The sequence below is a fragment of the Cryptomeria japonica genome, chromosome 2 (genome assembly GCF_030272615.1).
Source record: "Cryptomeria japonica chromosome 2, Sugi_1.0, whole genome shotgun sequence".
Classification (NCBI taxonomy): domain Eukaryota; kingdom Viridiplantae; phylum Streptophyta; class Pinopsida; order Cupressales; family Cupressaceae; genus Cryptomeria; species Cryptomeria japonica.
The window spans coordinates 626,878,697-626,950,785 of NC_081406.1; the positions used below are offsets into that span (position 1 = coordinate 626,878,697).

General features: G+C 35.7%; 1 protein-coding gene across 3 annotated transcripts; it reads left to right on the plus strand.

Annotated features, from left to right (window-relative positions):
• Positions 1–4,099: 4,099 nt before the first annotated feature.
• LOC131078662 (metal tolerance protein 4) lies at positions 4,100–47,952 on the plus strand. Of its 3 annotated transcripts, none has more exons than XM_058016411.2 (7): positions 4,104–4,537; positions 22,316–22,488; positions 25,139–25,337; positions 45,808–45,986; positions 46,072–46,222; positions 46,826–46,959; positions 47,277–47,952. In XM_058016411.2, the coding sequence occupies exons 1-7, from the start codon at positions 4,357–4,359 to the stop codon at positions 47,454–47,456; spliced, it is 1,197 nt and encodes a 398-aa protein (XP_057872394.1). In that variant the 5' UTR covers positions 4,104–4,356; the 3' UTR covers positions 47,457–47,952. The 3 variants fall into 3 exon arrangements, with proteins under 3 accessions (XP_057872395.1, XP_057872394.1, XP_057872393.2); XM_058016410.2 differs by lacking the exon at positions 4,104–4,537 and adding an exon at positions 17,584–18,281; XM_058016412.2 differs by lacking the exon at positions 22,316–22,488 and having other exon boundaries at positions 4,100–4,537.
• Positions 47,953–72,089: the final 24,137 nt, after the last annotated feature.

A 72,089-nucleotide genomic window follows, 5' to 3' on the forward strand; every position in this document is an offset into this window, starting at 1 on the left:
CCATGTCCAGCCTCAGTAAAATTCCAAAAATGTTGTACACCGCTTGTCATATGCATCCTTGTCAACCAATAAAACATCCTTGCATTCTTGAATTGTGTAGCGCAATTATCTGACCATATTAAGTGTTAGTTGTATTGTATGTTTCTTTCCTTTAAATTATCATAGAAAACTTTAAAACATCCTTGTACAAACTTCGATGAATGAGTACGATCATCACTTATGTAGAAGTGATACTCTCTTACAACCTTTCTATCCTCCTCTGTGCTATCATCTACATGCATAAATTTTATGTGTACAAAAATAGAAACTTGTGTAGAATGATAATACATAGATTGCACTCCATTTTGAGGTTGTAGTGTATAATTTTCAGCAAAATCAACGATAGAGACAATGGTGCCAAGAGGAAATGTATCCTTACATAACTTGAATTGCTCATCTAACCATCAAGCTCTATGTGTATGCATTATGTACTCATAAACTAGTTTCTCTTGAAACATTTTCATAAATTCAACTACACATATCATTTTTCACTAGTTCACATCTCTTCAAATCTTTTCCATCTTTAACTCCATATGCGACTTGCTTGTATTTTCCAAAAGAAACTAGTTTCCTACCAATTTCATGTGTGCTCTCCAAAAGTACACATCCTGGTAAATGTTGCAAACCACCACATATAATACAAGAACCTTCCAAACAAGGCATCTTATAATAAATGCAACCATCATGTCTATTACATAACACACTTGAAATAAATTCTCTTACTGACTTAGGAGGTGCTTGTATATTGTATTCCTGCAAAACATCGTTAGTGTGCAAAGTAGAACAAATATGATGAAAAATATCATAGTGCATGGAAAATTCAATATGCATCCTACAACAACACGTGGTGCGTACATGATTAATCTTAATATAAAAAGGTTTTGCCATTTCAAAAAATCTTTGAGAAATTTTTATTTGAGGAAACTTTTGAAGGAATCTTTCATAAAATTTTGTTTGAGTCATATCCAAATAGTGTTTGGCATGTGGCTCACGATTTGTAGACCCGATTCACCTTCTAATAACATCTCTTTGGTTGGGAAAAATTCTTGTGTTGTCATGCCATAATTTTTCAATTAATGTTCTTAGTGCATCAACAACAACCTTGTCTTTGTGTGGGAATCCACCCGAGAATGCCCAAAGAGAATTATTGTTAGGTTCCTCTATTTTTTCTCACCTCTGTACCGCTTTACTTAATGTTGTTCTACTAACGTTTAATGACTTACTTGTTTTGCTTATGAAACGATTTTTTTTAATTTTCTTGCTCATTATGGTTGATGTAATGACAGGTCAAGTAGCATTAGAATCTTAAGTACGTGATTTTGAACCAATAACTTGATATGCATCAAATAGATTTCTCACAATAGTTCTTTCACTGTTACTTTCAGATGATCTTAGGCCTAGAATTTTCATTGTCTCTCTAAAATTTAAATTTTTAATCATTTGAACAATTAATTGACATCTTGCGGTTTGATTTAAGTTTTCAATATACTTTTGCCATATTGTTTTAACCATTCTCCTACAAGTTCATTCATTCATTTTATCGGGAATTGGCTTCAATATATTCTCATCAATGTCAATTAGATACTTTGGTTTCCTACAAATGATTCTGGGAGGTGTTAACATCGGTGCATTGTGTACATTCAATTCATCAAATAGAGAAGGTGTATGTTCATCATTTAATTTTATTCAATGTGGTATCTTCTTCAATTGCATTAGGTTCATACGGTAAATCAAATGTCTCTTCTTCAATTGCATTAGGTGCATTATGTTCATTTGGTAAATCGAATTGAGATGTTGAGGATGACATACCTTCTTCTCCCATTGTTCTTATGTCATGTAATTTCTTTATACATTGTCTTTGTCTTTCCTTTTCAGCCTCTCGTTGTTCCATCGTTCCTTGCCTGTTTCTTTCCCATGGTTGATATCGGTTGTCCTAAATAGAATCATATTACATATATATGCAAACAAAAGTTCATAAACAAGCAAATAACCATAAATATGCATCTTATCAATATTTTTTTGAATCAAAACTATTAAACAATCACAATAATATTGACAAAACTAATAAGAACAACAATTCAATCATTTGAAATCATGCAAAAATAAAAAATTCACTTACTTCTATGTATAAAACAGTGATAGAAGTACAAACACAGTTGCAGTGGGGCCTTCAACGACCTCAAAAACTTCTTTTGAGGCCGTTGAGGCTCTTGGGCAAATAAAACTATGTCTAAGTACCCCGTACACGCTATATTGATAACTGTGTGCGTGTTGTTAGTCCCTAAAATGTTGGCAAGCCCAACGGTATTTTTTTCACCCTATACGCGCTTAGAACTTATAATTAGTGCGTACGCGCTCCTATGCCTTAAAAATGTTATGGTACAGTAGCGAACTAATAGGCTTAGTACCTCGTACACGCTATTTGTAGTAAATAAAATGTGAAGGAAAAGGGAGGGAGAGAGAAAAGGAGAGAGAGAGAGAGAGAGAGGGAGGGAGGGAGAGAGAGAGAGAGAGAGGGGGGGGAGAGAAGGGGGGAGGGAGAGAGGAGGGGGGAGGGAGAGAAGAACAAAGAGAGGGATGGGGTAGAGAGAGAGAGAGAGAGAGAGAGAGAGAGAGAGAGAGAGAGAATGGAGAGAGAGAGAGAGGGAGAGAGAGAGAATACACATGTGTGTGTATATATATATATATATATATATATACACACTCCCAAAATTTAAACAAAAGTGTGTGTGTGTGTGTGTATGTACATACATACATATATGTATATGTACACACATATATATGTGTGTGTGTGTGTACATATACATACATATATGTATATGTACACACACACGTGTGTGTGTGTGTGTGTGCACATATATGTATGTATGTATGTATGCACGTACACACACACATATATATCTGCATATATATGCATATACATATGTATATACATACATACATACATATACATACATATATACATATATATATGTGCACACACACACACACACACATATATGTATACATACATACATGTACATATATATATCTGTGTGTGTGTGTGTGTGTGTGTTATTCCTCTTATAATTAAACACATATATTCCTCTCATAATGAGTCATATATATAGACTTCGAGTCATATATATATATATATATATATATATATATATATATATATAAACCTCAAATATATATGACTTCAAGTCATATTTATATCTATATATATGACTCGAGGTCATATTCCTCTCATAATGAGTCATATATATAGACCTCCAGTCATAATCATATATATATATATATATATATATATAAACCGTGAATATATCTATATATATGACTTGGGGTCATATTCCTCTCATAATTAAACACATATATTCCTCTCATAATGAGTCATATATATAGACCTCGAGTCATAATCACTATATATATATATAATTTAACATATTAATGTTAAGAGATTTCCACAATTCATGAATTATATTGTTGTAGGAGCTTTTCAATTCGATTGTGTGTATATTTTTTTTATCAATATAATTCTTTATAAATAAAAAATTACTTTTAATACTACACACCAAAACAAACAACTTATAAAATAAAAAAAATCTCATTAATGTAATAAATGCATTCATCCCATACTACACACCAAAACAAACAACTTATAAAATAAAAAAAATCTCATTAATGTAATAAATGCATTCATCCCAATTATAGAGTACAAGTCAGATCTTATAAAAAAACGAAAAAAAAACTATTCAAAGATTCTTCTTCTTATCTTTCTAACAACTCTTCAAAGACTCCTAAAAAAATTTCCAATCATTTCGCAAACGTGCAATTAGAATAGTTGACTATACATTATAATTACTATAACTGTTATATTTCGAAAATGGTGTTCAAAGATGTCAGGCACCAATTCCCGGGGAAAAGTATTTCCCGCCTTTTTAAGAAAAATATCTAATATTATTAAATTCTTAATAAATTGTAAATAGAGCCGTAGAAAAAGGAATCTGATCGCAATGCCACACGTTATGGGTAAAGCGGAGAACGAGTATTAAGCCGCCGGTCAGATGACAGGTGGGCCTTAGCACCTCTGACAATTTCTTTTCATATGACCGTGACACTGAGACTCCCTGCTGAAGTAACTACCTCGTGGTCCGTATTTAATGGCCAAGGGTGCAGCATATCCTGGTAAGGCGAGTCCAGCGGTACATGTGCCTGCTAACTGAAGTTAGCGGAATATTTATCAGTGCTGCAAGTATGCTTTGTGGAGTTGCTATAAATTTTCTGTGAGTGTAAGATTTAGAGGTTTTTATTCTCTGGTTGGGAGTGGATAGATTTATGGGGGAGAATTGGGGCGGGGCTCCGCTTTTAGGGGAAGGCAGGATTCAGATAGAGGCGAACAATGAGGGAAGGAAAAATTCTTTTTGTATTGCCCGGGACAAGCTTTTGGAAAAGCTTCCTGACGCCTCTAGAACAAAATACCATGGACTGGATGTTTACTTCAAGGCAAAATCTAAAGGTAATTCTTGTTTTACATTGCATACAGTATCAGTTTCTGAGAGCTTTTGTAGTTGAAATGTTGAAGAATTTGATTTGATTATTTATATATAACTTGAAATGTTTCATTTAGACAGTCAAATTTCAACTATTTAGACAGTCAAATTTAGAATTTCAATCTTTAAATTTAGTAACATTTTAAGCTATTATTATGAAAATTTTATACTGATAATATAAGGTTGAAACCAGAGATATTAAATTTTAAAGAATGTATAGTAAATGGAAAGAAATCTCCGGTGAGGAGTTGTTTTTTTTATGTGAATGAGATATAAAGTTGTCGCCTGTAAAATTTATAGTAAATGTGAAGAAATCTCCGGCGAGTTGTTTTTAATATGTGAATGAGATGATATGATTTACAACTTTTAGGCTAAAGTTGTCGCCTGTAAAGTTTATAGTAAATGTGAAGAAATCTCCGGCGAGTTGTTTTTTATATTGGAATGAGATGAAATGATTTACAACTTTTAGGCTAAAGTTGTCGCCTGAAAAATTTATAGTAAATGGAAAGAAATCTCCGGTGAGGAGTTGTTTTTTAATGTGTGAATGAGATGAAGTGATTTACAACTTTTAGGCTAAAGTTTTCGCCTGTGAATTTTATAGTAAATGGAAAGAAATCTCCGGTGAGGAGTTGTTTTTTAATGTGTGAGTGAGATGAAATGATTTACAACTTCTAGGCTAAAGTTGTGGCCTGTGAAATTCTTCTTTACAAGATTGTTTCTAGGACTATATTTGTTTGTCTGGGCTAGGTTAGAACCGTGAACACAGAGTCTTCCTTCCTGCATATAATTTCAAATAGTTCCATTTTCTGTAATGATATTTGAATGATTTAAGTCTTGTAATGTAATGGTGGTTGAGAAGGTTTTGGGAATCTTTTATGTTGTGGTGATTGAAAAGGCTTCGAGAGTCTCTGATGTTGGCCCCATCAACTATAGGCTGGTCTCGTGTCCGGGTCTGCTTTCTTGAAAGGTTTGTAGGCGATTTGGAACAGGATGTTTTGAATCTTGAATTTTAGATATGTTCACTTTTTAAGCGATTCACCAAGTTCAAAGAAATTGTTCTTTAAGTTTTTTTCTCAAATTCAAAACTTTCTCTCATGTTGAATGTAATATTTGCTAGCCACAGGGCTTGGCGTTTCATTACATAGTTCCCAGAATTGTCTGGTCTCCAATGACAGATATCCATGCTCTATTGCAGTATTTTCCAGAGTTGGATCTTTCGATGGTTGTTACTACCCAGCACGGTTCATTTGTGCCCTAAGCCTTACCACCTCAAATATAAATAAATTAGGTTCTGATAGTTAGATCTGTCTATTGCTTGTGTTAGATAAGGGTTCTGTGAATAATCTGCATGTTGAAGACATTCTGCAACTGTCATTTTAGCGTGTCCTTGGAATATTATCAAAAGATAATTTAAATTTTTCTGGGGATGCGTGATCCCCAAACCCCCATGTTTCCGGGATGCGGAAACCCGGGGGAGATGTGCCCCGCTGTGAATCGTGTTGGAATCCTGGCTGAGTAGGGCAAAAGAGAAACGTCGCGAGGCGAAAGGAAAATTGCGGGCTTTTGAACGCGGGGGTACCGGTAATTTTCCGATTATTCCCAGACTCAGCAGGATTATTCCGAGAGGGCAACTGGTTATTTACAATTTGAGGGAAAATGATTTGAGATTATTTACAGAGGCGCGATTTTATGTGATATATGGACGACATATAATGTTGTTAAAAAAAGCATTTAATCCGGTCCTTTTTTCCCATTGGCATTAATGACGCACTTTTTCAGTTTTTTCATTTCCACCCGCTATCGCATTTTAACGGGTATGTTATTTACAATTTCAGGGAAAATGATTGAGATTATTTAAGATTCGCGATTTTATGTGATAAATGGACGACAGTTAAAAAACGTTTAATCCGGTCCCTTTTTCTCGTTGGCATTAATCACGCATTCTTTAAATTTTCCCGTTGCCACCCTGCATTTAAGAGAAGAGTACCAGTTGTGGTTCATGTTGTACACTTAATTTTTTAATTATTAATTTTAAAAAAAATATTAAAAAAAATTAAAAACAATAGAAAAAGATGTGTTAAATGTATTTAAAAGATTCAACAATGGAAGAGATTGAAGCATAAATGAAACATGCTGATGGGATAATAACACATTGTACATGATCATTTCAAGAGGAGCAATATATATTGAAAAAACAAATCAAAGAGATATGCACTTAGGTCAACTAAATGAATTAGAAAGACAAAAAATGCAAGCACACAACAAGAAATTAGTTCAAAGACATCTATCACATTGTGCATAATCATCTCAAGAGGATCAATATATATTGAGAAGAAAAGTTTCAAAGAAATATGCACTTAGATCAACTAAATGAGATAGAAAGACAAAAAATGCAAGCACACAACTAGGAATTAGTTCAAAGGCATCATCAATCTCATGAAAATTTTGAGGTTAGTTTTGAAGGGATAAATTCTATTGCAATAGATCACATGCTACAAATACCAAATAATAGAGTTAAAGAGGCAAGAATGTTGATACTCAAGATCATATAGAAAATTATAGTTTACAAGAGGAGTTAACATCTCAACTAAGAAGACAAAGACAACTTCAAAGAACTTAAAATGGAAGGATCAAGGAATTATTAATTTAATAATAAAAATGTTGAGCAATTTTAAGACTTTACAAATGATATTTTGACATGGACTAAATAGAATTACTACACCAAGTATCCGATATATTTGTCAAGGAATTTATCTTGCAATAAAGATTAAATGACTACTTGAAGGCCCTATTTGCAATAGATATCGACAAGAGAGACGTGAACATCAATTTTCAACATTAAACAACATGGATCTTGGTCGACAACTATTGGAACTTGGAAACTTAATGCAAATCTAGAGGAAATGTTGATAGCACGTGTCAACTCAATTATTCAAGTCGTCAACAACTATTGGAACTTGGAAACTTAATGCAAATAGAGGAAATGTTGATAACACATGTCAACTCAATTATTCAAGTCACACATGCAATTGGAAATATAAAGGACACGCCATAAATTTCTCATAAGAAGTAAGATAAATAGCTAAAATTTTACCACATTGAATAAAAGATTTATCAATTATTATTGTTGAAAGAAGGATCAAAGTGAAACATATTATCATTTTATAGACAATAGAGAGAGGGTATACAAAACACTTAAATAAAAATATAAACATGTTGATTGTGTGTTTGAAAAAATATGAAATGCTTCACTATTTTTTAATAAATAGAATTCCTATTAAACATTTCAATGAATATGATGGGCATCATTATTTACAAAGGATCATAATACTTTATATTCAAACAAAATAAAAAGATGATAAATTAATACTTCACATGTTGTACTGCGAACACTAGTAGCATAGATATCTTAATATATATCTATCTAAAAGATGCCAAGATATATTAGTCTTGAGGCACTTATCTATTCTCAATAGCAATTTAAATATAGGCATGTCAAGATTGATATCTCCCAATATCTTTTAGATTTAAGTTATCTATGCTAGTTTAAATTCTATGTTTGTTTTATTATATTTCAATCTTTACTAAATACATTTATATTTTTTAATATATAAATAAATTCTATGTTTGTTTTATTATATTTCAATCTTTATTAAATACATTTATATTTTTTAATATTAAATCTATCATTGTATAGAGTTGCAGTCATATTAACATACGTAGTTGTGTCCTCATTATCCTTAATATTTTAGTTCTATGAAAATTTGCCTTCATATTCTCACATTTGTTGTCTTGCGAATTCAAAATAATATTGAAGAAGAATTTTTGCTGTTTCTTGGTAAGTGCTATTCTTGATAGGGATATATTGATTTCAAAAAAGATTACAGAGAAAATATTACACACCATGCCTCTCCAGGCCACACACACCAAACCTCTCTAACCACACAACTATCTTATAACATGACCGAAACATATCTACTATCCTACTATCAATACATCGAAATAGTAGATACATAGATAATTTACATAAGGTAATGCAGGAGCTATGACACCAGTTCACCAAGCCTGAACATGGAGTCAGAGGATTCCTCTGTTAACCACCAATCATCATCACTCTTGAGCTGCCTGAACTTTGTTAAATCCCAGTTCCTCACCCCATTTCTGAAAATCGGCCAAGCATCTTCAACAAATCTTCTCTTCCTCCTCTTTTTTGCCTTTCTCTCCTTTTCCTCCTTATCTTATGAGTCGGGTTCATCTAAAGCTTCCCCTCCCTGCTCATCAGACTCTTCCTGGAGATCTTCCATCTTCGAATCTTCTTCTGAGTCTGAAGAATAGTATGTTGCTGGGCTATAATATACCTGCAAAATGTTTCCTTCGTGCTATCTTGTAGTTCCAGTAGGGCATCGACAACTGCATCCCCATTCACTGATTTCACAAAGCCCCCAATTAATTCTAAACATCTCTCCTTTGACTTTAGGACATCCACCATGGGAGTTAGCACTACCTCATAAATGAATCCATCACACTAGTGCCTCTCCAAGTTGAGTGATACGTCTACCATCTCCAAGATAACCATATAAATGTCCTCTATATTGAACAAATCCAGGCATTGTCTTTCAACTGACTCTTCACAGCTCATACAACTTATAGCAACAAACGACGCCATCCTGGAATTATATATGAAATCCTTCCTCCCTTAATTCTTTGTTTCCCTCTTATTATTGATTCAGACTACATTGTAATTCCTCTAATCTATGTGGAGGTCTTTAAATCTTATTTGGGCATCAAGCAAATCTAAACTCTCTATCCAATTCTCTGTGATTCTGATCTAAATCTTTACTACTTGATTGCAATCTCCTCTTGTTGTCAGTTACATGACAAATTACTCCTGCAACTCCGTAATGACAAGTCGTCCTAAAAGACTTATTAATCTCAGAAAACATGGCTTAAGGATTCAATCCTCCCTTCCATAAACAAAGCCTGCAAAAAGAGCACCTACTCCTACCACTTGCAAAGATAGGGATAGTACTTCACCCTATTCCTTCATGGGGAAGAACAAACCTATCATTTAGAATAGTCTTTTCAAGCACCTCAGAAATATCTTGAAGACTAATCATTTTCCAAGTCTCCTCGGTTTCGACTCCCATATTGGCCAAATGATTTGCCACTTTATTACCTTCTCTAAGGGTGTGAACTAGGCCGTATTCCCCAATTTTTTCTAACAAACAATCAATTCTGGGAAGCCATCTATATAGCTTCCAGTTGTCGAAATTCCACTTTATCACCCCATTAATGACAATATGAGAATCCCCTTCTATGATCACTTTAGAAAGTCCTTTGTCTGCACATAATTCCAATCCTACCTCCAAAGCTCTAATTTTTGCTTCATTGTTGGTACTCTCCCCAAGATTACCATATACACCTTGTAAGAAGCACCCTTCCTCATTCCTTATGACAGCTCCAAACCCAACCTTTCTAGGATTGCCTTTGCTAGCACCATCAAAATTGAGTTTGATCCATCCCTTTTCGGGCACCTTCCAACTTTCTGCCTGTCCATCTTCTTGTCCCCCATCTGCATCTGTCCTGTTTCTTTGAATGACCATTTAGATTCCATCACCTTGTCCCAATTCATGAACCTTCTAACTTGTTTTTTCTTTAGATTGTAACTAACTACTTCCTTAATGGCTTCTTTAATCTTGATTAATAATTTGTCCTTAGGTAGTATGCAATCCTTGAAAATTCTTCTATTCCATTCTTTCCACACATGCCATACTAGCAAAGCCGGACTTACTAACTAGACATCCCCCCACTTGGAATTAAAACATTTGGGCTATGAGCTAAGAAATCCTTCATCTCTTCATTCCTGACAATTTTCAGTTCAACCATATCGAACAACCATTCCCAACATGAGCTTGCCATCGGGCATGTATACAACAAATGATTAACTGATTCCTCATCCTGCATACACATGACACACCAACTTGGTCTGACGATACCTATTGTTTTTAACCGATTCCCTGTCAACACTTTGTCGTGTAAAGCAATCCATAAAAAGGCACCTGCCTTGGGGTAAATTTCTTCTATGCGAACACAATCTGTATGGCCAACACGGGTTCCTCAACTTGCTCCTTTGCACTTCATATCCCCACTTAAATTTGTTTTCTCCTGATTTGGAGGCACACCACGAGAGTGAGTCCTCTGCCACTGTACAAAACATTAGCATTTGTTTCAATAAAGAGTCCAGTTTGGCACAAAGCTCTAAATTTCCTATATTTATGTTCTTCCACCTAACTCTGTCTCCCTCCTGACCAAGCCCAACCATGTAATTGATTACCTTTTCCCCAACACTCTCTTAAACTTGTGAAATCCAATTGTGATCTTTGAATAGTTCTGCCAAGGGTCTTTCACCCCCCCAAGAATCATACCAAAAATTTGCTTTTCTTCCATTCCCTATCTGCCAAGATAAGTGTTCAGTGATGAGATTTCTACCTTCCCAAAGAAAATTCCAAACTGCTGATACTTTCTCAGCATTTGCCACCGTAAAGATTCTGTCAGGATCCTTAGCGTCCAAGTATTTGCTTCTCATAACTCTGCACCACAGTCTCTGTGGATTCTTTTACATCATCCAAGATAATTTGGCTCTTAGGGCTATATTTTGAAGACCCATTTTCCTGAGCCCCGCCCCTCCATCCTCCTTGGAGAGACAAGCAGTGTCCCAATTGATAAGAGGGATTTTTCTCTCCTCCTTCGCTCCTTCCCAAATGAATTTCTTTAGCAGTCCATCAAGCTTGCTGCAAGCATTTCTCGACATCTTGAAACAAGTCATGTTGTATATTGGAATTCCCGACAAAACTACCCTGATCATCTGAATCCTACCCACTTGTGAAAGCCATCTGTTCTTCCACAACACACAATTTTCTTTACATTTATTGATAACTTCCTCCCAAATTTGAGTTTGCCTTGCTCCCGCATTAATGGGAATCCCCAGGTATTTAAGCGGAAATAATCTGGTCTGAAATTCCAACTTATTTGCAATTTTGGGTTGTAGCTGATTGCTTGTGTTCAGGAAAAGAATCTCAGATTTCTCCTTATTCATAAATTGACCAGAGGCGACTGCATACACATCTAATGTGTCCTTAATGACTATAGCTTCCTCCATCGATGCCACTCCAAAGAGTAGTGTGTCATTTGCAAATTGAGAATGAGTGATAGGCTCAATTTGCGGATGGACTCTAATACCCCTCCACAGTCCCTGCCTGTTGCGATTTTTGATGCTATTACTCAACACTTCCGCCACCAACACAAAAAGAAAAGGAGACAACGGATCACCTTGTCTCAAACCATTGGTAGCCTAAAAAAAACCACAAACCGAACCATTCACCAATAGAGAAAATCTTACAGTAGAAATGCAAAATTTAACGCATTCTATCCACTTATGATCAAACCCAAATTTCCTTAAGACTTGAGTAAGAAAGCTCCAAATGACCCTATCATAGGCTTTGGATACATCTAAATTAATGGCCATACCTTTCATTTTTTCCTTGACCATTGAGTGAAGTTCTTCCGACACTAGCACAATGCTATCTATGATCTCTCTTCCTCGAGTGAAGCCATTCTGGTTTTCTGATATCAACTTTGGGAGAATCTTCTTCAGTCTATTGGACATCACCTTAGCTATAATCTTATAGATTGAATTGCAAAGAGAAATAGGTCGGAAGTCTGCCATTGTTACACAACTTTGCTTCTTGGGAATTAGTGCTATCATTGTATGATTGATAGCCTTGACAAACTTCCTCCTCTTCCTAAATTCCTCAACCACCTTCCATATGTCATTCCCCATAAAATTCCAACATTTCTGAAAAACTTCTGTCGTAAAACCATCCAGTCCGGGAGTTTTTTGAGGATGGAGGGAAAAAGTGGCTTCTTTCACTTCGAGAGAGATTACGGGCCCATCAACAAGGTGTTATCTTTCTCGGACACCAAGTTTGCTATGGAATCCTCCACCAATGGAAAGTTACCAGTCGTCGGAATAACGCCTCTACCCAAGACCTCCTCAAAGTGTTCAATGGCCGCAAGTTCAATTTCCTTTGAGGACACACACCACCTATCACTACCGTTTTTGATAGCAAAGATCTTATTGAGAGATCTCTTCGCCTTGATTGAGGTATGAAAAAATTTAGTGTTAGTGTCCCCATCTGCAATCCACAACTCACTGGATTTGTTCGTCAAATATAATTCCTCCCTCTTTATGATTTCAAGATATTGGACTTTCAATCTATTTTCCATTTCAAATTCAACATTGGACATACCAATTGCCATCACTCTGGAATTGAGCAATTCTAAATCCTCTTCTAATTTCAATTTTTCAGAGAAGATGTTTTTAAAAGATAATTTATTCCAAATTTGGATCTTATATTTTAGAAATTGCAATTTCTTGACAAAACAATAGCTCGAGGAACCTGAACAATTGTCCGCCTCTAACCACCACTCCCTCAATTTATCTAAGACGCCTTCATCCCTCCACCACATGCTGAGAAACTTGAAGTAATTTCTTTGTATTATCTTATCTTGCTCCAATTCCAAAACCAGAGGAAAATGATTAGAACCTGATCGAGGGATAATTGAAGTGGTAAGATCGAACTGACCCGAAATCCAATAGTCTCCAAAAAAAATCTATCCAATCTCTCCAAAATATTTGAGAAGTTGAGCCTTCTATTCGTCCAAGTGAACCTACCATTCGAAGGGATAATTTCCACCATCTTGATAGTTTCAATGAAATCCCTAAAGTCGTCCATAACTTTAGATCTTTTTCTTAGTCCTCCAGATTTGTTTTCCATCTCCAGTAATGCATTAAAATCTCCACCTACAATGACATTATTAATTGCTAAAGTTCCCACAAACAAAGAGATCTCTTTCCAAACCTGAAGCTTTTCTTCAGTTTTAGTGGGACCATAGACATTAAGAAGGGGAAAAACAATTTGATCTATGCTTCTTTTGACACTACAAGCCATCCAATGAAAATTTGATGCAATTGGTTGAACATCAACCGATATCGAGTTCCACATGATGCCCAACCCCCCAGAAGTACCTCTAGAGGCCTGAAACAATCCATCCCATTTATACATAGATTTCAAAAATCCCAAGGCTTTTTCATCACTTAGCTTGGTCTCTTGAAACAGTACAACATCTGTGTTCAATTTATTGATTGCCCTCTTGACCAAGCGTTTTTTGTCAAGGGTCGTTAATCCCTTGATGGTCCATGTTAGTATCTTCATTTCCCTCCAAGGGAGGGGCATCCTCCCTTGGTTCTTCTCATGAAATCCACCACACTTACAATTCCTTTTTCAGAGGCCCTGTCTTCTCTAACTTGTTTGTGACTTCTTCTACCCCTGCACCCCTTGGCTCTTCCCAAGAGAACATTAGCAAATTGATTGATACACCTAGGATCCAGATTATCCAATCCATCACTCTGTTCTCCGTCTTCCTCTAATCCTCTTTCATGCTCACCTTTCGAATTAGAGGAGACAGACTCCTCATAATCCACTTTTGTCTTCTTCTCCATTGATTGTTGATTGTTGGGAATTGAATCCTCCATCATTCGGGCCTCAGATTCTTCCTTCCTAGTATTATTGTTTTGACCAGATATTGTCCCTTCAAAATATTTCCCCAAGCCCGCAATGGAGAGAAGGCACATGAATTCCTTTTTGGGTTTATTCTTCTCTGCCCATTGTTGTTTGGGCTTTATCCTCTGAAAGGGCCTGTTTTAGGCTCTCCTGACAAACATTCTGCAATCCTTTACTGAATGAAATCTACTACTGCAACGGTTACAAACCATTATTCCTTTTTCAATCTCTACCCGTTGCTTCCATTTTCCTTCTGAAGAGATTAAAAGGATAAAAGAAGGGATCTCCTTAACCACAATGATTTTTAATCAGGCATAATTTTGTAGATCCTTTTGTAGACACCTAAAATTGTCCAGTCTAATTAAATAAATTTATTTATTTAATTATCTAAGCCTAATTCTTCTATTAATTAAATAAATCTTAATTTATTTAATTAATTCATTTATCTTCTTCTAGCCTTATTTCTCATTTAAATAAATACATTTATTTATTTAAATTATCCTTTTCCTAAATTAAATAAATATTTTATTTATTTAATTATCCTACTTCTTCTATTAATTAAATAAATCTTTATTTATTTAATTAATTCATTAGCCTTTTCTACCTATGACACATGTCATTCATCTCTTAATTCATACACTACCTACCCCTTTCATTATTTTATTATTTCTTTTAGCTACCCTCTAATCATAGCCGGCCTCCTTTTACACCTCTCAATCTTATCCCTCCATTTCATATAGTGTCTTCTATATAAGGAGATGCTTCCTTCATTATCAAACCCTAATGAATCAATTTATGCAATGGACTACACTACAATCCTACTTGCAACCACATTCCGTTCTTTGTTGAGCTCTTGTGCACATAAAATTTGAGAGCAAATATATCAAGCAAGATCAATGGAGATAGGAAGAATGGAGATCAAAAACCCTATTGGACATGTGATGGTATAATCTTTGTAATTTCATTTGACTTGCATTGTCTTAGGTAATCTTCATATGTTATGGTGGATCTTTGTTGATTGTTAGGCTAGGGTTTTGTGGTTGGATTCATTTAGCCTTTCAATATTGTTATTATTGTTGTCCATTTTCACCATATACACCTTTTCCACAATTTCTTCATCTATTTCAAGAAGGGTTCCCAATGACCTGCCTATTTTCTCCAGACTCTGGTCCCCCCAATATTCAATTGGAAGATTGTACACTTTAATCCACACCGGGTGATCATATACTGCCAGCGTTAGGGGATTGAAATTCGGAGCCCAAGGTTGAATATAAAAAGGATGTTTGCGTACAAACCAGTTTTGTTTGCACATAATTTTATTCCTTTCCGAATTGTCTGCAAAAACCACAACAAAGAAACCTCTAGGTATAAATTTAACTACCAGACGCGTTCCCCATCTCTTGGCAATCCACTCTTTAATTGCTACTCTTGACATTTTGGGTCCTATTATTCTCCCGATAATAGCTAAATCCACCCACAAGGATTTATCCTCCTCAATGTCGTTGGACAGGTCGATTGCACACTCTCCATTCTCCCCATCGCCATTAACACAACTGATTTTGCAAAGAGGATCCTCCAATCATCAAGTCTTTATTTTAATATTGAAGAAGAATTAAAATACTATAATCATAGATTTAATTACAAAGGTTTGAATCAAACATGAGGAAATATAAAAATAGATAATGTAATTAAAATTGTATCAAATCTCAAAAACTCTAGAGAAAAGATGGGGTTGTTTAGAATTGATTACGTTCACTAAAAATATAAATAGAAAAAAAACTTTCCCTAAATGCTATTAGGCCAATCCAATAACATCCATACCCATAAACATAATTAAAACCTATACACATAATTAAAACCTAAACTAATATAGTGATAAGACTTGTGGATTAATATATATTTGAAACAGTAAATGTTAAATATGAAAAGTAGTTGTATCAATAATGGTTCTTAATTTTGTGACTAAATAATAAGCAAAAATATCTTTTGTAGTTTAGCACTAAAATCTATATGTACTCGAATTTGAAATGGAATGTCTTTGTTTGTGTTAGGCCTTAGTTGGAATAGTGAATTTTGTTTTGTATTATGAAGGCTTTGGAAATGCCCTATGCATGCGGAAATGTCTTGATAGTTTGTACAACTTTTCTTTATGTTTGGCCTTATTAGCTTAATCTTTTGCCACCTCTTCTAATATTTTAAACTAGTTGCTAGGGGCAATGTTCTCCTAGATTAATATTCATAAATGTGTGAAAGATTGAAGACTACTTATTAATTATGCATATGCTCGTAGGATAATTGTGATCTAGATTCATTTTCTTGTATCAACTAAATCTTTTAATGTGAAGGAATACTAGATGGTTACGATATTATTGAATATGTAAATGAATGCATTGAATGTCATTAAATTCAAGGACACAACAATAATTAAAACAAACTCGTGTTTTGATGGTTTGATTGAGATTTGACTAAAATTTAAATTTGAGAGGGTCTAGTCCATGATTGGACTTTGTGATTGTGGAAATAATCCCACGCATAGAAATGATCATATCAAGGTGACTAATAGATATATAGAGATATGTGCACATATAAATACAAATAAAATGAATATACAAGATATGTATATATTAATGATGTAAGGAATAAATGCATTGAAATATATAAACAAATGATACGAGAGAAGGAATTTGACTTGCACAAATTTATGTTATTTGTCTATATAAAAATACATTAATAAATTCTTAAATTAAATATATAAATTATATATAATTTGAAGTTTAATTATTTAAAAAATTAATTATAAACATAATAAAATCCAATATATATATATATGTATATATAAGTATAGCATAGTAATATATTAAATAGTAATTAATATATTATATTAAATAGTAATTAATATATAATTGACAATTATTAAAATCACCATCGTTGAAAAGAAAAAAATATTATTAATTTAATTGTTAATAATTATAAAAATTATCATGTTGAGGTAATACAATTTAAATAACTCATTAGTGTAATTAATACAGATAAATTCATGTCAAGATCGAATATATGTTAAATCTTAAAAAAAAACAGAAATTCTTGACTTCTGTTTTATAAGAGTATTTTTTATTATATTTATGATCTTTTAAGCGGTTTACACATCGGTTTGTCTGCTTTTCCACTGGAATACATTTGCACACAGGAATGGTTTGTCTCCACATATCACAATTAGGATATACTTAATGTCAATTTAAAAAAAACATATAAAAAATTGATCTACAGTTAAAAACCAATAATAATTGATTATTTAAATATTTTGAGACAAATTGTAATCATTTTGGAATAATGATTCGCACAATTAGAATGGTTGACTACACGAACTCCGTTACGAGAGATCCCATGCACCTCATCCATGTGGCAGATGTTTCATGCATAGACCCACTGGCCGGCAATTTTCATTACATCTAACGAGTATCTGATATTATTTAGTTCTTAATAATTCTTAATAGAACAGTACGAAGAGGTACCTGATAGCAGTCTGGCTGTCCTGCTGCTCAAGAATTGTCCGATACCACACGTTGGGGCAAGGCCAGCCAGGAGCATCAAGACCTGGTCACATGACAGAGGGGCTTGACCATTTCTGGCTTGTCTTTCCATGTGACCAACGCAACGACACAGACCACTGAGCTTCTTTATGGTTGCCGGCCCGTGGTCGGTAATTTGTTTGTGGTCTGTATTGAGGAGTATAGGTGCATCATCTCCCGGGAAAGATGTCCAACGGCATATGTGCCGTGTAACTAAATTTAGCGCGATATTCAACATTGCTGCAAATTCGTGTGTTGTAGTTGATAAAAATTTGCTGTGATAGCAAGATACAGACATTACTGCTTTATTCTTTGATTGGGAGTCGAAAGAGAAATGGGGGAGACTTGGGTTAGTGCTCCTCTTTTAGAAGAAAGCAGAATAAAAATAGAGGCGGCCGACGAGGGAAGCAAAGATTCTTTTTCTGCTGCTCGAGATAATCTCTTCCTAAAGTTTCCTGCCTCCTCTAAATCAAATTACGACGCACTGGATATTCATTACTTGAAAGAAAAATCTAAAGGTAAATTATTGTTGCTTTACATTGCATACGGTATCAGTCTCCGAATGCTTTTGTATAATTTGTTGAATTTGAATAGGTGTTTTTTATATATATATATATATATATATATTCTACTTTTCATAATGTTTACAATATTGAAACCCAGAGATATGGAATTTAAATAATATATGGTAAATGGTGAAATCCCGCTCAACGAGTCATACTCTGAATTGCAATCTGGTTTTTAAGGGACTTAAATATACAAGCGTATTTTTGAAATATATGGATGAGATGAAATGTTAACAACTTTTATGCTGAAGTTGTCGCTTAGGAAATCGTATTGATTTCTGTGTAAGATTGTTTATAACTTTATTTAATATGTAAAGAACATATGGTAAATGGAAAGAAATCCCGGACAAGGAGTCATACTTTGTACTGCTTTCTTATCTTGAAGTGACCAAAATATAGATGAGATGAAATGATTTACAACTTCGAGGCTAAAGTTGTCGCCTAAACAATTGTATTGATTTCTTTATAAGATTGTTTCTGGCCCTAGATGCTTGATCGTATGGGCTGCTAGGCTAGAATTGTGAACACAGTCCTCCATCCTATACATAGATATAGTATGACCCTCGTATATATTAAAGAGGGTCAAGCTAGTGCAATTTTTCACTTTTCTCTATGTAGCATACAGGATGTATCTTTGCTCATATTTATTAATTATATAAAATTAGAATAAATGAATTTAATTTAATTTGAATATAATTAATTTTTAATTTTTAATTAATTAATAATTACGGTGAAAGGTCCATCCACATCCGTGCATCCTGTAATGGTGGCTAAAAGGGTTCTTGGAATTTCTGATGTTATGATGGTTGAAAAGGTTCTGGGAATCTCTGAAAGGCTTCGGGATTCTCTGACGTTGATCCCATCTATGTTGGCCTTGTGACCGCGGCTGCGTTCTTTGAAAGTTGTAGGCAAGTTTTTTGAGCGGTAAATTTGGTCCAGGTTGTTTTGAATCTTTAATAATAGATATGTTAAATTTTTAAGCGCACCAAGTTCAAAGAATTGTCTGTGCAGGGCTTGGCATTTCTCTGTGCAGTTCTCAGAATTGTCTGGTCTCCAATGACTGATAAGTGTACCCTGTTAGAGTATTTTTCTAGAGTTGATCTTTCAAAAAAAATTATTAAGCATGGTTCTTTTGCACCCTGAGCCTTACCAGCTTGAAAAAATCTCAAATTCTGATAGTCAGCTTTGTCTATTGTTTGCGTGTTAAGGTTCTGTGAGTAATCTTCATGTTTAACACATTCTGAATGGTGGCATTTTAGAGTCCTTGGAATCTCATAAAAAGAATCAAAATACTATAGCTGTATTACCATTTTCATAGGGTTTGGTGATACAACTTATAGGCACCCTGATGTAATCTTTCTCATGCCCACAATATGTGCTATTTTCTTTGTCTGGAAATTTAGGTTGAACAAGGCATTAAAAGTATCTGCTAGTGTACCAACAGCATTTTTATGGTGGCCTCTTTTATGTTCATATGTTGTTGCTTGTATTTTCATGTACTCACAGATTAACAATGGAAGCAATTTTGATATCTGGTTATCAGCAGTTGGTCTTTTAACTCTATGCCTACATCTTAAGTCATTCGATGTCTAATTCAAGCTGCATATCAGTATTCTGACATTAAGTGGTACACTCGAATAATGCTCAGAATTGAGGGATACATCTTAGGAATTGTTCCAAATTCTTTGCATTGATACATTTTTTAAATTAAATAGTGCAATCTGTTATTTAGAGATCAATGTTTGGAGGAGCCAAGTTGGCCACAAAATCATACGGAGTCTTTAAATATTGCATTGGTCAAAACCACATCATGCTATTCAAAGATGATCCGAAAAGTGAGATTTCTTAACAAGCACATTTATTCCATCATAAAAAGAAACTGAATCTTGCATTTTAAATGTAAAAGTTGCTAACAAATTTGCATTAGGAAAACTTTGTATTGAATATAACTTTTTCTTCACATATTGACAATATTCAAACATTATTCAAGAACAAATGGAATTTTTTTTGCAATGCTGAAGCAAGTAACTTTCATATACATCTTTCTGATTCGCTACTTCTAATAATTTCAAGCAATGAAGTAACATAACATGTAAAGAGAAAGAGAGACTTAAGAGTCTACTGTAGTTTGGATGCCAGAATTGAATCACAAGTCCCGACATGAATTTGCGGAGGGAGAGCATCATTCGAGCACTTTTCCTCCTACCACAGGCCTGGTGGTCACCCGCACACCTTCCTAATGGAATTGGCCTTAGCCTTAATGAGGGTACAAACACAGGAATAGGTCATGGTTGCCACTTGAGCCTGGTGTTGTATCGTACACTGGTCTAGTTGGTCACACAACTATAGACCCCTGCTAATTATGTATGACCCATGCACTAGACTATGTAACTGCACAAGGTGAACTGACTGAGCGCAACCAGACCTTTGCACCTCCTTGGCCAAAGGTTTTTCTTTTTATAAACACTCATACATGGAGTACAACCATTTGCTCACCCACCCTTACTCAAATTGGATTCTCTGACTTCCTATTGTTTAGGACTAATTAGTTTGTCTAGCATGGTTGACAATAAATTCTTGGTCAAGCATTCATGTGGTTTCCATTTCCGGCAACTACCTTTGGTTCTCTTGCCAAGGTTACATATGGATGATATAGTTTCACTTAAACGTGAATACAGTTAACCCTCAAGTAGGAAATCGCACATCTTTCACTTCTCACATTTTTGTGTCTAAGTGAACTTACATGCTTTGAACAAGAAGGCATATGTTGACTTATTATTTACCTCTATGTGCCTAGCTGGCCTCATCTAGCTAAGATTTAATTGAGTCTAAGCACTCTGAGGTTCATAACGAGTTAGCAAAATCTAGTTTTTCTAAGATGTCATTAACATATTACTTTATTTGGAAGGGAACATTTCAGATATTGCAGCTTCTTAAAGTCTGCTCAAGACTCATTACAGTTTTCTTGGGGTTTTCTTATCATATTACTTGTTATGACCGCTTAGTTTTCAAGCAACTAGAGAAGCATATAGCTCGGCCCCTGAACTTGCATGATTCATACAATAGCACAAACTACAAGGTTCTTGTTCAAATTTGTGGTTATATCCAGTTATTTTAATTGTTAAAGATTGTGAGATAATCTCACGAACTTAGTTCCCTATTTGTATGAGCTCCTCATCATCCAAGAAAAGACTCAAGACAGAAATTTTGTTTAGAAATATAGTCAAATTTTACTTACATTTTGTAGCCTTTATAGCAATTAAGCCTAGGTCAACTAAGATAAACATTTATTAATATATTCAGGCCAACTTAGTAAGTTGTCATTGATGACAAGAAGATGAAGTCGAGAGAAATGTTATTGATTGTATACAGCGATCCATATGCAGCGGTTTATCCATGGTGGTTCATTGTTGTTGATATTGTGTGTCCTTGTTAAATAACTTCGTGGTCTGTGATATTTGGGTTGGCATGTCCTGTACTAGTGTTCCTACCTTTGTTTGGAATGACAATTGGGAGGGTGGGGGAATGTTGGGAACATTACATCTTAGTATATTAGTATTAGATTAATATATAATTAAATAAGTGTTAGTGGTTCATAGTTAATAAATAATTTTTTGTTAGAGTGGTAGTTGTTTAGGAGGTCACTTGAGTGGTTAAAGGAACGGATTTTTAAGACAATGCAAATTAAATTTTAAGATAGCGTTTTTGTAATCCTGAGTAATATAGCATTTTGTGTTATTCTTTCAATTCTGATGTATTTTTCTTGTCATTCCATGTTCCTAGAAATTCAATTCATGTTAACTTATTGATTCCAGGAATCTCTCTTTATGTTTATAATAATCTCTAGAAACTAACTAAGATTTTCATTGTTTAAAGTTTATTAAATATAATAATTACAACGTTGTTCACTTGCAAGTCGCATCAGTTTAATTAGTAAAGAAAACCTATGAAAAGACTTATGTATCTCTCCATATTACTTTGTACAGGAGAGAAAGATTACTATGAGAAGCAACTTGCAACCTTGAAGTCATTTGAGGAGGTTGACTCATTGTGTGGAGAAATTCATATTGATGAAGATAAGGAACTCAAAGAGGAACAACAACATGAATTCGCTGTGAATATATCAAATATTGCCAATGTCTTTTTGTTAGCCTTTAAGGTGAAGTATCACATTGTTGTTATCAGCATATGTAGATCTAAAGTGCAGAGGATGTTTTACAATATGTGTTGACACTTTCATCTTGAATAAGGAAAATAAACATAGTGGAGTTGAATTCTTTTTGGGAACAATTAATTCAAAATATTGCTCTTTCGAATTTCTAACTATGATATTTGATGTCATTTCATATTTCCTGTGGGTTGGCTAGTTACATGTACCTATCCTTTGTTAAGAAGTTCAACTTTACTAGTTGAAAATCACAAGGAAATTTGTATCTGGTCCTTAGGTCCAGAAATTAAAGGAGCGCGTGGTTTATGTTGTTTAACTTTAACTTTAAATGAAAGGACATTAAACTGTGAAAATTACAACATGCAGGCCGTTTAAACTTTCCACATATATCAATTTATCAAGACTTTCAGTGTAGAAAGGATTTTATCCATTATGGTCTCTTTCCTTGGCTTGTCATTTAACTTTAAACTTTATTAAAGTTTTAAAGTTTAAACAACAAAATTCAAGTCTACAGGTTGTTTATATTTATATTGAGTATTATTAATATTTAATATAACTATAATGAATTGGAGGTAGGGACACTCCCTCAATCAATTTGCAAGCAAGGGAACAACAGAAATGAAAGGAAAAAAATCAATTTACCAGTCACGAATCTCGTGCTCGCTGCACTATTCATTCCATGAAATGTGAAAGTGAAAATTGAATAAAGTTTTTAACTTCAGGTTAAAAAAAAGATTTTTTTTCATTTGGGCGAGTTTTTTCATGGAAAATTTGTAGGGTTTTGGCTTTTTTTGGGCGAGATATGAGGGAAAATGCTGTGATTTTTTACAAAAAATCAGTGGCGAGTTATAAGGTGAGTCGCTTGGTCCAAGATCTGACTAACAAGTTTTGCAAGTATGATACAAACATTATTGAAGGCCTTTAGATGCACTTTTAATTAGTGTTTTAGTATATGTGGGATTTGACTTGTGTGTTTTCAAATCATATTTAGAAATCTCCATGAGTAATCATTTACACTAATGATATTTTATTTCCTCTGTATGTTAGTAATAATTACAAGGCAAGGAAACCTATCCATGCATACAAACATTATTGAAGGCCCTTACATGCACTTTTAATTAGTGTTTTAGTATATGTGGGATTTGATCCATGTGTATTTTAAAGTCGTATCAAGAAATCTCAAGTAGTCATTAGCACTAATGACATTTTGTTTCCTCTTTATGTTAGTAATAATCACAAACACCTCTATGCATTTCTTGGTAGAAGGGAGGAACAATTAATGTTCAACACTTTGGGCTTTACACTGTTTAGCATCTTTCTCCATTTAGAAAGCTTCTGGAGCATGCAATTCCTGATAGGACACCCTTATCTTGCATGTCTAATTAGTGTTGGATCAACCCAATTACAACCTATTCATGCATACATATGTTAAGTATTTGACGGTTTCACTGGCATTTAACATGTACAAATAACTAGTTTGTACTTGGGTTGATCACACATTGGTTGGACTTGCAAGGCAAGGGTGACAATAAGCATTATTTCCTCCTAAATCTTTTCCAGTGGGGAAGGAGGGTGAAGAGCCCCAAGTAGTAAACATTCACCGTTCCTTCCCCCTACTAACAAATACTTAGACTCTTGTGTGCTATGTAGGCCCCCTTACCATCAAAGTATTGCAAACATATGTGAAGAAATAAAATCGAAATTTCATTAATGTAAATAATTACTCATGCAGACCATCTTGAGATGAATTCAAAATAAACATGGGCCAAACCCAACAAAATTAAAATTCTAACTCAAATCAAGTTATGGAGAACTGTGTTGAAGGATCATCTGGCATATGAAATGATAAGTTAATTAGCATGAAGCCAATGAGACCAACATGTCAATCAAGACCAACTGATAAACAACTATATGCAAGCACACAGTATAAATATAAAATCTTAATAACTCATGCCAATTATCAAATGAGTGGAGATAAAATCACATTTGTGTCCATGTAGGTATGAGAACAGACCATAATATTCCATAAGAAGAGGGTACATAATGTAGTGGTTGGCTTGGAGTGGAATGGTTGAACTACTTTGGCAAAGATCCAAACTATAAAAAAAATTAAATTCTCTTCTCAGCCTTCAAAAATAACTAAGGCAATAAATGAATTAATTTATAAAAAGGATTGGGATATTTAAGATCATGTTTAGAAACTACCATACATATGCAGATATTTCTTATCTTTCCATGTGTTCTTTTGATTTCCTATTTTCAGAATATCATTCAAAAGGTTAAACAACAGGTGGAAATCATATTGAAATGAAACAAGCCCCTACTACCAAATGTTCCGAGGGAGAAAATCATGAAAATTTCTTAGTATTATGTTCATCAAGATGCTCCAAGTCATTATTTTTTAGTTCATATCATGGGCAGAAATATGGTGCTGGTACATGGTTCAAATTGTTTTCATTATGTATCTTTCCTAAAGGAGAAGTGAGAATATCTTTTCTGGTAAATATAACCTTGGTGAATTGAGAAACTTATGTCATGCCTGTATTATGTAAATGAAAAATTTACATAGGAAAGAATCTGAATAGACAAATATATATTGTAATGAAACATTTTGGACTGATAATGTGTACAATATTTGCAGATATATGCAACAGTGAAGAGTGGATCCATAGCTATTGCAGCATCAACATTGGACTCCTTACTAGATCTTATTGCAGGTGGAATCCTCTGGTTTACGCATTTGTCAATGAAGAACATAAACATCTATAAGTATCCAATTGGAAAACTTCGTGTGCAGCCTGTTGGGATTATTATATTTGCTGCAATAATGGCAACCCTTGGTAAGTAGTTATGGACTTTTAATTTGTCTCTATTAGCCTTAAAATAAATTTCATAATGCAGAATGAGGTCTGAGATGGCTTAAAATTGCTGATATTTTACCCTTAAATGTAAAGATTACACAACATAGAGTATTTGACATTAGTAGTCTTCAATGGGGAAAGAGGCTAGATTGTGAAACCCTGAAAATCCCAAAGTGGTGGATTAAATTCATTGTTCCTCTTGCCTACTCACAAATGCCTACAGGTGCCTGTTTGTCAAGAGAGTCCCCTTTCTCTATAGTATATAGAGGTCCAAGCAACCTCAGAAATTCTTTAAACTAGGCTTGGATTGGAGTGGCAGTTGAAGGTTTCAGACTTCTCTGTTTCATGTGTTTCCACTCACAGTTGCTGATGAGTTGGATTTCTTCAGGGTATATTTGGTGCATGGTGGTTGCGTTTTTTAGTAGTATCCATTTTTGTTTACTTCCATTGCTTTAGCATATTTCTCCAATAGTTTTTTTGAAGCTTGGTTCTTTATATATGAAGCGTGGTTGTTGTCTATTAAGCACTACTTAATCAAACAACTCTTTAAATTCCACCCAAGATGTGCTGGTCAATTGTCCTAGGAATATGTTGAATTATTATAGTGTATGGTGTTTGCGTTTTTTAGTAGTATCCATTTTTGTTTACTTCCATTACTTTAGCATATTTCTCCAATAGTTTTTTTGAAGCTTGGTTCTTTATATATGAAGCGTGGTTGTTGTCTATTAAGCACTGCTTAATCAAACAACTCTTTAAATTCCACCCAAGATGTGTTGGTCAATTGTCCTAGGAATATGTTGAATTATTATAGATAATAATTGAGTTCAATTAAACTTCTAAGTGTCTGGATAATAATTTCTGCGACTGCAGTATTGTTCTTAACAATTTCATACTTCGTAACATATATTAGAAATACCTTTGAAACTTATACAGGAGTACTTTGCCTTCCCCTTTGTTGACCTAGCTATAATTTGAAGATAAATAATATTTATAAACCTATGCAAGAGAAACAATTTTAACTGGGTCTTAAATTCAGTAGAAAAAAGTAATGACAACCTGACAATATGATAAGATTATTTACCCTAAGGAACCCAACAAAAACAACACTCAATATATTAACTCAAACTTTCACAATACAATAAGTTATTTTGCAATTGAGTGTAACACTATTCTATGTGTGAGTATTTATACACCCATCACTATAGGAAACCATTAAGCAGCGTTACAATACAATGGGTATAAAACTATGGGCAAAAAAATTACCTAGGGCCCAAAAATTGTGGCAGGGTGTAATATGTATTGTCAATAAATGGTGTAAAATATGCAAAGTACATGACACATCCAACAATTCTCCCACTTGTTGAATACTTTGCATAGGGTTTCAAACATACATAAGTCAATTGATAGACTTTATCAACAAATTAGCAACATTCCCCAAGTTATCAACCTTCTTGTCTTCAACCATTTCTCTAACATAATGATATTGAACATCAATATGTTTAATCCAAGCATGATAAGTAGGGTTCTTTGGGATTGGATTGCACTTTGACTGCCATGACATTTGCACACAGATTTTTTTTTTAAAACCAACATCTAAATGCAATCTCTATAACAATATAACTTTCATTTCATGCATGAGTGGTAGCCATGTACACAACTTTTGTAGTTGACAATTCAAAAATTGCCTATTGATAGAGCTGTGAAAAGTAGAGGACTTGTATTAATGTATATATGTATACACACACACATGTACATATACATGTATACAACCTACTTTCTATTGCAAATATTTTAGAGATAATATTAAATTAACAAATTATATCTTCAATAACTATTATATGAGGCCCCTATGATTAACAAAGAAAATGCTAACAATCTTCCCTTATTATATCATTTTCTCAAGGGCACAAGTTAAGTAGTGTCAAAAAGATTTGAACTTCACATCTATAAGTGATTTGGTCAAAATGTTAGCATGCTATTTGTGAGTAGGATAAAAATCAAGTTGAATAATTCATCTTTGAATGTATTCAAAGATGAAGTGACATTGAACCTCGATATGTTTTGTATGCTCATAATATACTAGATTGTGAACTAATTTCAACACACCTTGTTTATCACATAATAGAACCAAAGAAATGAGACTCGGACTTGGCAAGGGTGACTCAACTCAAGACTCAAGACTTGGCAAAAAAATTGGCGTAGACTCAACAAAGACTCGACAAAGTGAGAAATCCAAGGAATTTAGAGATTTTTAAGGATTTAAAACTTGTTTCACGCACCCTTTATTAAATAAACCTTAAAGACAAAATAATATCAGCAAATAGAAGCTAATTTGAATACACACACAAGTATACATCGATGACATAAGTATAAACACAAATTGTAGTTGAAGGAAATGACACACTTAGAGAATATATAAATATTGTCAAATGTATACAAAACTCATGGAATATGAAATCCATGACATCAAATGTTCCAAACAAATATCAAAACAATAACTACAAGTGTATGGCTTAAAGGAGCCTACATCCCTCCTACAAAGGTGTCTAAGGTAGGTCCTGGATGATACAACAACCATAATCTCTGCTTGTTACTCTACGCCACCCTCACCAACATCAGTTGTGCTTGTGTCTGATTGTGCTCTATCCTCCTCTACCATGGTTGCAGCCTTAGCCTCTCTATCTGCCTAGTCAACTCAATCAAGGTCTTCGTAACTAAAGATAGGATTCGTAGCCTCAATTATCCACCCAAATTCTAGATCAACAACCTCCTCTAGCATGATCGAGGTGGTGTCATGGTTGTAAACCTATTTGTGTCAAACGACGATTGTAATGAACATAGACTAGATCATTCAACATTTCCATGGACAATCTATTGTGTTTCTTGGGGTGTATGTGCTTAAAAATACTCCAATTGTGCTCACAACCCGAAGCACTGTATGATTGGTTGAATATGCGGATGGCAATCCTCGGAAGGTTTAGCACCAAACATTTGCCACCATCTAATGGAGATGAGAAAAAGAAAAAAATCAATCTAATTTCCAACTTTACGTTTCAAGTTCAACATTTAATAATAATATAAAAAGAGGAAACTTTTATTATATTTTTAAACTTAAATTATGCCCTTAAATATTTTCTTACTTGGTTGCAATGTCGTCTGACTATCTTTGCACATTTGATGAGAAAAGAGCTCTCCTTGTGCATTAGTAAAGGCCTCTATTTGATGGACTATATGGCTGGTATCACTAGGCGACATCTACTCTATCACTAGGTAGAGTGTTACATCCCATTTGTGCCCTAGTTGTTTTTATGCTACATTTACACCATGTTGTTTGTGCCCTAGTTGTTTTAATGCGATATTACGCGATGTTAATCATGCCCTAGGAGTTTCATGTTAAAATCAAGTGATGATGCCCTAGATGTTTATGTTATAACTGAGTGATGATGCCTTAGATGGTATTTGTGCTCAATACAGTGAAATGATGATTTACAACTGTTAAATTGATGTTTTGATATTTATCATGATGATATTTAAGATGTTTACTTTGTTGATAATATTTTTGAAATGTCAGAATTATGACAAGATTTCAAGTTAACTGTTTGAACTGGTCAAGTGTGTGTAGGAGTTTGTCATCCTCTGAGAAGGGAGGAGAAGTATCATTAGGTTGAAGATAATGGAAAAGAACTCATGCCATCTAAAAAACCATGACAGTAACTTGAGTCAAGTTGCCTTTCTTTGATCATGTTTTTCGTCAACCTGTTGTATCAGGTAACCCTAATTTGGTCTGAATAGGTGTTTTAGGTTTCGCATCTTAAGTCTTGGAATATCGATTTTTAATTAAATCGATATTGCAATTGGCATCTATTCGTAAATGTGTATATATATATATCGTATGTAAATACATGTATACGAAAGTATGTATATGTACGTGATCAAGATCAAAATGAATACGTCCATATACTTGCTCACATAGATATGTTTACATGGAATATATAAATTCATATATATATATATATATATATATACATATATGTGTTTAAATGCTAATGTTAAACGAAGAAAGTGAATTTTTTTGAAAAAGTTTCATAAGCCGATGATACTTGTATAGTTTCGAAATAAAGGCTAAGTTGACAAAGGGCGTTGATATTTGCAATGGATTATTTTAATCATCCATGGGCCCACTTAATCTTATTTTGGCATTAAGCCATGTATCGAATGGCTGGGTTAAAAAAAAATATAAACTCAATATTTGTAATGGTGTTGCTAAAATATTTTTATCGCCTCATATTTTTAAGCATTTCATGAAAACATCTTTGGCATGACTACTATCTTCACTGGGAAGAAACAAGGGCACGAGATGGGCGTGAATAATGGGGAATGGAATTCTCGTGATAGCTAGAGGAATTAGGGGAAAAAGAAAAGAGATTATCTGATATCGTGAAGGACACAGGCATTCTATTTTTTTGGAGGCAATACACATTTATTCGGGGAGAGTTTGGAAAATATGGGACCTGCCTATTGTTCTTTGGGGGTTTGGGTTTGCAAAAATAAGGAATACGGAGACGCTTTGTTGCTTTTGGAAGTTTTGCTAGCAAAAGTTAACCTGGTAGGTGTTGAGACATGGACCAGCTAGGACTCGAACCTAGGACCTTCCATACGCTGCTGGAGTGCTCTACCACTGAGTTACTGGCCCCTCTTAGACCAATCCATTGTCAGTCCGGGTGTGGCTTATTTCCTACACCAACACCCCCCCTTAAGCCACACCTCTCGTGTGCTTGGGGCTCCTAGCCTGGACTTGGCTCAGATAGCATGTTGAGACATGGACCAGGTAGGACTCGAACCTAGGACCTTCCATACGCTGCTGGAGTGCTCTACCACTGAGCTACTGGCCCCTCTTGAACCAGTCCATCGTTGGTCCGGGTGTGGCTTATTTCCAACACCAATAGTAGGCGCTAGATATTCTTGATGGATTTTGCAAAAGGCATGGAAAAAGGGCATGGTTGGGAAGGAAGCACAGTAAGATATTCTTTTTCTGATAATCAGGTCATGTTATATTGACAAAACCAAGCTACCTTGTTTATTCTTCCACTCTTTCTTTTAGAGTTCAAATTCATGATAGATTTAATTGAAAAGAAGAAAATACAGAAATATTTTCTGTTCTTATTTGATTTTATTGAGATTGAACTATCTGGAATAGGAATAATGTAAATGCTCATGGATGTTGAGTAGGGTTTGAGGATTCATTTAATATTTATGAGAATGTGTTTTTCTCAGTAATTAGCACCTAAAGGTTGTAATTATATGTTCTGTTTTGAAAAATATTGCAGTCACCCTGTATAGTACAGGGTTGGCAGAGAATAACTCTTAGCTAAGAGTTTACTCTATTAAGTAGTATACTGTACGGCTGTGAAGGCCTCATTAGAACATTAGATTTTGGTAAATCAGTTATTGATGGAATAGAGCAGAGAATAAATCTTTGGTTGAGATAAACAGTATGGGCTGGAGATACTAATGTTAGTCAATGGAGACTTGCACCAAACCCAAGTTAAACAAGCCCACATAAGTATGGGGTTAATTTCTTTTTAATGTATACTTAATATGGAAATAGTAGAGTAACAACGCTCAGAATTAGGGATGTTTACATCCAGGAAAACTGGAAATCTTTGTGAAATCTGTATCATTATTATTCGGTTTCAGAATTAAACCAATATGGAGAAGATTCATAGCTGTGTTAGCTGCCTTAAACAATTAAGGAATGTTTCTCTCGAGTCACTGTCAGATTAATTCAGATATGAAAAATAAAAAGGGTAGACAGGCAAGAGCAGTCTTATAGCATAGATTTAGTACAGATTATCATATACAAAAACAGTATGAACAGTTGGATAGTTCATAGTCAACTAATTCTCAGGAAACATGATTGATTCCAAAATCTTAGAATGGTTATGGGAGAACCAGCAGCTCTAAAGCCCCGACCTACCTCTTTCATATCACAGTAGTTGATTAAAATCAAAACCCTGAAACCGTGAATTCAGAAAGGAGACGGTATACTCATAAGATCAGTAAGGTCTTCACCCTCAACAAGAGGAAGATTACTGTTTCCAGGATTCAAGCTAAGCACACTTAATTTTGTGATTTTTATTTGCCTTATTATTTACACTTCATTGTTAAGTACCGTTGTGACCTTTTTCACACATTGCCCCATTGCAAATGGGGACCCTCCTTGCTTTTTCTTTTTAGGGTTTTTGTTAGTCTCGCAACCTTCCCGACACCATTTTGTCAAGTTTGAAAAGTCTGAGTTTTGGAAGTCATTAGTCAGTCTGTGCAAACCATGGTCAGAATAGAGTCTAGACGTCGTCAATGTACCTATAAAGTTCGAAGAACGAAGATTGCAATTGATTTGGGTCAATTTGGACAACTTTCTATTTTTGGAAAGTTTTGCTTTTTTGCTTTTTCCTTTTTTAGGAAGTTTCGTTTTTGGCAATTTAAGCACGATTCCCGAAATGGCTAGTTTTAGAAAGTTTTTCCTATTTTTTAGGGACGCTTACTTTTTCTATTTTTGGAAAGGGATCTAGGTTTTGCACTGTTGGCTCTGAGTTACATTGAAAATGATCAAGAATTCCACTCAAAATTCAAGTTTTGTCCTAAAAAGCTAAGTTCCTAGATTTTAGGGATCCACAGGAATTCGGTGGATAAATGGAGTATGAATTTCAAATTTCAAGAAGATCCGAGTTGAAATGCATAAGTTATGGAGATTTTAAATCTAGTTATGGTAGGGATCAACTCTCTCCAAGTCCGCCCAGCAAGGATGTTCACATGGTCAAGGGTCTCTTGAAGTCCGCCCTCATGATGTTAGAAAGTGGAAGACATCTCGTGAAGTCCGCCCTCAATGGTGCATACCTTCTTCCAAGTCCGCCTACCCATGGTGCACAACTTTGATGAACTCCTCCATGTATGAGGTGCATAAGTGTGGTGAAGTGCGCCCTCCTATAGGGAAGACAACAAATGAAGTCTGCCCCATGATGGAGAAAGAGAACAAATGAAGTCCGCCTTGGAAGAGGAACAAGTCTAATCAAGTCCGCCTAGCAACAAAGGTGCACAACTCCCCTCAAGTCCACCCTCATGGTGTATAAGATTGATCAAGTCTGCTCACACTTGGTGCATAAATGTCATGAAGTCCACTTTGGAAGGGACTTAGCTTGGTCATGGAAGCAAGGACGTCCGCCCATGTTGTGGTGCACAAGTCCTATGAACTCCAGCCTTGATTGGATGTGGTGCCCAAGTCTCTTGAAGTCCGCCATGTGGTAAGGGCAAAGACACGACTAAGTCTGCCTTGAAGAAGATTGAATATGGTGCAAAGGATTGATCAAGGCCGCCTAGGACTAGTTTGCAAAGTGGAAGACATTTCGTACAGTTCGCTTGCCAATGGTGCACAAGTTCCATGAAGTCCGCTTGCCTATGGTGCACAAGTTCCATGAAGCTCGCCCACATGTGAAACAGATTTCAAGTAAGACGTGCAAAGGTTTGATAAAGTCTGCCTAGCAATAGTAGAAGGCTTTGAAGAGAAGTGAAAGACTCTTGCCAAGTCCGCCATGTAGATGGAGAAGAGGTTCTTCCAAGTCCACCCTGCCTTGAAAATCTGATCAGCAAGCAAGGAAAATATTTTACCAGCTCCACCATGGTGAAGGAAAGAAAGTTTCAAAATTCGAGCTAGGGGAAAGAAGAAAGTTTTAGAAAGTTTCAAAATTTGGAAGAAGAAAGAAAGATGGAGTTCGATTCATGAACTCAACCTGAAAATAGAAACTTTCTCAAGGAACTAAACTCAAACTAGAAACAAAATCAGAACTTTTCCAAGCGACTGAGTTCAACTAAAATCAAAATAGAAACTTTCTTAAGAGACTAAACTCAACAAAGAAACAAGACATGTCTAGGTTCAATGAATGGAAGAAAAATAGAAACAAATCTAGTTCGAATTTGGAAGGACTGACTGGGTTTCTAAATGCAAAGTTCGAACTCTTTAAGAATGAATCATTCATTCATTTCTCTCATTCAAGCAGTCTGAATTTGGAGAGCGAGACATTTGAAGAAAGATTATTTCAGGTTTTCGAAAGCATTTTCAAAGCCTCAAGAATAGTTTGAAAATTTTCTAAGGCATCGAGGAGAAGACAAACAAGGGTTTTCTAGTTTGTTTCCTTACCTTTTGATGAAGATTCAAGGCATCTTCGGTGATTTTCAATCTACTTTTCAAAATTTTGTAGGAGATTTTCAGGGACTTAGTCTGATTTTCACATATTTTCCAGAATTCGAATCTGATTTCAACGTTTATTTCACAGATTTTGGGACTAAGTTGTTCATTTTCAGATTAATCAAAGACAAATTTCACTCCCAAACCTTCAAATCAGATTGAGTTTTCAAGGGTTTCTAAGATTTCTAATTGTTTGCAGATTGTTAAAGGCTAAAAGAGTTGAGGAATTGGAGTAAAAGGGACCAAAATCAGAGCACTCTGCCACCAAACCTTCAAAATTTGCACTCAAAGTTAGAATCTTAACTTAATTTCTTTTTGGTTTTGCAGATCATAGATGACAACTGAGGCGGGATCATCACTGAAAACACAAATGGAGTTTCAAGCCAAATTCTGAATTGAAGACAAGTCCACGAGCAAGGTTCGTCCAAGCATAGAGCTGGCCAAAATTTGGCTAAGTATGAGAAATACTTCACAAAGGGATTCTTCCCCAAATTTGAGGCACTTGAAAGAATCTCAAGGCATCAAGAAAGAAAAGTCCTTGGACTTGATGAAAATAATTTCAGACTTCTTGAGGAATTTCATCCATAATACCAGACCTATGGAAGCAATCAGGACAACTTCTTGAAGGATTTCATCTCCTAAAGAATTAAAGACAAGCTCCCAATCAAAATTAGATGGTGATAAGAAGAATCAAATTTCCATACTTAGACAATTTCTTCACACAAATTGGAGAATTTAGGGAAGACATCCAACACGCTGAGGTGGCTCCTCGTCATCTTCCAACCAATTAGATTGTTCTAGGTCAACATGTCCAGGTTCAATGAACCCAACTTATCCATAGAAGCTTCTAGAGGGCACACTTCACAATGTAACAACCTTCTATTTTTATTGTTGGTTCATATTTAGCAAGAAGGACAAGTGTCCCCAAATGTAATTTTCTCATTGGTTGAGGGGTAGTTAGTTGTAAAACTTTTGTTTGATCTCGACCGTTCAAAACTTTTGTGTGCCTATATAAGGTTTCCTCCTCTCATTTGGAGAGTGAAGTTTTTGAAATATTGTTGCGAGAGGTCATTTTGGATAATACATTGCTTGTGTGCTTCTAGGCCTTGTAATCTCTTTTATTTGAATGATTAGCAAGGTTTTTAATTTCTTCAACACAATAGTTTATATTTTATTTCATGTATGTTAGATGAATGCAAGATTTGATTAGTATTGATTTATAGTGTATCTCCGCTCATACTTTTGATGAACAGATGATTTTTGTTCATTGTGTAAAGTTAGTCTGAGCTTTCCTTTGTGTATGCTTAACTTCCGATCATAGGCACATCCCTTGAAGATTGCATCCGCTTTGTGTAGTTGTCCTAAGCGAGGCGAAGCAAAGTGTGGTTATTGAGTTCACCTAGTCAATACCGTCTCTTGAATTCCTAGGAATAGATTAGAACTTCTAAACCCTTGTCTCCTTTTCAGTTTTTAATGATCCAAGTCCCAAATGATAGAGCTTCATTGTCTAAACGTTCATTGTGAATTGAACAAGCCAAGCGTAAGTCCCTTTGTGTATTACCAGCATATCACAACACCCATTGAGCTTATCCACACATCAAGAACTGGCAAAAGAAACCTTGGAATCGCCATATGATCTTCTCACAATCTTAGCATAAGTGGTGATTTTTCAAGAGAGGATAGAGTGTCTTTGTGTAATATCCCAGTAATTTTTTTTTTGATTTTTTATCAATAAGAGATACACGCAATCACCACAACCCGTTAAGGTTAGAGAAATAATCCAAACTCCTGAAAGGGAACCCTTCCACCTTTTGTTCACCGAGAGCCCAGTCTGGGAGGGTGAGAGCATACGGTGTTCCGGGGATCATTAGCAACAATAATCAAACTGAAATTACAATGCCTGGGTGGCAAGCCAACCCCTTTTGCTTATCCAGCAGGATAGAAACCAAACTCTTGGCGGTAAACTGACCAAGGGAAAATGACAAGAAACTGAAATTCAATCACTCTACCGCGTATTTTAGCGGGAGGACATTACATTAAGCTATCACTCTACCACATATTTCAGCGGGAGGACCATTGTATTGAACTTATCACTCGACCACTTATTCAGTGGGAGGACTGAGTACAAAAACTGAATTACAAAACATAGAAGGCGGCAAGCCAGCCTCTTCCACTTATGTAGTGGGAATTACAAATAAAAGCAGAAAGAAGGGATGATCAGCACTACAAATAGAGATGAGATGAGAAGAGTAATTGCAGATTTCTACAACAAGACTATAATTTTCTGTTACAACTAATCTGCACGCTGAAAGTACAATTCAGCAGCCTATGGAAACATCAAAATACTCATAACTCCCTCATTTTTCACCCGAATCAACTCAAATCAATCCCAATCCCCCAATATAACACTAACAACAACATCCAATTCAAACTACAACCCAAACAACCCACTATTCATTTGGCACACATCCCAATGCAAGTGCAAAAACCCATGCTATACCAAGGAAGTTCGATTTTATCTAGTAAATTCATTGCTCATTTAAAACTGCTAAAAACTCACACATTGTATCGCCATGGCTAGGAAGGAAGGATGAGCCGGTACCCAGAATGATGGAGTCGCCTAGTTAAGAGGTGTGAGCAAAATATACTTTCAGCAATCCTGCGACCAACAACCAGAAACACTCAAATCCATCATAGAACACTCCATAATCTGCAACTCATTCACCAATCAGCAATGGGAGTACAAGGACACAGCTAGCTACTATCTTGCAAGTACGAAACTGAGACTTAGCCAGGAAGCCAACTTCGAAGCTCAGATTTTCAGTAGCCAAACCGGCAGCATAACGATGCAATTTTCAAAGATGATCCAAATGGGAGCCCAAGTCTCATATTTATAACTTCACTCAAATCCAAATGCAATTCCTCCAAATTCAACACCTTGCATTTGCATTTCATTCCACTACATGTGGACCCCCAAAAGTGGTGCTATTTCCCATAAGTCAAATCCCACGCCCAAGGCATGGACCCACAATATACTTTGGCCAATATTTAGAGATAAGTCACAAAATAATATTTCTTTCAAATAATTTGACATCTCCTTAATAAACATGAAGCTCGCCAAATACTTAGGAAAAATATGGACATTAATCCCAAATATAATAAATCAGTAGCAAAATCAGATTAATTAAATATTAAACCTTAGGATAAGGAAAATAATATTTAATTATGTCGCCAATGACTCCCGTATTGATTATTATCACAACCAGGATAAAACTGAGCCCAAACGACCACAAAACTACTACAGAATCAGACCCCTGTCTACTGCCAAAAATAGAATTGTGCCACACAGCCACTTACTAAAAATAGTAAGTCAAGCACTAATGCTCAGAAAAGCATGATCATCGCATCCAGAGGCAAAAGATGGAGAGCTCAATAGGGTAGTAACACCAGAATGGCCATTCCCTGACTTACTAAAAATAGTAAGTCCTCGTTTCATCAATGCTGGACCCTCATTCTTCATTCCACCTAGCCTACGGGTCTCAGGAATAGGCTAATGGACCACTGGAAGGTCATCAGTGAGAAGAGGACATTACACTTTGGACATTTGATTCTGAGTTTGGTGAATGATAAAACACACACTAACAAGTACCAAGAGAGTTTCTAGTGATTGTTAATGGTCACCGTATTTAGTTCCCCTTGAGTGGATCTATGACCTGCGAACCCAAGTGTTACCGTGAAGGGTGGAACTTCTTCACACCTCAGTGTGATTGCACCAATTTGAAAACCTTTGGGCCAAGGAGGTTCTCATACCAAAGCATCAATCAAGATGGTTAAGTTATCTTCAACCTAGTAAGAAATGACCAACTAGAGTAGTATTTCAATGCTCATTAATGCAGTTGGGCATAACAAATATTATAGGAGCACTTAGACTTTTAGTAAACATTACCTCAGTGCAAAAAGGTTTGATAGACAAGGGAGCTTGTAACGCCTCTTAATGCAGATAGTCATATGTATAGAAATACATAGCTTCATAGCTTCCTAATGCAGTTTGGCATTCAAACAAAAATAAATGGTTTCACTAAATGGTACAGTAGCAACATGAATGCTCATAATACACACAAAACATAGAAACTAATGTTGATGAGGGAGATAGCAGCCTGTTGCCTATCTCATCTTTTCCACACTAAGGTAAGTTTATCGGTTTTAACCATGCTACAATAAAACTAGAAGGGAACAATTTACACCTAAAATAAAATAAGGCCTTTAACCTCAGGATGAGGTAGAGTACTGGCTAATACAATCAAACATGCCAGACTATGGAGAACTATTGACTGTTCGGTATTTCATGTAATATTCATGTGTGGAAAAGGGCATCATATGTTAATCAATTGCAAACTTTATGGCAAATACTAGTTACTAAAGGCCAAGTACGGGCTGCTTCTATTGTGTAAACAACATTGAGACTGTGTGAAATATGAACTATTCGACTGTTGTACTTGTGAGAGAGCAGGTTGCTAGCTCAAGGGCACAAGTATGAACTCTGTATTAAATTAATCTAGGGTTTTGTCAAAGAAAGGTTACATTATAAGTTATCTCAAGTTTGTTGACCAGCATGGGAAACTTGGGTCCAAGCATATATGACAACCTCATTGCCTTATAGAGCTAGAATGCAGTTAGCATAGAGACATACATAATGACTTGAAAACCTTCAGGAATTTAAATTTGTCCGAGTAAAGTTATGAACAATAACTTCTTGAATTAGCGTCAACCAATTTGTTAATCCAAATACACAACCTAGTCAGAGGTCATGATAGTTAGGGGTAGCCTATGGTGTATGACCGACTAGGGATCTGTGTAGGATTATCCACCAGTTCATATGGCATGAGTTAGACTTTCTGTTACCTCCCTGCGAAGGGTCGGGCCAATCCAATCGGATATGGCACGGGGGACTAGTAAGTCCGTGGTTGGGCGAAAAAGCGCCCTAATGATACTTTCCCTCCTCATTGGTCTGATGGTAAAGTAATGAGAGTTCAGGTTATTGGCATCTGGAAAAATGTATCTTCTAAACCCTCTTTACTTTTCATTTTGAAATGTTAAGTTTTCAGTTGTATCTTCTCATAGCTTAGATCTTTGAACAATTTAAGATTTCAATTTTAAGTTCAAGTTTCAGTTCAGTGTTAACAAAAAAAATAAAATTGCAAGTTTTTCCCTTCTTTTCTGCTTCAAAGATGTAAAAGTTGTTATTTCAAATTTGCATAGGTTGTTGCATGTTACATAGAGTCCATTAAGAACCTCCTCGTATGCATTGAAATCAAGGTGGTTTTGGAATGTCGGTTTGAGGAAATAAGCGATTGCATGGAGGGGCTCGTGAAGCTAGAGGTGCCATCTCCTATCAATGATCTCCCAAACGAGAAGATACTTACCTTCAACTCCCTCATAGATGGATCTAATGGCCTCCTTATCCCTATGCATGCCCTCATATGTGTAGCCCATTGCAAGATTATCCCCATCAACAATTCATAGGAGAAGTACCAAAGGATTGATGAACTACAAATATTGTGAAACATTAAATTAGCATAAGTACGTGTGAACAAAAATAAGCAAATAAAAGAAAAATTTGAATAAAAATTAAAACATAATGTAGAATTAAATTTTACCTTCACAATCTTTGCACAAGGTGCCAAAAATCCTGGCAAATGCAATTTTCTACGTCAATCCCTATAGTGGTTGTAGCACAGGATGACGAATTCCACTCCTCATCAACAAACATACACCTCAAAGCTGCCTTTGACTGAACCAAGGATTGTCATGTGATGAAATTAGTAGCAACTCTAGTTATTTCAGGATGAGCCAACTCCTTTAGCCACATGTATTGCCTCATTAGGCAAAGGACCCATGTGTGATTGTATACAAATTTGCAAATATTCTTTGCCGTATCCACACATGTTTTGATCCATGGAAGCTTGCCAAGATCCTCCAATATGAGGTCAAGGCAATAGGTGGCACATGGAGCCCAAAATATTGTTGGGTGCCTCTCCATCAAAAGTCTACCTGCAGCAACATAATTTGCTGTTTTATTGGTCACTACTCGAACCACATTCTTCTTGACCACCTCAAGTAGGACTTCCTCTAAAGCCTCACAAAGATATCTGACATTTTTTGCATGTCCTGAATCATCAATTGACTTGATGGACATAGTACCACTTGAAAAAGAAGCAAAATCAATGATTCAATAAAGCATAAATTAAAAATATTAATCACTAATTCAAATTCAATGCATTGAGGGAAATAATCACCTGCAGAAGAAACAAGAAAATTCAGCAGCGTCCTATTTCTTCTATCAGTCCAACCATCAGTCATGACGGTGCAACCCTTCTCGCTCCAAATCAAGCGCTGCTCCTCTATTGTGGCTTTTACATCAGCCACCCTTTGTGTCAAAATTGGGCCCCTTAAGTCATCTTCAGTAGGGGCTTTGAACTCCGCTCCACAAATAGTTATGGCATCAACCATATTTTGCCAAAAAGGAGACCTAACACTTGCCACAAATAAATTAAATAAGTGTTGTAAAATGGAGAGTTTTAACTTTAAATTTGAATTTAACATACATCTAAATATAAAAATTCATGAGACAAATAATCAAACTATAAATTTTAAAACAATCAAGTACAAAAGAATTTTACCTAGCTGCATGGAACAAAATGGTCCAATAGTACCAAAAATCTTCAATTGCATGTCTAGCTACATCATGTGCTTCCTTGTTCCAACCCACACTCCCAATTGACATGGGAACCAGAAGTAGTGTATGGAAAAAAATATGAATCCACCCTAGATTTACGAATTCTAGGACCAAGGCTAACACTCCCTCTAGCACTAGCACAAGCACTAGGACGAAATGGAGGCATGGAAGAAGCGTCTCCAATACCACCAATGCACGCTAGCTCCTCCCTTGCCTCTTTTTTCAATTCTTTTTGCATCTCAAATGTTTCAAATTGCACTTGCACCTCACAAGTAACCTCAATAGGTGCCTTATAACATCCCAAATCATTATTTGTGCAAGATGGTTTCAATCTATTAATGCCTCCATGATAAGTTGTTTTGCAATATCTACATTTCACCTCTCTTTTATGCTTAGGTTCAATATCAACATGTTTTCAACATGGGTTCTTTCTAACTAGGGTTCTTGAAGTAGACATTGTGAAAAAAATGATTTGAAAAGCTCAAGGTTGTTGCAATAACCCATAATTACAAAAAATGAACATTTGTGAATTGTCTTTTATGATTATTAAACTAATTAATACAAAAAGTGTAGTGTTTGTTTTTTCATTGATCTAGTAAAATAAAATAGGAAAAAGAATTGAAATGTCAAAAAAACAATGCAATTTTTGGTTAAGAAACACAAAAAAAATAAGTTACCAGTTTGGGTTCAATCTCGGATTCAAGCACACGAACCCAATTCGTGGGTTCGGGCAATTTTTTTTTTGCTCTTTGGGTTCGTGGGTTGGGTTTGTCCGTATATATATATATATACAAAAAAAATAAAATTTAAAGAAATATACAAAATTATAAAACTAAATACATTTGATAGTATGATACTTCATTATTGATCAATGCCAAATGCCAATTGATGGTTCAAAATTGAATTGGAAGATGGAACAATGCAAAATGGCAAAAGAAAAACATTTAATAGTATGCTACTTCATCACTGATCAATGTGAGGAAAACCCAACGATAGAAGGGGTGCTTTTAGGGACATTTTAGAGTTTTTGGATGCAAAAAATAGTAAAAAATGTTTGTTTTTGTTATGTTTTGGTGCTCAGTGCCTTTGGATATGCCCGGGTCCGTACTTGGCGAACCCAAACCCTTGGGTATGTACCTAGGGTGAACCCAGATGAATCCCTGAGCAAACCCGAACCCAAGCGAATTCGGTTCGGGTGCTGGTAAACCTGGTAACTCAGCAAAAAAACCAAAAAATATCAAGCTTGCCTCTTAAATCAAGCTTGAAATCAAATAAAAACTCTTTCCAATTGTTGGTAGACACCTCTTGATGCACCAAATGTGAGTATGAAGTTGCCCAAATGTGACTTGATAATGGATTTTTGCTCTACCTCCTTTCTGGTTGCCCTACAATGCAGTCTTATTTTTCGTTACAACTGTTTGTTCTTCTCCTAGTTTCCAGCAAAATAAAATGAAGTTGCTTTTAGGGTTGTAGAGCAAATATAATTTTTTTAAAAAGCAAGTTAAAACTATAATTTTATGTTTTTTTTTTCACTTTTGTGTTTGATTGTACTGACCGAGTTTGTCCTATAGGACATGCTCAGACTCAACGAGTTTGACAGGTCTAAGAGACTCAACGAGTCTTGCCCAGACTTAGCCGAGTCTGAGTCCGGGTCCCTAGGATGCATTGAGGGTGACTAGATTCACAACTCACCTAGTCTATGCGAGTTTGGGTGAATCTCGGGCCTTTGAATAGAACTATAGGGTATTTCTTAGGTATTCCTATTCTTGTTAAGATGTGATTTAGCCATATTGCTTTGCAAACTCGTGGGGTGCAATATTTGGTCTCAATATAAGATCAAGCGATAGTTATATGCTTCTTACTTCTGCAAGATATCACATGAGAACCCAACAGGAATACAAATCTTGAAGTGGAGCTTTTGTCATCTATGCAGCCTGCATAGTCTATTTTCATGAATCTTGTCAAGAAAAATGATTATTTTATCTATATTCTAAGTTATTCTCCAAAGTACTACAAACATACATCAACACCCACTTTGTTGCTTTCCAATGACATGTCTTACGTTCTTGCATGAATCTCAAAAGAAAACTTACAATATAATTGATATCTGTTTTGATGTTCGTTAGGTAAATGAAAAGCTCAATTACTTGGCAGTAAATGGTTGTATTCATTTTGAGGTGATGGATCTATTCATGATAGCTACAACCCTACCTCTTTTGGTGGTTGGCATGGTTCGGCAGTCTACCATTTCAATTTTTTTGAGAAATGTATTGGCATTGTTCATTTAAGTTACAATGATATGATGTTTTTAATTGCCACACTTCTTGTCCAAGACAATAACGTAGAAGTCCAAGATTCATTATGTTGAATGGATCTTTTGAGATCATTCTTTATTGCTTCATTTGGCTTTGCGAACTTCCAATGATGACTAGATCATCAACAAAAACAATTAATATTACATTACCCCACCTTGATCTTTGAGGTAGACATTAGTATTATATGGATTATTGGCAAACCATGTTGGAGGAAATGCTTGTCAATCTTGATATACCCAACTCTAAGAGCATGTTTCAAAATGTAAAGAGATTTTAAAAGCCTACACATCTTCTACTCCTGGCCTGGTGTAGTGCATCTCTTTAGTAAAGCCTTATAGAATTCCTCCTTGAGATCCCTATTTGGGAAGGCACTCTTCACATGCATCTAATGTACTTGCCTTTTAAATTGTGCTTCCAAAGCCAAAACCATTTTAATGGTCTTGATCTTTGTAGTGGGAGCAAACTTCTTTTCATAGTCAATACCTTCCTTGTGAGCATACTTTGTATTTGAACACCTATTTGTATCAAATTGCTTTCTTCTTTGGTGGAAGAGCAATGAGTTCCCATGCATTATTCTTCTTCAATGCTTGGTACTCAACATCCATGGCATTTTCACTGTTTTTGGTTCTATGTTCTGAAATAGTGTCAACACAAGCCAAGTTAACTTCCCGACGATTCTTACTATTATCCTTTCGTTCAAACGAAAAAATATCTAAAACTCAAAGTTGCATGGACACAGATACGGATACAGTATTGGATACGGATACGTCCATTTTTTAAGACCCCCAATATGGATATGGCTGATACGACATTCATAAAACACACACACACAATTATTTAACACAATTTTCTAAGTTATTAGAGGATATGTTTCATTACTTCAAAAGAAATATAGACACATAATTGCTACAAAAATAGTAGATTTAACAATTTACAATATGCAAAAATAGCAGAGTTGCATTGGAAGATAACCCCCCAAAATGGGTTGCTGAAATAGAAAAACATTTCATTTGTCTTTCTCATTTGGTGTAGGTTTTGTTTACACCAATTTTCATGAATGGAGGTTTTTTAAATTAAATTTAAGAAGATTTATGTCAAATTTTGAAAAAATCAAATAACATAGTATTTGGCTTTGTTGGAAATCAAGGTGTTTTGGGCATGCGTGGCTATAGTATCTGACGTGTATCTGGGTTGTATTGGATATGTATCTGTTTCGGATATGGGGATACACAGCCCAGGGAGGGACACAAGAGTTTCCGGCTACTCTGCTAAAACTGCATCCAACTTTGGATCCTTTATGGTGTTAGTGTACCACTTTAGTATTTTTTGCATAGAGGATGAGGATGAATGCTATTATCTTTGGAACAAATGTTTGCTACCTTTTGGTTCTTCTTCATGTTGACATCCTTAGATTCTTCTTCTTCATCCCCAAATATATTTGGTATAGCAGATGGTGAAGAAGATGTGTTGCACCAGGCTTTCTCATCAGAAACATCTCTGCTAATGTATTCTTTGTGGCAGGGTCCATAAGTTTATAGTATTATACCCTTTGACTTAGAGTTATATCGAAGAAAGATACACCTTAAGGACTTCCAATCTAATTTGCTTCTTTGCACCTTGGGGATCTGCATGAGTGTTGTACAGCCAAATATCTTGAGATGTGATATAGAGGATTGTTTCCTGGTCGAAGTTTGAATGATACTGTCAAGCACTTTTGTTGGTGCTCTATTTAGCAAATATATTGCTGTGTGAACTGCTTCTACCTAGAATGTAGGAAATCGATTTGCATTCTTCAACGTGCTTCTTACCATTTCATGATTGTATGATTATGCCTTTTTCTAATTGTTTTGTTGGTACTTATCCACAATCACATGTACAACAGCACCAATTCATAACATTTGTGGCTAAGAAATTGGGTTGCCTTCTGGCTATAACCAGACAATTGCAAAATTGTGCTTTAGGGCTACAAATCAGGGGATATGTTGATATAATTGAGCAACAACTGTGCGACTGTAAGGTGGGCAACAACTTGACATTGATGCTACAACCTTTACCCAACCTTTGCTGACAACATTCAAGTTTTTATGACCTCTTTTCTAAAAAAAATAATCCACACATGGAGGATCTTCCTAGACAACTAGAGCTCTAAGTGAGAATCTAATGCACACATAAAGCACAACATTCCTTGAAACATTCATACACAAATTCATAGGACTACACTGCATTGACAACAACCAAAGACTATTCACCATCTAAGATATTTACTTTGATTTTTCCTTGCAGCTTCTCCTAGCAATGTCACCCTTTTCACTATCCTTTTTGTCCTGCTTCTTTCTTAGTCCTAATATAGCATTCTTTCCCTGGCTTCCCATGGACACTTGATGCCTTTCTTTAACTAATTATCGTGGTGAATTTACGCCATGGTTATTAAAGTTAGTAGTTTTCCACAATCCATAATAGTCCTTGTTATAGCTTCTGGGTTAGATTGTGTGAGTTTATTTGCATCAAAATAAACTCACACAATCTAATCCAGAAGCTATAACAAGGTCCATGGTTATTATTTTGGGGTGTTTAAAGTGGCCAACATTTCTTTGGTGGGATTTCTTTGATCTGGAAAATCCAGTTGTTAGATTCTGATTGCTTCTTCAAGTTTTGTAGAACAAGTGTTTGCCATGCAATCACTTCATTGCATCAACCTATCTTCCACTTGGAATGCAGTATATCCGGGTTTTGTGTGATGCAGCTTATCTAAAGCCCCTATGCACACCTTTAAATGGAAACCACCTTGCTTCTAGTGGAGCACTTAGAAAAAATTCATTTAGAAGGCCCTTTGGAAAGCCTTTTCTATGGCATAGCCTTGGAGTAAAGAATTTGTAGAAATACATGTAAATAGCAAAGCATCATCTGGTACGTACAATTGGACCATTTAAGTTATCACTTGAGTTATACAAATGTATTGAGACTATCTTTAGGGACTTTAAAACAGATAAAATGCCATTTTACATATCTCGCATCACTTTGCTAACGAGAATTTTGATTATGGGTCATTTTGACAGTAAGTATTCTTTTCAATACCGAATTCAGTGATTTCAGTTTTCCTCTACTTTCCTTTTCCTTCAAACTTCTCTTTGACATGGATGACTACTCTATGTGCAGGGTTCCAAGTTCTCGTTGAAGCTGTTCGACAGTTGATTGAAGACATGCCATCGGACAAGATGACACATTCACAGTTAGAGTGGCTATATGTTATTATGATTTCAGCAATTGTGGTGAAGTTAGCTCTTTGGCTTTATTGTCGAAAATCTGGAAGTGAGATTGTCAGAGCCTATGCAAAGGTTTCAGATTTCTCCTGGAAAGTGTTTTCTCTGGGATTCTTGTCTGTGAGTAGAAACTAACTTTTCTGTTGGTATTGCTTTGCAGGATCACTACTTTGATGTTGTGACCAATGTTGTTGGTTTAGCTGCAGCAGTTCTAGGTGACATGTTTTTCTGGGGGATAGACCCAGCAGGTGCAATTGTTCTTGCAGTTTATACTATATTCAATTGGTCTATCACCGTTTTTGAAAATGCAGGTGAGTAAATCACCATTAGGAAGGGAAATCTTTATTGGGGTAAAGCTACTTTCAATTCTTGTATAAATTTAATGAATGAAGGTTTAACTTTGTATTGGAAAAGAAATTTCTGGAAGAACGGTGATAAAGATTTGGATAATTCAGAAATTTATTTTCCAATAATTAAGAGCTTTGGAAGCTTCAAATCTCTAACTTAGCATTTATTTACAACTTTAAGTTTCAAGGCCATTATTTCAGTCTGGTCTTAGTGCGTGGCCAGATGGGTTCATCAAATGCTCTTTTGTCAAATTTACTATTGATTCGCTAACTTTCTATCCACAGTTTTAGAATAACATATGTGGAATATATAAAATATGAAGTCTGTATCTCAAAAGATACATTCTTTGCTTATCGATTATGAAAGAGTTTGAATATGATTAAGAATACTGCATGTAATAGGAGTAAGTTTTAATTTTGAGATTCTCAGGAAATTTTGCAACTATGTCCTCAATGCGTGTCTGGAATATGCACATAGATAATGATAATTGGTCTGAGATGATTCATTGAAATTTGAATTGAACTTAATATCCTAATCACTTGAGACTGTCATCTCTCTTTTTGCAGCATCCCTGGTTGGACAAACTGCACCTCCTGAAATGCTACAGAAATTGACATACATGGTTCTTAGGCATGACAATCAAATCAAGCGCGTGGATACAGTCCGGGCATACACATTTGGTGTCTTATATTTTGTAGAGGTATGCACAGAAATTTTCTACTGATATACGTACTCATCTGCCCTGTTGAAGTTGACTGCTTATTCAAACAAGATATTTTTGTGCATGTTTCTGGTCAGTTAATATACTTTTTTTAATATCCTGTATTTTGTTTCGTCCCTTCCTCCAAATGTCTTCTTAGTCATCCACTTTAAATTATGCATGCCTGTCGAGACTTAAAATTTTGGTTGGAGTTTCAAGGCAAATGTTTGAATTGATTATCCATCTATTTTCTCTAGGGTTTTTGTGCATGTTATGTTCTGAAATGTGATTATCCATCTATTGCTTTTGGTGAGCAGGTGGACATAGAATTAGCAGAGGATTTGCCACTGAAAGTAGCTCACACAATAGGAGAGACATTGCAAATCAAGATTGAAAGTCTACCAGAAGTTGAGCGTGCATTTGTTCATCTTGATTTTGAGTGTGATCACAAGCCAGAACATTCGGTCTTGAATAAGTTACCCTCCACCCAGCCATAGCACCCTGTTGGATTTTGTGCGACCTTGAATCAGTGTTATGTGCATCCAATGCCTTTATGCCTTTACTGTACAATTATATATAGTCACAGAAGTTAAACTCGATAGACTAATCTCATTCAGTTGTTTAGTAGGCGATTCTTATGTTTCCCTGCAATTCAAGAACAGAGATTAAATTGGAAATTCGAGACGGGAGGTTGAGGTTGGCGTGTTCTTCTACCAAATGGCCTTTTTTCTTTGTTCAAAATGCCAAGTTTTGTTGAGTATATCATAAGAAATAACTGAACTTTTCATAAGCAATGACAGTTTCTTGTACTTTAGCGGAAGCCGCATGCTGGGTGTTTCTTGACAGCATTTTGTCTTTGTTATGAACCAGATAAGTTTCAATTTTTATTCGCTAGCTTACAAATAAATGTTTATATAACATTTTGTTTTCAGATTTGCAATAATGTTTTGGGTAAAGATTCTCATCTTGAATAAAACATCTCTGTTCTGAACCGTTTGTGAGTCCAGTTCTCTCATCATTTGAAGCACCATGAACTTGCTTTATCTATGTACCATATGATCAACTAATAACTTTTTAATTAATTTTTTTCCAATTTGGAGGCAACATGGGCATGTAGTATTTTGGATATAATTGGCTACTTTGTAAGCAATATAGTAACTGAATAACAGTTCAGTCAGTTTTATTCGATGAGATATTTTAAAATAAAATCCACCACCTATGAACTCTCTTTTTCATCCTGATGATGAATCACTGAATGCTATTCCAAATGTTCATGATAAAAAATTTCATACTCAATCTAATCCAGAAATAAGTGAATTTTCACATGGATTGTAGAAATCTGATAACATTAATCGTATATATATATATATATATATATTATCAAACGATTCTGTTAAGTGCAGAAGAGATTTTATAGTCTGTGATTAGTCTCATGGAAGAGGTCTAGGTTCGAATCTCAGTGGTCTTAGAGCTACAATAACAAGGTCTTATAACTTTGTGACGGTTGTGGTCCACTGGTAAATCAGCAAGGAGTTTAGAATCGCTGACCTTGGCTCAGGGTCCAGGGCTGCATAGATTCCTCTAAAAAAGACATCACAATTAAAATTTGAGAGTTTTATTTGAACAGAAAACAAACTGACTAGTAGGTAGCAAGATTATATCAATCATTAATTAAAACTTGTTGTGATTGAAATGTTGATTTCCACATAGGAACTATTAATTCAGTTTTCAATTGTGTGATCTTAATTAAGTTGGTAATTAATTGGGTGGATTATAGTTTTAGTAATTGGAGAAAAAAATTAAACAAAATAATATTGGACAATTATTGAAAAAATTAAATAAAATTGAACTTTATTTTGAGTAAGAGTTTATACAAAAGAGCAAAATTTCTAAGATGAAACAGACCATATACATTGCTACATGCTTTAAATTCAACTGTTTATAATCCTTTCTAAAAAGGCTAGAAGCAATGTTAGTACATCTTCAAAAAGACTTCGTATTTTGGGTGATAAAACATGACAATATGAGCCAGACAAGGTAGTGTAGTTGGTTTGGACCGTGGGTTTGCTACCCATTGGTTCTGAGTTCGATTCCGAGGCCTTGTACTCACCCAAAAAAAGAAAACATGACAATATGAGAATAAAGTTAAAGGCATATATAACCCCATGAACAACTCCATGTTTATGGTCATCTAAATTATATGTAAATGAACTCTTGATTTTGGAAAAAAAGAGGTTTGAATTTATAGAAGCAAAGGGACAATTTGAAGAATCCAATTTAAAAGAAATTACATAAATTAGTGGGAATCTTGAAAGAGAAAAGAGAAAACAAGTTGTTCAAAGAGGAAGTTGTAAAATTGCAAATCATTATAGAAAGGGGGTAGGAGGAGTTGATTGCTATAAGCCAAGATTTACAAAAAAAACAAGAAGAGCTCAAAGTCAATAGAATTAAGTGGCACTGCAAATGGTAGAAATTCAATCAGTAATAGAAAACTTAATAAAAGAAAACAATATAAGAGACCAATAAGAAGAGGCCAAATCTTGGGCACAAATTGTGAATGGTCCAATCGAGCAAACAAAAATCATAGAAAAACAAATTAGGAAACAATTAAGAGAAAAAAAAAGACAAACAAGGCGAGTGCAAATTTCATAATCAAATGATTGAAGGATTTTCGTGAGAAAGAAAGGATTGAGGTTTTACTAAGATATTTTTTTAAGGATAAGCTTAAGTGTTTAGGCAGTAATCAACAAACAAATAGGATTGGAAAGAAAATAGATGACGATAGAAAATAGACATGTAAGGTTTAACTTAAGATGCATGTGGAAGATAAGAATGTGATCTTAAAGAATAGGGGATTGCTTAGAGGTGCTCAGTTTTACTTTGAAGAAGACTTGATATTTTCACAACAATAAGAGTGGAGGAAAGAATGGGAAAAAGTAAAAACAAGAGGAGGAGGAAAATAGGCTTAGCTAATCAATGGTAAAGCCCAAATCAACAATTGAATTTCATACAAGAATATAGATGCAAGGTTCCATGGGAGTATCTTCATATGATAAGTTGGAATTGTAGAGGTTACTTGTGGAGGAGAGGATCGAGGTTGGGACACATAGTAGAAGGGAAATGCACTATTATTCTTACTAAAATGCATGAGCATGATGGTTGTGAAGTTTTGGATTTTGAAGGTTACAATAAGATCTTTGTTTGAAATAAAGTGTTTGAAATAGGTAAAAGGGCATGGAGGGATTGCATCTTAATGAGAAAATCATGGGGTGGTATTGTAATAGTTGAGAAAAAAGATCCTAATAAACAATTTTGAGAATGAGGTCACAATTTGGTTGGCTGCAAGTCACTTCACCCCAAAAAAACTCAAAGTTCTACAAAAAGGAATCTTGATAGTGAAGATCCATATGTAGCATTAAAAAAAGACATGTCTTTAGCACTTTAGGAGAGATTGTTCTGGTTGGTGATTTTACTGCAAGGATGACAAACAACCAGTCTATTTAGTTTGACAACGAGAGAGGAGACAACAATATGTTATGGCTAGAGGAAAATGAGGACCAACTTTGGGGAAGGGCTTATGAAGATGGGCAAGGGAGTGTCTCATTTTGGAGCAGAGCTTCTAGGTATATATGTAGATTGTATGGCTTGGCTATTTGTAACAATATGAAAAGTTGGACATGATCCAGAGGTGTTACCTATAAAACATGCAATGGATAATGTGTAGTAGATTATGTTTTGTGCTTCCAAAATTCTATTTCTAGACTATTGGATTTCAATACTGGGAGTCGTCCCTTTGAGTTGAAATCTGATCACATGCCACTCATTGTTAAGTTTGGCATCCACACTAACAACACTAAAAAAGGAGAGAATCGACACTTGCATAAGAAAGATCACCCACAAAGAAAAATCATTGTGAACCAATAAAAGCAAGAGCTATTTGTTGTTGCATTGGGTCAATATCTTCAAATAGCAAAAAATGACATCTCATGCAAAGAAAATAAGGAAGAAAAAGACTGCATTTGTAGCAGCTTGCTAGTTCCTCTAATTCACAAGGCTCTAAAAGTGTGCAAAAGATATTAGTCTAAGAAGGGAATTACAATACTTTCTTGTCTAAAATTTGGAATAATGAAGATTGCAAGGCTACAAAAAGAACCATCAAAGAGAATGAATCAGACAAGAAAAGAAAAATAAACTATGAGAAAGTGATAAAATCTAAAAAGGAAAGCTATATCATCCCAAGAAGGAAAGAGTTAATATCTTTGGGTAAACACAATATTGCCCAAAGGAATTTTGAGAGCTTCAGCAAAGGAGAAAACAAATAGAAAACAATATTGTAAATGCACACAATGGATAGACTATGTGAAGCTCGTTTATGAGCAGGTGCAAGATAAAGGTAGCCCTCCCTTAGTTAACACTTCAACTAAACTCTTCTTGGTGGAAGATGTTAATAAAGATATAAAGAGCTTAGCAATTAATAAAGCACTAGACATTGATAGGCTATAGGCTGAATTCTTAAAGTGGGGAGTGGAGCTGCTTGCTCCTCACATTAAAAAAAAATTCAATAGTCACTCAAAACGGTTTTCTGATGGAATGTACTACTAGCGTGGTTATCTCTCTTCACAACAGTGGAGATCTTAATAACCCATCTAACTATTGTGCTATTATGGTCAATCCATTTCTTAAAAGCTATTTGGGAGCACGATAGAGTGCAAAATCATTAGCTGGGAAAAAAGGGAAGAAAAAAGAGTGAAAGGGTAGGTTGAGTTTAGACCAAGACACTCTAACATCGACCACTCCATCATTCTTAGGCATCTTATTTGAATTTTTTTGGGACTTCCAAGGTAGGAAAGCCTTTTTCTATTTCATAGATTTAAAAAAGCCTTTGACATTGTGCTTAGGAATAAACTTTGGAACAAGAATGGAGGAACTCAAGATTCCGAATGAGCTTAGAGCGTCAATGCATAGGATTTATGAGAAGGTTAGAGCTAAAATCGGAACAAAGAAGATATGTTGGAATTCTTTGTCAATGATATTGGAGTAAACCAAGGACGCCCCCTCTCCCCCACTCTATTTGGCTTGTATATGATAAACTTGAAGAATGGCTAAACAAAACCATTGGGGAGGGCATAGAACTTGCTAGATATACAATGAAGCTACTTTTTGTAGATTATCTCATTCTAATTGCAAATACTGCTCATGGTTTGAGAGAACATTTGAAAGATTTAGAGATCTTTGCCAAGAGGTCGGGATGCAAGCGAGCAACATCAAGATTAAGGTCATGATTTTTTCTTTAAAGAGGAAAGAGCGAGCTAATTTTATTATTCAAGGAAGTTCGTTAGAGATTGTTGAGGAATGCAATTACTTGGGAATTTATTTTCACAATAGCCTCAGATGGGAAACTTGTAGAACAAAATGTATACAAGGGGGTTGGAGAGCTTCTTTTCTGCTGCAAAATAGGTGTAGAAAAGCAAAGTTATGGGATTGGAAAACCAAGAAAACTCTTTATGCCCTGTTGGTCACACCGGTTGTACTCTATGATTGTGAGGTTTGGGGGAGCAGCCTATCAAATCACAAATGGAAACATATAGAAAGAATCCAATAGCATCTTATGACTAGTAGCCTCAAATTCAAATTAACATTCCCATAAGAGATTCTCTTAGTTGAAGCAATAATGTTTCTGATGGAGGCTTTAATGATAATTTGTTTGTTAAGCTATCTAAAAAAGGTTGAAAACACAGATAAACACCTCTAGCCCAAAATGGTTGTTGAGGAGAAGCTAGACTATAGAAAGAGGACATGGATGAAGCACAAGAGCAAGTGAATGAACAAATGGGACATTAACTTGCAAAAATGCCCCTACATTAATGAGGAGATAAAAAGATTTGTGTTATAAAATTTAGGGTTTCCATGTGGACAAAGCAAATTGGTTGAGAAAAAGCTCATTATGTTAAAGAGTTCAATCTCGCATGGAAACATGATGAAAAATACTACTTGTATGTGGTAATTAAGGTTAAGGTCAGATTGTTAGTGGCACAACTAGGGACTAGGTATAATCATCTAAGATGTGAGACAAGTACATAGACGGTCCCCAAAGAAGTTTGGGAAGAAAGAATATGTACCTTTGGTAGCGAAAGGACAATTTATCTTCGAGTGTGTTGTACTCATTGCTAATCCTTTTATTTTAAAAGGAGGGTTGCCTTTCATTTTTCTCACTGAAGCTAAGAATTCTCCACAGATTGCAACTTTCCTTCCAATGCAGCAGAATCAATCTACCTCAGAAAAAGGGGAAATTCAAGGGCCTCGCTTGTGTTTAGGCTGTCGAATGGCGCACATAGAGTACATGTCGCAGAATTACAGGGTTGCCATTTCGGTTGCACCAGGGGAGCGGCCATTCTCAGACAAAATTTTGGATGAACAACTGGCGCAAGTCTTCAACGTCCACTGCTATCAGTACAAGAAGAGCATTAAGAGAATAATTGGCGATGAAATCCTTTTTCCACAGGCAAGACGAGTTTTTTTTCCCTCTCAGCTGGTATCCATTTACCTTTCTAATGCCCTAGATTTGCTGCAATCTCTGTCTTCGCTGGAATTGATAGCAAGAAAAGTAGTTAAGAATGAATTACTGTCTGATAACAAGTTACTTCTTGCGGTTCAAAACTATGATCTCTGGAAAGGTCAAGCATACATAGGGGGTCTTTTTCCCTGGCATTTTCTTCTCAATGGATGTGTTTATGTTTCTGTGTATGACAATATCAAACACTCTCTGGAAATGCAATCTTTTAGTTATATCCAACGTGCACTACAAAGGCATGGTAGAGTTTTAGGCCAAGACTTGGCAGAGAAAATTCAAAAGAAAGTCAATGCCCTACTAGTTTTGTTGGGGCATGACCATGTTGACAATATGGCTCCTCCCCAGCAAATCCTAGTTAACCAGGAGTCTCATGGCCGGGGTAATGCACAATCCCCCTTCCCTGATCTCAACAATCTGCCAAAAATGCATGATACAGATGCAGCGAGCACTTCATGTCTATTGCCTGCACAAGAAATTGGTGTGCCACAAGAACAACATGGAGATAATGGGATCAAGTTGCAGGCAATGGAGGAGTAAATTATAGTTCAGACACAGAGGATTGAAAATTCTGGACGAAATTCACTTTTTTTATGATATTTTGGTGCAGGACGACTACTAGTCATTATGTGACTATATTTGATTTTGTCTTCTTCAGATTTGCAGGCGATCATCATATGATATTCGACTATTGACATGAAAGGGGCTCTTTTGGTTGTAATTATTTAATAATTTTATATGGGATTAATGGCCATGATAAAACAAGTAAATGTGGCATTGTGGGGTTCTTTCTGATTGTAGCTATTCTAGCTCCAAAATGGCATGTCTTGATATGATGCGGCTCCAAAATTGCATGCCCTCTCATGATGCCATGAGACACGTTCTAGGACCCACCATCGGCTGATGTGGAGACATGTTGCCATTTTGCGGCTGACGAAAAGCATTTGCATGCAGCTAGCATTTGCCGACCACTCTCATGGTCACGGGTACGGCTACAGTTTGTAACCACGTGTGTCGAAAAAATTGAAATGCCCGCCTAAACGTGTGTCCAAAAATTTGAAATACCCGCCTAAACATGTGTCCAAAAATTTGAAATGCCTAGCCTTAATGATCATTTTGCTAAAATAGCTACATCCGGCGAGAGAGAGCCGAAAGGTCGAGAGAAATAATCTGGAGGTGGAGGTTTTGGTTGAATCGGAGTGAGGGGAGTTGCGGTTGCTGCGAGAAGAGCTTGTTGTTCAATCTCAGTGTTGTTGTTTCTTCATTTTGTTTTTGTTTTTGTACTGTATATAGGATTATGCCAGTTTTACGTTGGTTTTGTTTGGAGACAACTTTGGAAACGACTGTGAAAACGTTGATTCAATGATCGTTTTTGTCATTGAATTTTTAAATTTTGGTGCCCAGCTTTTCAAATGGTTTGTTTCAATGATCGTTTTTGTCATTGAATTTTTAAATTTTGGTGCCCAACTTCTCAAATGGTTTTTAAGTTACGATCTAGCTATGCATTGCATTATATTCAATCATATTTTATGAGTAGTGAATTCATTCATTCATATAATGTTTAAGTTTCTTTTATCTTGGAATTCAAATTTTGGTGCCCAACTGTTCACATGGATTTTATGTTTTAGTTTAGTTGTGCATTACATTATATTGAATTAACGTTTTATGAGTAGTGAATTCATTCATTCATATAATATTCAAGTTTTTTTTATAATATTCAACAGTGTGAAATATTGTAGCTCCATGATGCCATTCAAATTGTAGTTTACGGAATCATGAAAAGGGTTTCTTATTATTTCGATTACTTTTAGAGCCATTGATTATTTGTTACATGGGTCACTTGATTGAAAATCACTAGATTTTTCAATCAAATCGTTTGGGAAAACGTTTGAACAAGTGTTTGATCTCTTAGTTCAGATTGGGACATGTGGATTTTTTTTTGGAAGTGCTCTCTTTGATCGGTGTTTTTCTTTCCTTCAGTGTGTGTCACTTGTATGGAAAGAAATGAATTGTTTTCTTGTGGATTCTACAGATATAAGATGAACTGTCCGCTATGTTAGGTGAATTACAGAAGATTAATGATGGCTCTGTGAAATATTTTTTTCAGAACTGTTTCCTTTTAGTCTATTCAAAAGGCAGAACTTATAATGTTTTTTTAAAGAAATATCAAGCTATAACGTATAATAATCCATAAGAAAACAATTCATTTATTGCCATACAAGTGGCACACATTGAAGGAAAGAAAAACACCGATCAAAGAGAGCACTTCCAAAATTTTTTTTAGGGCTTTGGGTAATACCATCAGTCGTGCAAGAGTATTCACAGTGAGAAATTTGTGTCCTCTATTTTTTGTTGTGTTTATTTCATTTTAAAACAATTCTATTGATATTTGTTAAATGAGGCCATTGGTTATTTGATCATTATTTAAAATTAGGGCTACTTATACACAAATATATAGAAGAAATTAAGTACCAAAATGATATATTTAAGACAAAGCCAAAGCAAATGTAACAATAAATAAGAGTATCAAAATTTACTTTCAGTTGCAATATTTAGTATGTCACTTCATGAAAATCTATTGTGTACTAAAGGAATATAATTAAAAATAGCTATAATTGATCAAATCATAACAAAATTGTTGTTGATCAATATATTTTAATGGCGAAATTTTCTTCCATCTCCTCAATTAGATATTTTTAAAGAATTCCATTTAAGATAAATTTTGTAGAGCATGCACTTAAGCATCACTAAGAATGGTTAAATATTATTTTAATTTTATAAATATTTTATGTTATAAACTAATTTATGTTTATGTTTAATGGGAAAATGAAAATGAAACCACATGCTCTAACAAGATAATTGTAGGTCATTAAATTCACAAAGATTCGTAAGGTTTTATTTCTAAGTAGAAGTCATTCCTAGGTTCTTTAATATCATAGTTTCCACTTAGCAATTGAACCATCTATGAGAAAGCATCAATGGAGAAGTGATAGCTTTAAATGAACAATGCATTCATCTACAAAGATTGAAAAACAAATGAAACGAAACGTAAAAAGAAAGAAGATAATCAGATTCCATTACCCACTAGCTCGTGTTATTTTTTCAATTGAGAAAGAGTGGGAGATGGAGTGGGAAGAGAGAGAGAGAGGGGTAAGTATGTTGAGATAAGGGATATAAATATAGAGGGAGATATAATAGATATGGAGATGGAGAGAGAGAGAGAGAGAGAGAGAGAGAGAGAGAGAGAGAGAGAGAGAGAGAGTGGAGAGAGAGATGGATGGAAAGAGAGGGGGAGGCATGTTTAGAGATAGAGGGATGGATGCAGATTGAGATAGAAACAAAGATAGAGGGAGAGAGGAAGAGGGACAAAAATAGATGCATAGAGGCATTGTGAGAGAAATAGAAAGATAGAGGTGGAGATAGAGATATAGATAAGGGATAGGGAGGGAGAGAGGGAGCTAGAGATGGGGAGAGATAGATAGAGGTGGAGATAAAGAGAGAGGGAGGAAGAGAGTTAGAGAGATAGGTATTGGAGAGAAATAATAGAGGAGAGGAAGAGATGGACCAATGCATAGAGATGAAGAGGGAGAGATAAACAAAGATATAAATGGTGTGGTAGACTGAGAGAGAGAGAGAGAGACAAAGATATAAGGAGATATAAAGAGATATAGAGTGGGCGAGAGAAAGAGATACAATAAGATTGATAGAGGGACAAACAAACATAGAGAAGTAGATATAGAAATATAGGGATGGAGAGAAAGAGAGATACAATGAGATCTAGATAGAGGAACAAAAACATAGAGAAGTAGAGATAGAAAAATAGAGATGGAGAGAAATAGAGAGAGATAGAGAAATTGAGAGAGAAAGAGGGATGGATAGAGATATATTGGAATAGAAAGGGATAGAGAGGTAGAAATCAAGATATAGGTAAGGGATAGAGAGAGTGAGAGAGTGAGAGATGGGGAAAGATAGAGTGGGGGGATATAAAGAGGGATAGAGAGAAGGGAGATAAACATAGAGGAGGGAGATAAAGAATAGGGGGGAGAGGGAATTACATCCAAATATATAGAGAGGGAGATAGAGGTAGAGAAAGATATCGATGGAAAGAGATAGAAAGGGAGGGGAGCGAGAAGGAGATATAATAGATAGAGGGGGGAAAGAGTGATATAGATAGAGGGAGATATAGAGAGATAGAGAGGGATATGGAGAGGAAGTTTGAGTACGAGAGATGGAGTGAATAAGAGAGAGATAGTGAGATAGAGGTAGAGAGATTGGATAGAAAGAGATAGAGAGAGGAGCAAGAGGGAGATAAAGAGAGTAATAGAGAGATAAAGATATAAAGCAAGAGAGATGGGGCGAATAAGAGAGAGGTATAGATAATGAGACATAGATAAAAAAGGATAGGGAGATACAAATAGAGGGAGAAATAATGAGAGAGAAAGGTGATGAAGACAAGTAACAAAGAGAGGAACAAAGAGATAGAGAGAGAGCTGGAAAGGAGATTTATAGAGATATAGAAAAAAGGAGTGTGTGAATGAGCGAGAGAGATAGTGAAGTGTTGTAATTTGTAACCTTGCACAATTTACACAACTTTATGTGCCCCGACTTTCATGTGTCCCATCTTAGCTCTCACCCGAGTCCATTTCAGGCCTTTTTACCTTAAAACTAATGTCATCTTTCTGCACGGTAATCTAAACCCTAACATTGAGTTGTTTTCTCTTTGTAGACGTATAAAAATGACCACTTTCCTAAATGAATATTTAATGTTCATTTTATTCTCATTCCTCTATTTAATTAAATTATGTTTAATTAAATTATTCACATTCATCTATTTGATTAAATAAGTTATTCAATTTATTTAATTAAATTCACCTTGGCCTTTCACATCATTTAATTGAATAAATCTCTTTATTTAATTAAATCCCCCTTCTACTCTTTTTAATTAAATTTACATTTAATTAAATTGTTCACTTCAAATAAATAAATATAATTTATTTAAATTCTCCACTTGCATCTATTTTGTTGAGATAAAGCAATTTATTTTAATTAAAATTACCCTCCATCCACTTGCATTCTCCTACATCTCCCACTTGCCTCTCTAAACCCTTTCTAAATTCTTCTAATCCCTTCTAAATTAACCTAACCCATCTACTAAATATTGTCACAATCCTAAGTAAAGGGAAGTCACTTCTCAAACCCTTAAAGTTTTCAATAACCATTAAAGGCTTTATGTCCTCAACAACTTAACCATTTAAGTCTCTTACATAAACATTAATGGTTAACTCAACCTTCTTACATGGTTGGAGACTTTTTGCCTAACTCAAACCTCATCTAACCATAGGGTCTCATCAAGCATTCATTACTTTGACCATGGTTATTCCTTTAACCCTTGCACAAGAGTTTATCCTTTGGGTAAAAGCTTTATCCAATGGGTTTTCTTAATCTAACCTTAACCCTTACCCCCTAAGGTAACCATGAGGTCTTCTCAAGCATTTAATGCTTCTTGCATCTCCTCTCAAGCAGTCTTATGTTGACAATTGTCACCATTTCATTGGTGAAAATTGTAAACATAGATTGATAACTTTCAATCCCGACCCTTGATAGGATCATTCAATCTTAACCCTTTCATTGCCCTATTTTCCCTATAAATAGAGCTCTCTTTCCTCCATTTATGATCCAAGTCTTTAGCATCAAACTTATAGACATTTTATTAAGCATCTACTCTAAATCATTTTAATCAAGCACTTAGCCTCTCTTTGATAATCTTCATAGCATCTTAAAATAGGAATTTGTATTATCACCTAATAATCATCTCAAACTAGTATAGCATGCTAGGATAGTTTTGTTACTAATCCTTTCATCTTGTCATCATAAGCATGCTAGTTTAGTTCATCTTTTGTTAATATCATGCACATTAGGATTGCATTCATGTTAGATTGATCAAAACATCCCTCATTCTCATGATTGTCATCCCTAAGTCACTTTGCTTAGTGATCTGAGAGTAAAGACATTGGCTTAAGGGGTCTTGTGAGATAGAGAACAATGGAACATCCCTTGGGAAGTTGAGCTATTCCATATAGCTCCATAACTTGCACCAAGAGTCACATTGGTGTGTGGACTAGTCTTGAATTTGTAATATTCGTTTCAATGCTCCACTTTTCCCGCATACATTTCTGGTGCTCACCGTGGGGCATGTCCCTACTTATCAAATCGTTTTTGATGCAGGACTAACTTTGCAAGTACGCAGAAAACTTTAGTCAGCGCGTGGATACCATTCTGTAGTGCATACGATCTTTAATTTGGCGCATCTGGCTGACTATTTAGCGCATTGATACCATTCCGTAGCGCATACAGACTTAACTTTAGCGCATATCATTTCTGCTATTTCCTGTAGGTCTCAGCGCTTTAAAAAACCAGTGTAGCGCATTTAGACAACAACATAGCGTATCTAGACTCTTTGCTAGCGCATAAGTTCCATTCTTTAGCGCATTTGGTCTGTAGATTAGCGCATGACAGATACAAAAAGAAAATCAGGATTGTAACAGAGACATAAAAATTAGACTTGTAGAAGTCCACCTTAAATTTTTTTGTTTTCTAACTAGTTTTTATTTGCAGGTGACTAACGTTTGTTTGCAGGATCAGGAGATTTTCCTTTTACTAAGTTAGGTGTGTGATTAAATTTTTCTATTTCTAACTTGGATAAGTTGGTTATTTAAAAGTTTTCTTCATTTCCTTATTAGTAAAATTGAACTCATTCTCTTTTGGAGTACTTAAAAAGAACAACAAACAAAACCTTACTTTGCTTTCATAGGAAGAGAAAACACTTCGTTTTTGGGTTTTAAAAAGAACAAAACAACTTTTATTTGTGCAAAGTAAAAAAATGAACCTCACCATCCTTTGGTGTTTAAAAGGATCCATTTCATTTCTTGCATATAGTTAAAAAACCTCATTTTCAAGTTCTAGATAAAGCAAAAGAGGGAAATCTTTCTCCTATCGAATTCTTTTTGTTGACCATCTCAAAAATTTACTTTGTTGACCCGGATTTCATTACTTAGCTTAAAAAATCATTGATTTGGGAGTTAAAAAGAACACCATGCCTTTTTGGAGCAACATCTCCCACTAGAATTAGCAAACAACTTAATTGTGGGATTAAAAAGAATCATTTTGTGCCTTGTCCCAAAAGTGGAAGGTATATGCTCTCCCCTTAACTGGGTGACCAAAAAGCCAAACCACTCTTAAAGCTTTCTTTACTTCAAGCATTTTTAAGTCCTTTAGTATGCTTGCCCTCCCTAGTTTCTCTTAGAGTGCCATTTAAATGGTCAGTAAGAGGGGAACAACCTAAGTGGGAAATGACTTTATCACCAAGTGTTCCAACCCACTATAATCAAAAGTGGAGGGTGACGAAAGTCCCTTTCAACGGTTTCACACAATGATTAGCCTTTCCTCTAGTATCTTTACGATACATAAAGACTTTGTTCTAAAGGTTGGAAAGCCTCTCGAGGGAGTTTATCACTGACGGCCGAACATGAAGCTTGATTACGAACCTTAGAAATAGAAATCTTGAGTTGAGTCAGTATCTAGACATCTTCAATATCATAGTGCAAGGGTGGGGAAGAATTTGCCCCCAAGATTACTCACTATATATCTCCCAAGATAGCTACTCAATTGTGAAGCAATTCACTTTGGGTTAATTTCTGGAAAAAAGGCAAAAAACGGGCGCCCCTTAGGTGGTGACACGACTGTTTGAGATGACAGAGTATCGATACTAGTGGGCTATGATATTATTGATGACCCTTGAATAAAGAGTCTGCCTGAATTGTATTATTTGTATCCAAACCTGTAAAACATTGGGGATTTGAACACATCCTCGCAGAACATACACTCTTTGTTTAGAATAAGCAAAAATGGTTGTCTTTTTTGTGTCGTGTTTGCATTTTATACTTCAGAAAATCATCTATCAAAGTTAAGAAAGTGTTAAAATTTCTAGAAAAACCCACAAGCAAAACGAAACAGGGTAGTTTAGCACGTAGGAACAACATCCTAGCGCATTTGGAGCAAACTTTAGCGTATAGAAGCTGAAACTTAGCACATTCATTCTTAAAAACAACACATAACAGTCTGAACATTTGGCAACTAAACATAAGTGCTTCTTAAAGACATATTAGCGTATCGAAACATCAGCCTAGCGCATTGGGGGCAAATTGTAGCGCTTTGGGTCTAAACTTTAGTGCATACTCAGGACAGATTAGCGAATAACCATTCCTAAATAATAGAATTCAAAACATTGGTTTAACACATGACACCGACAACTTAGCACATTAGTGGTTTTAAACAACGCGTCTGAATCAAACTTTAGCGCATCCAATCTCTGTCTTAGCGCATAGATAAAACTGTGAAAACAAAGAGAAAAACTGAACCTTCTTGAAAAAGTTTAAACATCAATTTCAAACACCCTTTTGGATCTTCAGTCGACTTCATTAGGAATAACTCGAGTCAGAACATCAGAACTATTCCAAACAATCAAACAAGTCATTCTTAGAATAAAAGTTGTCAAAAATTCAAAACTAGCTAAGGATAACCCTTTCTCCTATCAAAATCGGGTAGCATCATCACATTGATCAAAAGGTCCTCCAATTAAAACAGATTCCATCATCAAAACATACCTAGTTTAAACCTAAGTTGTCAAATCGAGTTTCCATATCGAGAAGACTCTTATTCCATATCATTTGACGCATTTTGTTGTGAGGGGGCATCTAAACCTTCATTTGATAAAACTAGGATTACGTTTTCAAACAAAGTATCATAATCCAAACAAATCAAAGGAAACCATTGATCACCTGTGTATGTCCACTCCTCATATTTTGAGTTGAAAATTTCTTCATCCCAACACTAAGTTGAAGAAACGACAACCTAGTTCCCAGAAACTCGCTAAACGGAGTAAATTTCTCTACATCAATCGCTAACTCCTCAAATCTCATCACACATTTCTCCGTCATATGCACTTATATCTTCAAGACAAGTCAAACGAATTTGACGAAGAGCCATTTAGAAGTAGGGATTTTTGCCAAAAATGAGCATTCAGCTAACACTTAAATCATGGAGGAAAGATCAATCCATCTTTCTTCCCAGAAGTTTGCGTCACTTATAACATACCTCAATTTGAACCACCAACTCCTGAACAACACGCAGAAGAAGAATTCATCCCCTTTGTCACAAAAAGTTTCTACTAGATGCCCATTGTCACTTGCTCTCAACGAAACAAGCAAAGTGAACCACAACCAGAGTCTAGTATGGGTCGAAGATTATCAAATCCTTTCGAGTATCCAAATTTAGAAGACACAAAGATTTCTTAGGAGCTCCTCCAAGAGTGTCAAGAAAGCGCTTCATTTCAAAAACTTGTGGAAAAACTCATAGAGGCCGACAAAGAAAAATACTTGGTCATGCTAACAAGCAAAGGAGTTAGGATCCCTGAATACTTTGATGCTGACGTTTTTAGAATAACATACATGAGCCAAACATACCAGAACACACACATACCTGAACTAGGGATAACGAAAGGGAAGAACTCTTCCCTCAGCAAACAAATGCACCCTTGGTTGCTCTCACACAACAAATACAAATGTTGCAAAGACAAATGTAGGACATGCAACATGGGACAACAATACGGTATTCCTTAAATGAAATTTGTCCTTACCCTTTTGACAGAAGGTTAAACATGATACCTTTTCCCCCGAATTCAAATATTTCCAAATTTGACAAATATGATGGTAAGAGCGATCCTCGCAATCATGTTCAGGAGTTTTGTACCATGAGCCTTTAATTTTCCCACGATGACACCTATTTGATTAGGCTATTCCCAAGAAGCTTGGGAGGGCAAACAATGGAGTGGTTATCCAAACTCACACCTCTTGTCAGATCCTTTGATGAGTTAGTCAACAAATTTATCACTCAATACTCCTACAATATTCAACATGCAATCACCATGCTAGATGTCTGCAATACCAAACAGAAAAACAATGAAACATTCATGGTGTTTTTTCAAAATTGGAGACAGATGGTTTTGAGATATCCCCGAGATGTGACCGAAAAGGAAAAGATGGAAATTTTCATCGACAATTTGAATAGTGAGATGAGTTACATACTCAAGCTCCAATGCATACCATCTTTTGCCAAATTGATCAAAAATGAAATCCAAGTAGAGGAAGGATGTATCAAGAAAGGAACATTGAAGTTCTTTAAAGAAGGAACTAATTCATCCAACTCTCATTTCAATAACCAGAACAACAACAACAACAACTTAGACAAATCCAGGTTCTGGACCAGAAACAAGAAGGAGGAAATGATGCTAATGATGTAAAGTCCAAACAACTAGTATTGGCTTTATCAGGTAATCCTCAGTCTACCAAGAATCAAAAGGGTGCTAACCAAGGCACTAACACTTATGCACTAAATACTAATCAGAACCTTCAAATACGAACAATACCCACAATACCCAAAACAACAACACAAATCGAGGACCTAATCCGAATTCAAGGGGTAACACCAACAACTTTCCAAATAAACGCATTTACACACCATTGGGGAAATCATTAGAATCAACATTCAGAGAACTCTTGGAAAACAAGATTATCACATTACCAGCTATAAACAACTTTGAACCCCAGGTCAAACCACCTTGGTGGAATGACTCACACTTATGTGATTTTCATCGAAACAAAGGACATCAAACAAATGATTGCATGAGGCTTAAAATCATATTTCAAGACATGATTGATAGAGGTGATTTAACGGTCGATGGTCTCAAGACAAATGGTGATCATGGTGCCTTTAAAAATCCTCTTCCAAATTACAACAAAGATGGAGCTTCATTATCAAATGATGCACGAGGAGCTCACATCAATCACATATACAATAACTCCATCAATCATATATCGACAAATGACAATCAAGTAAATGTCATTAAAATCAAGGACAAACACAAACACGAACATGAATCGATCAATGTAACCACCAGAGCTCAAAAATATATCTTGAAAGGGCATACATCAGCAACAAGCACTATCCCCAAGACTCAATATGATTTGGTAAGTCAATTGCGTAGAACTCCTGCTCAAATATCCATACTTGAGTTATTAAAACTTTCACCAAAACATAAAGACATCTTGGAACAAGCACTATTGGAAACAAATGTACCTCAAGATCTAGATATTGGCAAATTTCAAGCCATGGTGGCTCACATGACAGGGCCTCATAATCTCACCTTTTATGAACATGATAATATCTCGTTGAGCCATCCATATAATACTTCCCTTCACATTGAAGTCTTGGTCTACAAACATCGAGCTAAAAGAGTATTAATAGATGGGGGAGTTGGGCTCAATATATGTACCTTAAAACTTATCCGTGCATTAGGCTTCTCTCAACAGTCTATTGATCCACACAAAAAGATCACCATCAAAGCATATGATGATGAAGAAAGATCATCCAAGAGAACAATAATATTACCTATTCAGGTAGGACTTGTACAAAGGGACACTATGTGCCAAGTCTTAGACATAGACCTTACATATAATATTTTATTGGGTCGTCCTTGTATACATGAAATGCAAGCAGTACCCTCAACTTATCACCAACGTGTTAAATTCCCTTACAATGGGCAGGAGATTTCTATATCAGCAAATAATAACGCCTTTCAACATTGCAATGCTATGGGGGCAGCCCAAGACAACTTGGTTCCACATAACAGGGAAAAATAAAATTCCTCAGCGCCAGATCATCATCAAGAAAAGCTCAAATCTTTATCCATGGATTTCAAATAGAAGATGAAAATCAAAGAGCAAGGCTTGGGAGAATACTCTTTTGAACGCATGTGTTTAACCAACTTATGAGCATTGCTAAAATCTCATGGGAAACCTTCTCCATCAACACATCAAGCCACACAGCCCATCACCAAGTTTGATGGAAAATTTATCCAATTGGGCACACTAGCACATGAATCAGAAGAAAAGGACATCCTTAGTTGGCTATAAAAGGACGAAGAAGAAGTTAGAGCTGCTACTATGGAATTAGCTATACCAACACAACAGTATGGGAAGGGATACCTGATCATGCAACGAATGGGGTACAATGGCAAAGGACCTATCAACAAGTGTCAAGAAGGCATCACAAAGCCATTGGATCCTCCTTCATAATTTTCTAGAGACAAAATAGGATTGGGCTATGGACACTCTACTACCAAAGAAGAAACCAAATAAATATCAAAAACCTCCATGGAAAGCAAAGAAGAAATACGAGGACTCATGGCAAGAGGCACTACATGAATCAACAGAAACAATAAGGAAGGAACGAGAACACCAGGAAAAAGAAAAACTACAAGAAGAGTTGGCCATTCAAAGAGAAGAAGCATCTTATGCAGAGTACATCGCGTTCAAGAACCTATTCCAAACAAGGCAGAATCACCCCCTGAAGAAATCACTACTCCCCAAGGAGAGATAGTATATGAACAGATGCAAAGAGTACAAGTGGGATCTGATACGGAATTAGAGAAAACTATTAGACTGGTATCAATTATCAGGGACCTCTTTTCACCCTACAACATACTTGTCCACAACACTGAAAGACTCTAGGACAACACTTCTGAGACTAATTCTAATGACTATGAATGGGACAGTTGTTCAAATGTCACTGAAGATATTCCTGAGAGTACTAATCATACACCCCTTTCTCCAGAAGGACAAAGCACAGAGTCTAGACTACTTGAATTTGGTCCACAAAATATCTATAAAGCCAAAGAAAATGAGCAGTGACATTACAAGCAAGTCTACACGGAAGATGATACCATCGAAGACCTTGACAATATCATTAACTTATTCAATATCCCAACCAACCTTGATGATACCTCTATCATGACAGTTACCGCAGCCAAACTCGACCCACCCAATGACTCTTTACCGCTCGTCTTTCCTGATCTCATAGACTGGGATGAACCTGAAAAACCATGACATACCTATTTTCTCAGAGGATGACTCCATTATTCATTACCTATGTATTTTCAACCCAGAAACAAACTCTACTAGTGACCAAAGTAATGACATCTGCAATCAGGAGAGTGCCAAGTCTCTCAATTGCAAAAATGAAAAAAATAAAGGATCTACTGCTGAAAACCAGTCAATGGCAACACTAGATCACAAAAAAGTAAAAATAAAGAACGCATCTGAGGGTGAAAACCTTTTTAAGGAAGCTAAGGATGGGAGACTTGACACTCTTCTTGAACACTATTAGGAACGATCACCCATATTGATCGAGCCCACTCAATCAATCAACATTGGTACAAAAGAAGTAGCCAAAAACATACACCTAGCAGAATGTCTGACAGATGAAGAAAAACCAGAGTTTATCAAAATTTTCAAAGAAAAGAAAATCAATTTTGCTTGGTCCTATGCAGATATGCCCAGGATTGATCCACATTTAATCATGCATCACTTATCTATTACTACAGGAGCTAAGCTAGTCAAGAAAAAAATGAGAAAGATGAATCTGCATGTAGCACTAATGGTCAAAGCTGAACTAAAGAAACTATTAGATGTCGGATTTATTTGACCTATAGACTATGTTGAATGGATTTCAAACATTGTGCCAGTTTCAAAGCCAGATGGCAACATCAGGATATGTACAAATTTTAGGGATGTTAACAAAGTCTATCCAAAGGATGACTTTCCTTTGCCCAACATCGACATAATTGTAGACCTCACAACAGGCCATGCAATGCTATCATTAATGGGTGGTTCTTTTGGCTATAATCAAATCAAGATAGCTCTAGAGGATCAAGATAAAACAGTGTTCACTTGTCCTTGGGGAACGTATTGTTGGAATGTCATGCTTTTTGGCTTAAACAATATCGGGGCAACTTATCAAAGAGAAATGATGACGATATTTCATGATATGATGCATACCTTCATGCAGGACTATGTGGATGATTTGATAGCTAAGTCATTTACCCAAGCATGACATCTGGGCATATTAGAGAAAATATTTGAAAGATTGGAGAAATTCCAAGTTAGGCTCAACCCTAAGAAGTGTGTCTTTGGGGTAACATCAAGCAAATTATTAGGCTACATCGTGTCAACAAAAGGCATTGAAGTAGATCCAGCAAAGGTACAGGCCATCATGGAGATGCCACCTCCTAAGAACATTAGCCAATTCAGATCTCTACAAGGATGACTCCAGTCAATCAGGCGATTCATCGCCCAATTAGCAGATAAAAGTCTACCATTCAATCATTTGCTACATAAGAATGTACCATTCAGATGCGAAGAAAAATGTGCAAAATCGTTCTATCAAATCAAGCAATATCTAATGAACCCACCAGTTATGGTACCACCAATAGTAGGAAAGCCACTTATTCTCTACATATCAACAATGAACATATAATTGGGGGCACTATTAGCACAAGAAGATCAAGAAGGCAAGGAACGAGCTATCTATTACATCGGCAGAATATTAAATGGCTATAAGCTCAATTACACATTCATTGAGAAGGATTGTTTAGCGGTGGTATTCGCTTCTCAAAAGTTCTGACACTACATGCTATCTCACACAATCAAGCTAGTAGAAAAAAATGATCCTCTCAAGTATTTACTCAGCAAAGCAACTCTCACAGGCAGACTAGCTAAATGGGTCATGATTCTCAACGAATTTGTTATCCACTACACAAAGTGTCGGGCTATCAAGGGACAGGTAATTGCAGATCAATTAGCTGAAGCACCACTACCAGATAAACAACCAATGGAGATCAAATTTCCAGATAGGGATGTCCTTATTGTTACCACCAAGCAATGGACCCTGTACTTTGATGGTTCGTATACTCCACATGGCTCAGGTGTTGGTATCTTGTTCGTCACTCTTGAAGGACACACCATACCAAGATCATATAGACTCATGTTCCCATGCAAAAATAGCAAACTTGAGTATGAGGCACTAGTCACAAGAATCAAAATGGTTGTGGAATGGAGAATCATGGAACTGAAAGTCTATGGAGATTCCCAACTAGTCATAAATCAGATCAACAATGATTATTAGACAAAAGATGACAAGTTACTACCATACAAACGAATGGTGGATGACTTCAAACAATATTTTGTACACATCACCTTTGAGAAAATACCAAGGTTGGACAATAGATCAGTCGATGCCATGGCTACTATAGCTTCACTACTACAAATTCCAGAGCAACAAAGTCGTTATGAGTTTCTGGTAGAGCAACTATTTTCCCCAGCCTATGACAATTCTGCATCCCTTGTTATCTATTCTTTAACCGGTTCAGAATATCCTTTATACAGAACAATATATGAGTATCTTAAAACCAATACCCTACCCATTGACCTCTCTCAGAACTAAAAATGCAACTTTATCCGGCAAGCCGCCCGTTATTCCCTTACTGTTGATACTCTTTACCATCGAGGTCTAGATGGTACTCTTCTTCGCTACCTTGATTGTAATGAATCTGACTCTGCTTTACACGAGCTTCATGAAGGTATCTGTGGCACACATTCAAGTGGTCCTACTCTTGCTAAAAAAATTTTGAGAATGGGATATTACTGGCCGACGATGGAAAAAGACTCTTATCAATTTGCAAAGAAATGTCTTAAATGTCAAATCCATGGCAATCTTATACACGCACCAGCACAAGAATTGCAGCCATTTACAACATCTTGGCCTTTCTATCAGTGGGGACTTGACTTAGTAGGCAAAATACACCCTTCATCTTGAAATGGACACATGTTTATTATCACTGCAACAAAGTATTTTATAAAATGGATTGAAGCAGTCCCATTGACCACAGTAACTGGAAAACAAATTGCCTCTTTTATTCTCAATTATCTGATCTGCAAATACGACATTCCCAGTTCTATCATCACAGATAACGGACGTCCCTTCAAAAACCAAGATGTGCGAGAACTATATGAACGATTCAAAATCCAACATTGTTTCTCTACACCTTACTACCCACAGGGGAATGGTCAAGCAGAGGCATCAAATAAAACAATATTGAAAATCCTAAAGAAAACAGTAAATGATGCAGGAAAGGATTGGCATGTGCAACTCAATCAGACACTTTGGGCATACATAACTAGCATTAGGACACCTACAGGAGCTACACCATATTCATTGGTGTATGGATCAAAAGAAATTTTACCTCTTGAGGTAGAAATTCCATCACTCAGAGTATCTTTGAAAGGTCTCATTCCAGATGAGGAGTATCGAGTAAACAAATTACAAGAACTAGAGCTTCTAGATGAAAAACGACAACATGCCTATAATAACCTCAAAGCATACCAGCAGCTCATGTGCAGAAGCTACAACTACAGAGTCATCCCTCAATATTTTAAAGTCGGTGATCTCGTACTCAAAGAAAATCCCAGAAATCAACAAGATTGAGCAAAGAAGGGGAAGTTTGAACCTAACTAGTTGGGCCCCTATGTCATCACCTCAGCTTATGGATTAGGCGCCTATCAACTAACAACTTCAGAAGGAGATGTGCTCGATGAACCAACCAACAACATCCATCTGAAGAAATATTATACTTGAGTGGTCTAATGCACGAAAAAGTAAAAAATACAAAAAAAATATTAAAACTCAGAAAACTACAAAAAAATCAAAACAACAAAAAGGTGCAATAAAAACAAATGGTGAAAACTTGGCAACGGGCGCTACTTGTGAGGGAACAACTCCTCTATCTATCTTTACTTATATCTTTTATATCCAAAGTCAAAAACCACTGGCCAAAGCCCAACACTTTATCAAAATAACATTATCCAGGACATACTTAGCGTAGTCACTGTCCTTGCTTATCTGAATATCAGTTCATCATATCCCACCATGGATTGGTAATCACTGTACATATCCACATCAATCGGTATCTATAACTAGGGGCAACATTCTTTTGACTTCAAAGAAATTTCAGCAAACAAAAATCGCAGCATGCCAAGAAATTTTTTTCAAGAAAAACTCCAACAGCCAAGAAAACAAAACATTGATCCACTTAACAACTTCAAAAACACATGATGGATGATTTTCTGAAGTATAATCTGTTTACATCTTGCATGAAGTTTTGACTATTTTCGCACTTGAACTTTTTTTGAACTATTGGATCCCCTAAATTTTCTCAACGATGCATCGAGCTAGAGAAAGTGATTGGAGACTCCCATATTTTTTAGTTTTCTATCTGTGAGGCGATCACTTGTCCTATGCAAAGACTTGTCTCGAGAGGTGATTCAAAACATATCACTGAAGACATTGTTCCACTTTGCGCATACAAATGGTTAAATCTTGTCTGTTTATACACAAGCAACACTCAAGACGTCTTGGTTCAATTATACCTCGACGCTTGTGCCATCTTGCAATATCAAAATTCATGTAAATTTTTCTCAGGTCATTATGGTTCAATTATACCATTATGCTTGTATAAAATTTCAACATATCAACTAGTCAATGATGATCAACCCAAAGAAAGCAAAAAAATGTGACTATTCAAGAATGACAAACGACGGGATGAGGATGATCAATTAGTTGCATATCATTTTATAAATTAGTTGCATATCATGTAAATTTGCATTTAGTCATAGCATATCATTTTCATACATCTCATTTTCAAGATACATCTTACAACATATCATTATCATACATCTCATTTTCAAGATACATCTCACAAATCACATCATTGCATCATGCATCATACAATCATATCGATCAACATCAAATCAAACACTTTTATCTAAGCATTGCATCATCATCATAAAACCATCACATCAATGCATAAATCATCATCCATAAAAACACATCACATGTAGATCGGAAAATTGGTGTCGTATATATATCTCAAAAGTGGTCAAATATACAAAAGATATCATGTTTGTCAAAATACAACACAATGATCAAAATACAATGGAGACAAGTCTCTTAGGTATGACTATCTCCTGAGGCTGATGGTCTCGCAGCAGATGTCCCAGCACCTAGATCTCTAGGTGGATCATGTCGAGACGGTCCGGTCACACCTTTGCTCTCTATCCTCGAATGGGTCTGCATGGATTGACTAGATCTCACCACAACATAGCTAGGAGCTTTATGATCTCTAGGAACCACCACCTTGTATAAACACCTGTAGTACTCAGCCTCCTTGGCTGCATACTGCATCTCTCTCAGTGTGTCTCTCACAGAACCACCGGTCTCCACTCTCTCTAGGTTATCCGCTCAATCCTCTGCTCGACCTAAGCGCTCTATCACTGTATCCCGCTCTACGGTAATCTACGCAATCTGATGCTACTGAGCCAGTACTTGTGCCTGAAGCTTCTGCACTGACAACTCTAGGGACCTAATCTATGTGTCCTCTCAGTGGGTGGGTACCTGAATCTGAATAGGTACCTGTGTCGTAGTACCCCCTATTCCTGTCCCTATCCTGGGTGCTAGTGGAGGTAATACATCTGATCTCCTCCTCTAAGTCGGTCGCCTAAACTCATCCATCCCACTCACAGTTGCTATAACCTCACCCACTCGGCCAACTCCA

Excerpts from the sequence above, each read along its gene's own strand:
- LOC131078662 (XM_058016410.2), top strand. The coding sequence starts at position 18,098 with ATGGGGGAGACTTGGGTTAGTGCTCCTCTTTTAGAAGAAAGCAGAATA. Across the intron at positions 22,489-25,138 it reads TCTTTTTGTTAGCCTTTAAG|ATATATGCAACAGTGAAGAG; the intron begins GTGAAGTATCAC and ends CAATATTTGCAG. Across the intron at positions 45,987-46,071 it reads TTGTCAGAGCCTATGCAAAG|GATCACTACTTTGATGTTGT; the intron begins GTTTCAGATTTC and ends ATTGCTTTGCAG.